Source organism: Lygodium microphyllum, chromosome 1 (genome assembly GCF_053477565.2).
Source record: "Lygodium microphyllum isolate KBCC chromosome 1, Lygodium_microphyllum_v1.1.10, whole genome shotgun sequence".
Lineage (NCBI taxonomy): Eukaryota > Viridiplantae > Streptophyta > Polypodiopsida > Schizaeales > Lygodiaceae > Lygodium > Lygodium microphyllum.
The window spans coordinates 50340172-50412260 of NC_141135.1; positions in this window are offsets into that span (position 1 = coordinate 50340172).

Consider the following 72089-nt stretch of genomic DNA (forward strand, 5'->3'; position numbering starts at 1 on the left):
AAGGTCTCTAACCATATGGTCCTCAAATATTTCTTATCTCAATCCAACCTTACTCTTAAGCAATGCAGATGGGTGGCCACATTCCAAAATTATGACTTTGATATTACTCATACACTCGTGGGAAAGACAATGTAGTGGCTGATTCCTTATTTAGAATGTGGGCATGTAAAGTCTTTGCCATCATGGAACTGCATAGTGATTGGATACATGAGCTTTAGGAGGCTTACCTATTGGATGCTAATTTGAGCAAAATATTTCAGAAATTATAGCAAGGTCAATGTACAGAAAACTCTCTATTTCAACTAAGAAATGGGCTTTTATGGCTTAATGGCAAGATTGCTATCCCTCACACTTCCCCATTCAAGAAAAAGATCATGCAAGAAATGCATTCAGCACCTAAAGTTGGCCATTTGGGAGTGCTCAAAACCTATGACAAAATTGCCAAGGGTTTTCATTGGAAGGGCCTTTGGAGAGATGTTAAAGAATTTGTATTGAGCTGTGTGCCTTGTCAACAAAACAACACATTAAAGCCGGGTGGGTTGCTACAACCATTGCCTATTCTCGAGGGCAAGTAAACTCATATAACCATGGACTTTATTATAGGTCTACCCCTCACCAAGAAAGGGTGGAATAGCATCTATGTGTTGATGGACAGGCTCACAAAGGTGGCTTAATTTATCCCCACTAAAGCCCACTTTACTACATCACAAGTAGCCACCCAGTTTATGGAACATGTGTTCAAATTGCATGGTTTACCGCATGTCATTGTGGATGATTGGGATATAAAATTTATGAGCAATTTTTGGCAAGTAGTATTCAGTTCTATGGGCACTAAGTTGGCTCCCTCTACAGCTTATCACCCCCAAACTAATGGTCAAATAGAGAGAGTCAACAAATGACTAATACACTTTTGTCATGATGTTTAGCAGGCTTGGGATGCATGGTTACATTTGGCTAAGTTTTCCTACAATAATTACACCCATGCTAGCATTGGAGTTTCACCTTTCGAGGTTTTATATGGGTATAAGGTCCCTCTCCCCACAGTCATCTTCAATGATAAGATCAACTCTCAAAGCAAGGAAGAATTGGATAGGATGCAGGCCCTACTTTAGTAATGCAAGCTGAACTTAAAGAGGGCTCAAGATCAAATGAAGCTTTATGCTGATGAGAAAAGATGGGACATTGAGTTCCAAGAAGGGGATTTGGTTTTGCTGAAAGTACCTAAGTCTAGGTATGCCACTCTTAAGGACGGCTCCAACAACAAGTTAGCTCATAGGTTCTATGGGCCCTATCTGATTATCAAGCGGGTGGGTAACTTGGCTTATCATTTGGAATTGCCTCCTTCCACTAAGATTCACAATGTTTTTCATGTGAGTCAACTCAAACCCTTCATTGGATCATCAGTGGATTACTTAGAAGAGTTCCCTCCTATGGATGAAGAGGGTATCGTCCAATACATTCCAAGGACAGTCATAGATCAAAGGGAAAAGAAGCTGTGTTCAATATCAATCATGGAATACTTGATCAAATGGCAAGGATTGCCCCTTGAAGAGGCCTTTTGGCAACCAACTTCAATCATGGAAGAGTTCTCTCATCATATGGATGCTAACTTGGCTGAAATGTAGTCAACAGCTGTCCCAATTTAGACAGCTTGTAGATAGCTCTATGTTTTCAACTAGATTTGATTTTGAATTATGGATAACATTTAATGCCATATATGGGCTGAAATTACTCAAAGTAAGCTCCATTTCTATGTGTCAAATACCCTGATAGGAATTACATATCAAAAGTTATTACATATTTACTACAATAGGGTCCTGTAGTAGACAACATGCTGTCCATTGTCTGCAACACTCAATTCCTCACTGAATATGGGTCAAAATTGGATTTTTCTTATTCCCCAATCATGCTATACATCATACTAGATCCATGACTCAACATACATACAAAATTCCCACATGATTTATTGAATAACCCCTTGTAATCATGCAACTGAGTAGTACTCTGGACTGCCCCTCCCTATTTTATAATAAGTGCCCATTTTGTTTTTTAGGGCAAAAACCTTTGGGTGGGGATGGAATGTAAGAGACGGGGAATATAGGAGAAAATACGAGAATCAATAATGGAGGAAAAATACCTGCTATGTTGGCGGGAATATAAGATGTAAGGGACTTGACATTTTTTCATCAGATTATAATAACAAGTCTCCTTCATCTTCTCTCCCTCTCTCTACCTTTCATGGCTTCCTTTCTTCATTTTTTATATTTCTCTCTCTTCTTCTAGTATTTCTCTCTCCTCATCACTCTCTTTCTCTCTCTTTTGCTTCTCTTCTTCTCTCTCTTCTATAATCTTCTATCTCCTCTTTCTCTCTCCTAGTCCTCTCCTTGACAATTCATTAGCCTCATTATGAGGTTATCCCCATATTTGGCCTTTGCAAAGCACATGACAAATAGATAAACCATTTGAGAGTAAGGAAAGATGACTCCTCTATGGCATTTAGATGTGTGAACCACATCAATTTGTTCTCACCTATGCATAGCTCAAATTTTGGTTCCCCTTTTAAGTATGATGTGAGGCTCACATACTTGCTTAAATTGCTTTACAAAGCTATAGGGGTTATCCCTTTCTCTATAATTATACAGTTTTCGGGTTTCAAAGGGATTTTGAATTGCTCCTTGGTCCTAAATGTAATACACAAATCCATGAGTTGTGTTAGCCATTTGTGATCCGACCAACAAAGCATTAGAGTTGTTGAGTAACCATCTTTGGACTAGGTCTAACAAATAATAATTAGAAGATCCTCCAACTCTCAATATGCAAGATTAGTCTCTTGATGTCATCAATCTCCTTCTACATCTTTTCCCTCCCTCATTGTGTGGCTTTTTCCTTGGTCCTTAAGGGTTTGGAGTCTCTATTCTATGGCCTCTTGAGTGATTTTTCTTAGTTTCAAAATAACTAGAATATCAAAGCTATACAGGGACTCATTCATGTCCTAAGGAACTTCTCCCATGTATATATCTCCCTCCATCTTATCATTTTTAAGTTGATCAATGTTCACAGCCTTTTCCATTAACATAGGGATTAGAGTAGTTTCAATAACTAACTTGTCTAGGGCTGAATTTGGGACTAGAAGTCTAAGCTCAATCCAATGCTCTTAACTTGAATTCCTTCTTCGTCATGTATAGTTTTTCAAAGTTCTTTTGAGTTCTTCTTGGTTGATTGTTAACTCTCAAACGAACGAAGGTGGAAAATCCAGAAAAGCTAAAGCAGAAGACAAAAACAAAGGCCAAGGCAAAGAGAAACGGAAGACAAAGACGCACAAGGAGAAGAGTCCTAAATAAGGGAGAAAGGCGCACAAGGAAAAGCGCAAGTCAAAACTTTTGTAAAAGAGCGCAAGCGCATCATGGTTTGATTCAAGGAGCGCCGGGCTCTCACCCGTGCAATTTGTAAATGTAGATTGGCGGTGGAAAGGAAGCTAGGAAGATAGAAGGACTATGGGAAAAAGGGCCTAGGCTATGGCCGGCCATGTAAAAAAGGGAAAAAGGGATGACCGCCCAAAAGGGATTTAGGGTTTTGTATATAAAGTTGAAAAGTGAATGAGAAGCTCATTCTTGTGTGTGGCCAAAAGTAGCTCTCCTCCTCTTCTTCTTCTTCTTCTTCTTGCTTGCTTGAGCTTGTGCTTGAGAGAGAGTGTGTGAGAGTGTGAGGGAGTGAGTGTGTGAGGGTGAGGGACTGAAGAGGAGAAGCTCTCCATCTTCTCCTCTCTTCTTCTCTTCTCTTCTCTTCTCTTCTCTTGTCTTGCTCGCGGCAATGGAGCTTGGAGCGTGGAGCTTGAGGATGGAGCTTGCTTGAAGCTTGCACTTGGATCGTGGAGCTACCGTAGTGCGCGGGAGAGGAGGTAACTCGAACGGCACGGAGGTAAGCTCACTACACCCGTAGATATGGATGGTGCGTTGGTTATGTGAGAGGTAGCCATTAGTGCTCGGCTTGGAATGCTTGAAACAATAAGTGGTCCGTGGGTCTTGGCGGTTGAGCAAAAGCTCCCACATTTTGGTTCCGTTGCCGGGACCAACGGATTCAAGCTTGAGCACTTGCGCGCCTCACATCGAGTATCGAAGTAGGGTATTCATCCCCGAAATGGAGCTTGAGATAGGTAGGAAGTTGGGTGCTTTTAATCTTCGGAACAAGTAAGTATTTTTGGATATTTTGGTTGTTTGATGATTGGAAAGCATGGAGGATCTATTTCAGTTTTTTGCCTTCAATTTTTATTGCATTTGGCGTAGGTTAGAGTTAAGAAATCGAACCGGAAAAGGGTAGGGTTCACTGCTTCAAAACAGGGTAAAAACAGGGAAAAAACCGTGCAAAATGCGCAAAATGCTCGCTAATGAGGCCTAAGATCGACAAGAGAGTGATTGGGGGCATCAACGCCACAGCTGGGAAGGCATATAAGAGCCAGGAGGCCAAAAGGGAGCTCATTTGTGCCATTTCAGAGAGAGAGAGAGAGAGAAAGAGAGAGAGAGAGAGAGAGAGAGAGAGAGAGAGAGAGAGAGAGAGAGAGAGAGAGAGAGAGAGAGAGAGAGAGAGCTAGAGAGCCCTAGGCCGTGTGATTTGATCGCATCACCAACACACTCATTGACCCATTCAGGTATATGAATCCCTTCCTCAATCCCCCTAGATAGGATTTGGAGGGTTGTGCTTGGTGTGATTGTGTAAATCCCAAGAATCGATCGAAATCGACATCGTGCTGTCTCCGTCGCGCCGCGTTCGGCCCGTTCGTGTGGTTACTTCTAGGCTGAGTCCCAGAATCGGCCCTCGGCCCTTTGGCCCAGAACCCTAGTCGGCACTCGGACCATCCGAGTCAACCCATCCGAGTAACCCTACTCGGTCCGTCCGAGCCAGAACTTTTTGACCACGTGGCACATTCGGCCCTGCGCTATTCGGCCCGTCCGAGCGACCCGTCCGAGTCCCAAATTCAGAACTCAGCCATACCCGGGATTTGGCCCTCGGCCAACTGCGACCCGTCCGAATTATCATGTCCGAACCTGCCATTCGGCCCATCCAAATAAAAATCATCCTAGCCAGATCTGGAGACTCGGCCCTTGACCCTGTGCCATTGGGCCCGTCCGAGTGACCCACTCGGACCCTGCAATTTGGACCAATTGGTCTGAATGCAACTTTTTGTCAAATCTATCAGAAATTTGACCCGACCCGGTAAACACGCATTAGCACAACTTGTCGAAACCCTTCGGGCGTTTAGAACTTGATTCCACCACACGTGATAAGGGAAATTGTAGTACACAGCCGCTTAGCAGTGGGTAGTAGATAGTTGAGGGACCCAAGGACTAGGACGCGAGCCGTTGAACCACAAAGACCTGATCGATCGGAAGCAAACAAGGAAACATACAAGGAACCCTAAACCCTGACTAAACGGCCGAAAAATGGACCTACAAGCCTATCAATCCAGAAACGAGCGAGAGTGAGTGAGACGCCGAGGAATTGCTTGCTACACTCACATTGAATTTTTGCACTTGAAGTACACTTAAGGAAACTGAAAGCCTGATTGGGCACAAGTGCACGAGGAACAACACACTCACCGAGTGACCATAAATTGAGGTTTGTATTCAATAATCGAAGGAACTCACTCAGATAACTCACTCAAGGAACCCACTGATAGGAATGGACCCAAGACATAGACAAACACCAAGCAAGGAGCACTAGTGACGAGGATCCGTCACGACTATTCGACCTAATTAACAGCAAAGTGGGGCGCCAGAATTCGACCATGACGGAAGAAGGCTCAGACCATTGGTCTAATGAGGAGCTCGATTTGAGTGTATTCCCAGATGCTATACAGTAGATGGTGAGCAGCTACAACGTGCACGCCTGGTACGAGCACTGGGGCAGGACAACAGATGCAATCATTGTAGACCTAGAGGAGGAGAGAAGGCTAGCCCGCAAGGCATAGCTGATTATAATAGGGATCAACAGGCTAGGAACTTGGATGGCCGGAACCAAACAGACCATGAAAGAGCACTAGAGGGAGACTTGACACTGAGAGAGCTCCTCATGAAACGGCTGCTCAATAATACCGCAGTAGAGCAGAGTGCCACCGCACTAGCGACATCTCTGCTTGCAGGATTAGGGGCAAACCAGGGCTCAAAGAGCTAGGCCAAAATACTAATTGTGGCCAAACAACTCGACAAGTACTAGCCGCATGATGACCCATACAGCTTTGTCAAGTAGTTTGAGCAAGTCTGCGAAGCCAACGGCCTCAACGACCAGACTCAACGTTCGCAAGCATTCGAGCTTTGTTTAGGCGACAAGGGTAGGATGTGGTACACAAGCCTGGATGTTGTGGAGCGAGCCAACTTCAATAATCTCAAGGATCTCTTCGTCAAGAGGTTCGCCGAGCCCGGATACTCTGATAACTTGCTAGTACGCTTAATGAATGTCAATCAGAAAGAGAAGGAGGACATCCGTGACTACGTGACCCATGTGAGGAGTCTCTTTAAGAGAATCCCTCTAGGTGAGAGACCGACTGACAGAGCAGTTTCAACTGTATTCATCAGCGGAATTAGAGACGGGGAGTTATATAAGGCATTGGCAGGCAATTCAAGCTTGCAACGGGAGGTAGTGGCTAGAGTTTTTGAGGAAGCCATCAGAGTCGATGACCAGCTGAAATAGCAAAGCTCTAGGAACTCAACTCTAGAAGAGACTAACCAAAGAAGCTTGGAGAGAATGTCAGCCTCGGGTGAGCGGTCAAACTCATCACCCCAAGATAAGGGGAAGGCCACCGAGATAGACCAAGGCTTGGCTGAGGTCAAGATGGAATTAGCCAATATACACGACATGTTGAGACGACCAACGCGCCTGCACATCCAGTGTGTGTACTGTGGCGGAAACCACTTGCCAGCTGAGTGTCAAGACCTTGTGCTAACTGCCGTAGGTTCGGCCACGATGCCACACATTGCAGACTACCACGAAGACTTCCATACTCGCAGCCCTACGGCCAGCCTTATCTAGCTAACATGCCGCAGCCATTCTTTGGAAGGGGAGCCCCATTGGCTCTACCCGCGCCTAACGATATGAAACCAGTTGTCCCTAGAATGGACATAAATCCTACCAGCATTCCTAGACTGCCTGGTCCTTATGTGACCCACCCACCGAGCGACGCTCCAGTACACTACGTGGAGGAGCCTAGTGATGAAGAGTCCTACATATGCCCTTACGTCTCGCATGACGATGAGGGCAACGCAGTCCTCATGGATTATCGACCCATGCTGGTGATGGCGTTAGGATGGGGACGGGGTAGAGGCCTAGGAGAGCAACCACAGGATTCGGTCACTTGTTGGACTTGTGGCCACCCCGGTCACGTCTCATCACGCTGCCTCGAAAGAGAGCAGGAAAACAGGGACAAGGCAGGCCAAAGGTGCGTAGAGTGCGGAATCACCCATCTTTTCATAGACTGCCCAAAGCGGAAGCCGCCCTCTAGCTCAGCTAATGTGCCATCCGTCCCATTGGGGCTATTTGGTGTCGAAAACCCCGACGGGGAAGCCACACCTATTCCCTAGCGAGTTATGACCCGAGCCCAAACGAAGCAGGCCGGCATCTCTCTGCCAGGACCTAGCAATATTGACGCTACCTCAATAGGAAAGAAAAGCCGCAGGTGAAAAAAGAAGAGATCGGAAGCTAAGGTCGCATTGAAGACTGAGAGTGCTATGTCTTTACCTATTGGGAAGAAAGTCTCAGACGCGGAGGCAGCAACTTCAGCCCCTAAGACAGCTGAAAAGGGAAGCGCTAAGATAGGGGAATACCCTCATCCAATGCGACAATTAGAGACCATAGAAAAGGTGAGGGAGTGGGTGAGGGAGGCTCAACAGCATCTCACAGATGCTGAACCCATCATAGAGGATGAGATCGATGACCTCTCCAGCGTGAGCATGCCAATATCATCGCCTCAACCTAAGTCAGCCGAAGCCACTAAGCCACGAGCAGTGCCTCTAAGACCAAGTCTATACGCAACAGAGCCGCAGATCAGCCGCAGCCGTTGGCCCAGACAGCCAGGGCTAAAGGAAGGATGAGTATCTAACCACCTCTTGACCACTCTAGTGACCACGCCTGTAACACTTAGCCTGGGAGATCTGCTTAGGCAGCACCCTACCCTATGGCAGGACCTTAAGCAGTGGGTCTAGGGATCACAAGAGCAGGTCACGGCAGACCCTCAAGACCAGGATGCAGAAACGCAATTGCCAAGTTTGACGCTGCACTCTGTGCCTAAATCCTTGCATGTCAACGCCTTTTGGGAAGGCTCTGAGATGCACACAGTCCTGCCGGTCCTAGCCCTGGGTGACACAACAAGGAAGGGAATTGTAGACACGGGAGCCGGGGTTAGTGTGCTTAGCCACGCACTACTGCAGACTTGGGGAAACCCACCTGTCAAAGTTGCTCAGTTTAATGTCACGCTAGCAAACGGTATGAGAGTGAAGCCATTTGGGGTCTTGAAGAATTGGCCAGTGAAGATCGCAGGTGTCCAGTTCTCTGTCGACTTTATAGTCATGAAGGGAGTGGACTACGATGTCCTATTAGGCCGACCCTGGATGCGCAACGCTAGAGTCATAGAAGATTGGGATAATGGCTTAATCTTCCTTGGCAATAGAACTGACGTCGTAAGAATAGAGATGGACACTTGGAAGACCTCACCAATTGACCTAGACGCCATCTCTGCTATGCTCAAAGGGAACACTTAGGTCAGGAAGCCCTATGGGCCCTTGACTAAGTACATTCCATGCCCAGAGGATGAGCGGGATTGGATGCACGTTCTCGCTACAATTGACCTGCCATAGACCATGAGGCGTATGAGTAGGCCATCAAAACAATCGGCAAGACAAACGAAGCACTCTCTATATCCGTCTACATGATGGCAGCAAGCCTCCATGGTAGGCCTAAGCCTGTTACCTTCCAAGTGCCATCCAACAAAAGGGGACTCCAGGGGGTACTGGAATACTTAGCAGACCAGCTAGCGGGCAACCCAGCTGCCAACTTCAAGCCTCTCCAGGATCTTTTAGAGGATCCTAAGTGGTGATGGACTAGGGTGCACGAGCTGAACCTCATGTATAACTGGGCCCTGATTCCAGACCAACAACACGGGGCATACCAAGCCCTAGGAGACGATGGGCAGTCAAATGACAAGGATTCCTGCGATGAATACGAAGACTGCCAATCCTTCAGTGATGAAAGCGAGGGTGAAGTGGATACCATAGAGTACGACACTGAAGGACGAGAAATTGAGCAGATATGAGCAGACGCCAAGTCGCAAAAAAGACAGGCCCTTAGACTGGAGCAAGGAGTCATGCGCATGAAATGTGATCGTGCGTGGTTGGAATGTTTGGGGGCCGTAGACCTTGAGCAAGCAGGCCTAGCCCAATCAGGGACAACATCAATACTTAGAACTGAATCACCATCCGAATTGCGGCCACCAGGGGAGACCACCTCTCCCAGTGAAGATCAAGGGTTTGACTCTGAATCGGAAGTTACTTCGAATAGTGACCTAGAGATCCCTAGGCCGACCAAACGCACCAAGGGGGACTTACCCGTCCACCTGAGACACAGACGGTCAAAGCAGGATAGGGCAAAGTAACCCAAAGATGCATGATCAGAAGAGCAGCGAAAGCCACAGGACCTCCCTAAACACTTCACTAAATTCAAAAAAGGGGATAGAGTAGTGGTTCTGCCAGGTGCCAAGCGTCAAGGGCAGACGAGCGAACCAATCAAAGGACCAGCCAAGGTCAAGGAGGTAAACCTAGCCCTGGAAGGGGAGATACCCTGACCAGTGTTCATTGTCGATGACTTGACTGGTGAAGAAGAGTTGAGTCTTGTTGCTCTCTTACGGGAGTACATAGATGTATTTGCATGGTCCTTACAAGAGCTACGGGGGGTAGATTAGAGTGTTGTGACTCACAACATACCCATGACGTCGGACGCAACGCCGGTCAAGCAGCGACCGTACCCCATGAATCCAAAACACGCTCATGCTGTCAAAGAGGAAATCGACAAGCTGATGAGAACTGGATTCATCTACGAAATTGAGCACACGGACTGGGTGTCACCCATAGTCATTGTGATGAAGAAGAATGGCAAAATTCGAGTGTGCGTCAATTACAAGAAGGTGAACGCTGTTACAAAGAGAGACAACTATCCCTTGCCGTATACGGAGCACATGCTTGAGAGGGTGGCACGCAAGGAAGCCTACAGTTTCCTGGATGGCTTCTCAGGGTACAACCAGGTGCAAGTACATCCTGCAGACATGCACAAGGCCGCCTTTGCCACTGAGTGGGGTATCTTTGCGTACATAGTCATGCCCTTCGGGTTGACCAATGCCCCTGCCACTTTCCAATGCCTCATGTGCACCATCTTTAAAGACATGCTTCGCAAGGAGTTAGAGGTCTTTGTCAATGATATGTGTGTCCATTCGACCTGGATCAACCACTTAAACAAACTCTGGGCAGTCTTTGAACAGTGCCGCTTATATCGTCTCTCCTTGAACCCCTTAAAGTGCCAGTTCTGGGTGAAACACGGATGCATCTTAGGGCACGTAGTGTCAAAGAACGGCATTGCCACTGACTTTTCTAAAGTTAGAGTCATTGTGGATTTACCACCACCTGATAACTACAAAGGGAGTTCAGTGCTTCTTTGGACACACGTGATATTATCGACGCTTTGTACTAAATTACGCACTAATTGCTAGACCATTGTACAAGCTGTTTATAGTGTTCGAGTGGACTGAGGAATGCCAACGTGCATATGAGGAGTCTAAAAAGGCTCTCACTACTGCACTAATTTTACGAGCCCCAGATTGGAACCTAGCGTTTCATGTACACATAGACACCTCTATGTTTGCTATCGGAGCCGTGCTATGCCAATCGGGCGAACATAATCTAGACTACCCGGTGAGTTTTGCCAGTAGGCAGCTCACAGAGACCGAGATGAACTATTCCACGACGGAAAGGGAAGGATTGGCCATGGTATTCGCGGTAAAGAAATTCAGGCATTACCTGTTGGCCACTCCCTTTGTCTTCTTTGTTGACCATCAGGCCTTGCTGTATCTTGTGAATAAGCCTTGTACTACGAGACGCATAGCTAGATGGTTACTCCTGCTATTGGAGTTTGACTTCTCTGTGGTTGTACGCAAGGGAAAGCAGCATTACATGGCTGACCACATGTCCCGCATACCCACAGGAGAAGCCGCTGGACAAGGCATACGTGACGATTTGCCGGATGCTCATCTCTTTAACCTATCTAGCGAGAAAGAATTATTTAAAGCCGATCTGACGCCGTATTGGGCCAAAGACATAGTGCGAGTACTAGAGAATGGACTACCTGAGCGACCCATTGAGAAGGTCAGGATGAGGAGGCTTATTTTGAAAATTTAGCCATACCAATTGATAGCCGGCCAACTCTACAGGTTGGGACAAGACGAGTTATTGCGTAGATGCGTATGTGAGCATGAGATGCACGACGCATTGAACGAAGCGCATGGCGAAATCACTGGAGAACACTTTAGCGGGGACACAACAGCTCGAAAGGTGCTACAATCCCAACTATGGTGGCCCACCCTCTTCCATGATGCAGCTAAATTCGTAAGGCACTGCTTTGAGTGCCAAAGGACCAAAGTGCCTGTGCGGAAGGACAAGATGGAGTTGACTCTTGTCATAGCCCGACAACCCTTTGAAAAATGGGGCATCGATTTTATTGGGCCTATCAATCTTGTAGCACAGTATTCCCAAGCTCGCTACATCATCGTGGCAACCGACTATCTAACGAAATGGGCAGAGGCACGAGCCACGAGGAAGAATGATGCTAGGACCACTGCAAAGTTCTTGTGGGAGCAGGTCATTTCATGGTTTGGCTATCCAATCGAGCTGGTAAGTGACCAAGGCACACACTTCATTAATGTAGTGATTGCCCACTTGCTCTCTACCTTCCTAATAATTCATCAGAAGTCCTCTCCCTATTATCCTCAGGCTAATGGCCAAGCCGAATCCACAAATAAAATCTTAGTCAACATGCTTACAAAAGTCGTGTCTACTTCAAGAAGAGACTAGGACAACAAGCTAATGGCGGCCTTGTGGGCCTATCACACAACTTATAAAACGGCTGTAGGACAAACGCCTTTTAGGATGATGTACAGAACTGAAGCCATTTTGCCCTTAGAATTCTTCATCCCTAGCTTGAGGCTAGCAGTCCAAGAGCGTTGGGAGGGAAGAGAGGCTTGGACCAACCGCTTGGTGGAGCTAGAGCGCTTAATGGAGAACTGACTCCTCGCCACTCACTCTCTGATTTGTGAAAAGGCTCGACGAAAGATGTGGTTTGACAAGCATGTCAAGCAGCGAGACTTCAAACAAGGGGATCTTGTTCTGCTATACTCGGTAAAAGGACATAAACAGAAGATGAAGTTTCGAGGGCTAGGGCCTTTCAGAGTACGCATGATTGGTAGAACTGGGAATGTTGAGTTGAAGACACTTGACGGTGAAGGAATAGGCTTTTTTAACGGCAGCCACGTAAAGAAGTACTATCCTCCTTTCCATCCATTACATGAGCCACCCGTGCTAGAACCCCCACTGAACGTCCGCATGGCTACTGTAACCGACCTTATAGATCAGGACGAAGAAGTAGTGGCACCGGCGTATCTAAGAATCACAGTCGTAGCAGGAGCGGTGTATTCTTTCGATGCCTTGATTGATGAAGGGGCCGACTACAACATCTTGACGCATGACCATTGGACACGCATTGGTCAATCGATGCTACAGCCCACTAATGCCAACCTCACCCCATTTGGGGGTACTGCCTATTCACTCCCGGGGAAGTGCAAGGTACTCGTTTCCATCGAGTCTGAAAGTTTACAAGCTTTCTTCCATGTGTTTCCTGACACTAAAGAAGCCGGTAACGTGTCACTATTGGGTCGCACCTTCAAGAAGCTAACGCACTGTAATGTGGATTACAACCTAAACCGCATTCATCTTGCTATCAGCAACGTCCATATAGTGACGACTTTCAGCAAGGGCTGTCATGATTCCTCCACCATCACGACGCTACCGGTAGAAATCCCTAGGACCACGCTCCAGCCCATGTCTAAACTAGAGAAACCTACGGCCTCATGCCAGGCTCTCGACCCCAGGCCCAAACCCACCAAGAGTGCTCACAAGGCCAAGGAGTCCAAATTTATGTGGGTGCCAAAACGACAGAGACCACATCTGGGTACACCACCCAAACGCGATCCTAACCACCAACATCATTAGCCGTCCCGGCCTAAGAGGCAGTCTAGACGCTATCACCGTAGACATACAACCACGCCGCGATGGATTTCCAAGGATCTCTTGCGGGCACAAGGATACTATGAGGGCAACCCCTGGATTTGGGTGCCTAAAAATGGCCAGCTAAAAAGCTCATCTACAAGCGATCTCACCCTAGTGCGGGAGGCTTGCACACATGGTGCCCAGAACATAGTCAGCACGTCATTGCCAGCTGTGGCCAGTAAGCCTCAGCTCATCTATTGACCAAAGCAAACGCCACAAGCCTTAAACCTGCCTAATCCAGAGGACTTAAAAAGCCCTATGACTGCTCACTCAGAACCCAGCACAACCCCTAGGCTCCCAAAGCTTCCTACAACGCCTCAATGTGCTTCGGAGTGCAAAGCCCAACCTGTGACACTGATGAGGGAGTCACCACTATCCAGTCCAGTTGCACCATCCCCACCAGCAGGTCTTAAACCTTCATACGTGATACGACCTTTCCTCTCCTTGGCTAAGGACCTTGCCGCGACCTCTGGGGATGACTTAATAACCTGCATCAAGATGTTGGACGAAACTTTCACCACATTCGCTAGAAGTTATGAGAGGCTAGACCTAGGCCTTCTTGACAGAACCCTTGCTTCGGAGGTTCGTGCATTACCATGCACTTGGGAAGAATACAAACTTATGACTAGTAAATCCCCCAAAATTGTTGCTGAACTGATAGCAAACGACGAAATCTCAAAGGAGCAAGCGGCCCTCAGACGCCTAGTCACTTCATATCGAAAGCCTCCTCGTTCTATTCCTGAACACGAGATGCACGAGCTTACGCAGATGGAAAGCTTGCCTTCCACGTTCTTGCAGCAGTGGTTTGCTTTGAGAATCCAATGGGAGAAAAAAGGTTGCCGAATAATGACCAATGCTGAGCAACGCAGGGCAGTTAAAACCATTGAATATGACCCCACTTATGTGGCACCCATCTCGTTTAGGGTTTTGGCCATCACCCGCAATCAACATTTGGATGACCATGTGCTCGCCCACCCCTATATTGACCACTTCCTCATGGAAGAGGAATTACATGTTACCAGCCGCCTTAATACTGGAGATCTCTTTCATGATGTCTTGACCTACATCTCCCAAGTCTCTATCCAACCAGCTACTCTTGATTGTCATGCTCAACTGGAATACAATCCAAAATTCTACACGTGGCTTCTTCACACGTAAAGTCCTACCCCAAGAGGACCAACGCCTTTCACCTTTTAACCCCCAATCCTAGGAAGGATTGCAAGCTTTTAACTTGAAGCATTAGTTTGTTTTTTCCTGAATTAGTTCCTTGAGAAAAGAAGTACAAACAATGCACCTAAGTGTACAATCACGAGCATTCCAGTGGTCATTTATACAGCCAAATGCTAAGGTGTAATTCCTTCTCCTCGAATACTTCCAGCATTCGATCTTGGATCAATCGCAACTCGACAAGATCCCAAGGGTTTCGTAAGCTGAGTTGCTTGTTTATCCTCTTTCCTTGGGTTAGGGTTTATACCCTGTTGTCCCAAATTGTCAATACCTTAGGTTTCCTTATATTAAGGTCAATAAATCTTGGGCAACTTCGTCGCCCTAACTTGGTTGGTCAATTGCTTTCTTGGCAATTTCGTAACTCCCCTAGCTTGGCAAATCAGTCCCAAGGAAGGGTGATGTAGCAGGATGACTACTCATCCTCTAGAAAATTAGACTTGTACTTGTTCTAAGGAGTGGCCATACTATTTTGATTTAGACACAAGTCCATACGACATTGCAGCTTGTTGCACGAGATAGGTATCAGTATCTGACTTGTGGAATTATATCTTCCTTCGTACGGTCTTTCTTGATCAAGAACAACTTTGATCAAGATAAGGGCTTGGGAGTCCTCTTGACTCAATCCAACCCTAACCTATTAGGCCGATAGTTGTTTTGGCCCTAGGGTTCCTAAATTCTTTGCGGGAGTCTAGCATTTTGGTCATCTGATCCTTAGGGTGAAAACCCTAAATCATTCTTGCATGGGCGATTAGACAATCCTAACATTTTGAGAACATGGGTAGGACCTTTAGGATCAGAAGTCTTAAATTGGCATCCCAAGTGCGATACTAGGCAGAATTTTATCATAGCTTAACCCTACCTAGCACATCGAGGTGACTGTCATATGCTAACTAATCACACCTTTATGAGTTTCATGTAGGCTACTCATTTACATGCGAATTACTTAGTTGATCTAACCAACCCACGATTAAAAATGATCTTTCCTCTAAAGATGCAAATGCTTCCTTCTAGAGTTCGCAAGACTTTCCTTTAAAAAAAATGGAAGTAACTGCAAGATGTATGATAGACCTTTTCCTTCTATGCAGCTATAAGACCTACAATGATCTTTTTTTCCCTTGCCCTAAACGGTATTAGTTGACATTCAGAATTAATTTTTGTAAATCCCACGTATATGGATCAAATTCAAGACTTTAGTCTTTTAATGAAAATGCATACTTTCCCAATTTTGAACTTTGATAAAAGAGCTTCTATGCATGGATGCATCATTCTTTCGTGACGAGATGCCAATGAATACATGATTGATTTAATCCTTCTTCTACCGCTTATCGCAACCTAAGTTGTAACTAACATTGCATGCGAATTGCATAATATCAAGTTCATAAATCTTTTCCTTTGGGAGATGCACAAATTTGTCTTTTAACTTATGCATCATATGTTTAGAATCGCAGCTACCCTTGACCATGGAAGTGCAAGTAAATGCAAATACTCGAAATGTAACTAAACTTTGTAGATCGAAAGAGTATATAAATTTCCCAATGCATTTAAACTTCCCTAGGAGAATTAGAACATGCTTAATGCAACCTTTACATGTGGGGTTAATTTTTGGAACCTGGGCATTAAGAATCAGGGCATTATCCACTCACGTACTCAGGGTGGAAGCTCTCGCGTGTGCTCCTCTTGACTTTTGCTTTGGAGCCATTGACGCAGTAACTTTTGATTTAGCAAACTTCCCCTTGGCTTTCTTACGCGATTCGAAGTCACTTTGCACGAGATTCTCCTCTTTTGCATAGGAAATGGGGCCTTGCAGTCACGGTTTTGAAAAAAACCGGGGAGGGCACGGGGTGAGCTAGGCCTATGGAAGCTTTACTTAGAAGCTTCCAATAGAAGCTTCCAAGCTTCTGGAGAACATTAAAGTGATGTGGAGGTGGGGAGATGATTGGGTGGAGATGATGATGAGAGAGGTGACGACGACAACGACGACGACGACGACGATGATGATGGTGATGATGATGATGACGATGGGGCGTAGCAGTAGGTGGTGGCAGCAGGCAAGCGGCTTCCACAGGGCGGCAGGCAGGACAATAGCAGGATCCTCCTCCCTCACCTCAAGCTTGGGAGAGGGGTTCATATAGGTAGAAGGGGGGGTAGCCATACACGTGGCAAGGTGCATGCCCTCCTCCCCCATGCCCCTCCATGCCATTACTCATACTCCCTCTCCCCGCCATGCAATGGTTGAAGGGGAGGGGGTTTAATAATAAAAAAATTTACACTTAATTCATTATCTTTTTGTCCCATGAAGGGGTGTTCCCGTGTGGGCTAGGATTTTTAGCCACGGCTTCCTATACACGACGCGGGGCTGGTGTTTGTTGATGCACGTGGAGGGAGCACTTAGCCCAAAGTTTTTTGTTGTAGGAGATCACTCGAAATTGCTCTTGTGCAGGATGTGCGGGGTCTAGGGTCATTAATATGTCATTGCGAAAATATTACATTCTCTCCCCCTTAGAGGAATCGAGATGTCCTCATCTCGAGAAGATCTGGGGGTATTGTTGGTTGATAATACTTTCATCCATCCAGGTGGCATCCTCTTCGGGATAATCTTTCCACTGGACGAGGTATTCTCTTAAGGTCCTGGATCTCAAATGCCTCTCCCTGACATCTAAGATTCTAGCAGGCCGTAGCTCAAGGACTCCTTGGCTAGGCATTACAACTTGTTGATAATCAATCATGTGATTAGGGTTAGGCACATACTTTTTCAATAGACTGATATGGAATACGTTAAGAACTTTTAGGTTTTCAGGGAGTTGCAGTCTGTAAGCATTAGGCCCTAGGCACTTGAGAATCTTGTAGGGTCCATAGTACCTTGGACTTAGCTTTTTGCATTCACCCAAGGATAGGGAACTCTTCTTTGGACGTACACGAATGAAGACCATATCACCTTCAACGAAGGATCTATCTTGATATTTCAGGTCCGTGTAAGCCTTCTGTCTGTCCTTGCCGGCTTGGATGTCCTGTCTTATTGATTTGATTTGGTCATCCACGTCTTCCAACATCTGCTTTGAAGCTTCAACCCTCAAGGTGGGATCTGAAAAGCTTAAAGGACTACGAGAGTCGTGCCCATACAATGCTTGAAAAGGGGTCATCTGAATGCTTTGTTGGTAAGAAGCATTGTAGGCAAACTCAACCATTGTAAGAAGCATTGTAGGCAAACTCAACCATCTGAATGCTTTGTTGGTAAGAAGCATTGTAGGCAAACTCAACCAGTGGAAAATATTGCATCCACTTTTTGGGTTCGCGGCAGCAGTGTGCCCTAAGCATATCTTCAATGACTTGGTTGACTCGTTCTGTTTGACCATCAGTTTGGGGATGATAAGCTGTATTGAAACAGAGTTGAGTCCCAATGGCCTCGAAGATACCCCTCCAGAAGTGTGAGGTGAAGAGAGAGTCACGATCACTAATGATTCTTCTGGGTAATCCATGCAGTTTGAATATTCCCTTAATGAATAACCTTGCGATGTCTGAGGCTTTATAGTTTGTCTTAACAGGAATAAGATGTGCAACCTTGGTGAGCATATCCACCACAACCATAATGGAGTTGTATCCTCCCTGAACTTGGGATAGGCCAACAACAAAATCCATGCTAATGAATTCCCATTTCATTTGGGGAATGTCAAGTGGTTGCAATTTTCCTAGCATTTTGACATGTTCAACCTTAATGCGTTGACAATACAAACATTCCGTGATATATTTGAGAATGTCACCTTTGAGCCTATCCCAATAATAGCTCTTTCTGACCACATTAAGGGTCTTGGCATAGCTAGGATGCCCTGAGAAAGGGGAGTCATGGGCTTCCCAAAGTATCTTCTGCTTGAGTGATTGGCTTGCCGGGATACATAATCTCGTTCTATAGTAGACAAGTCCGCTATGGATAGAGAATTCTTGATAATTTGTTTGTAGCTTTGGGTCTTGATCTTTGATGGGGATCTCCCTTAGCAATTTCTGATAGGTTGGGTCATGACATGCCTCTTCTCTAGTTAGCTCAAGAATTGGGTTGTTTGGCATGGATACCTTTGTGGCTAGAGATCTGGCTGTTGATGCATCTTGCAAAATTAGAGAGTTTAGAAATGCCTTGTGACTGAGTGCATCGGCAACTACATTCTCCTTTCTAGGCCGGTATTTGATTTCGAAATCATATTCTTCCAACACTTTAATCCATCGACGTTGCCTCATATTGAGCTCATTCTGGGTAAAAATCCATTTAAGACTTTTATGGTCCATCACTAGGGTAAATTTGTTACCCAGTAGGTAGTGTCTCCAAAGTTTGAGAGCATGGATGACAGCCAATAGCTCCAGATCGTGGGTAGCATAGTTCCTTTCATGGCTCTTCAGTTTCCTTGAAGAGTATACTATGGGATGACCTTCTTGCATGAGCATACATCTTAAGGCAAGTGCGCTAGCATTAGTTATCACTTCAAACCTCTTACTAAGATCAGGAAGTTTTAGGATGGGTGCTGATACCAAGCTTTTCTTTAATTTGTCAAAGTTGGTCTGTTCAGTAGGTGACCATATAATTGATACTTGCTTCTTTAGTAGATCGGTCAGAGGTGCTGCAATCAAAGCATAGTTTTTGATAAAGACCCTGTACCATCCTGTCAATCCAAGAAAACTACGTATTTCTTTGATAGAAGTTGGTATTGGCCATTCCAAAACGTCTCTGGATCTACTGAAATTCCTTCTGTTGATACAATGAATCCCAGATATTCAATCTGTCGCTTGAAAAATGCACATTTCTTCTTCTTGGCATAAAGCTTGTGTGCTCTCATTGTCTCAAGGACGATGCGAAGCTAGGGTTCATGATCTTCTTCCTGTTTGGAGTAGACTAGGGTATCGTCAAAGAAGAAGAGTACGAAGTCATCAAAATAGGGCCTAAAGATATCCTGCATTAGCCTGTTGAAGGTAGCAGGAGCATTTGTCAGCCCGAATGACATGACTAGGAATTCAAAGTGTCCATACCTTGTGCTGAATGCAGTCTTTGAAATATCTTCTTCCTTGATCCTTATCTGATAATATCCAGACATGAGATCTATCTTGGAGAAGATCTTCGCACCTTTAAGACGGCAAGAAGTTCATCTATTCTTGGAATGGGGTATTTGTTTTTAATGGTTGATTGATTTAACCCTCTGTAGTCAATGCATAGTCCAAGCGTTCCATCTTTCTTCTTCTGGAACAGCACTGGAGCTCCCCATGGTGAACTGCTAGGACAGATGTAGCCTTGGTCTAACAGTTGCTTGAGTTGCTCCTTCAGCTCAATCGCTTCCGGGATGGACATCCTATATGGTCTCTTTGCAGTTGGTGCAGCTCTTGGCGCCAGCTTGATTTCGTAATCAACTTCCCTTTGAGGAGGAAGTTCTGTCAACTCTTTAGGAAATGCGTCTGCGTATTCCTTTAACCATGAAGGTTTGTCCCTAGATTCTTGATTCTGATCTAGCTTATTTAGTTAAATCAAATAGACAGGTAGCCCCTTTCTAACTCCTTTTATTATCTGTGTTGCTTTTGGCAATTGAATTTTTGGCTTACCAGCCTCTCCTTGAGTTGTGACCAGTTCCCCTTCAAAGCTTCGGAAGGAGACTTGGCCCTTTCCATAGTGAATGTGGGCATCATTAGGTTTAAGCCAATCCATTCTGAGCAAGCATTCGTGGACACCTAGGTTCATAACCTTGAATCTTACTGAAGTCAAATTTCCACCCAGTAGGAATCTCACATTAGCAATTTGCCTAGTACAAGTGACCTCACGACCATTTGCTAATTCCACAAGTAAGGTAGGTGCATCTTTTGTGGCTATTCCTAATCTTCTTGCACAGATTGGTGAAATGAAGGAATGTGTACTGCCACAATCAATCATCATTTTGAAGCTTTTACCTTGATAATCTGATGGAGTTTGAATCACCGAGAATTGGCGATTCGGGCCTTTCTTGTGAAGAGTGGCATGAATCGTTGCCCTCTCAATGTCAGCTTCCATGGATGGATCTTCTTCATCACCCAGCTCCTTGTTGGCAACATTGGAGGTTCTCCCTCTGGCCCTGATGGTGGCTCCTTGGCCATGGACGGCTCCTGGATGGCCCTTGATGTTGTCCTCTGCTAAGCTTGGGACATTGCCTTCTAAAGTGACTAGGCTCATTGCAATGGAAGCAATGGAGATTGCGGCCATTACCTTGGGTAGGAACAAAATTGTTGACAGTGTTGGCTCTAGCTTTCTTCCTTTGTTCCTGATTATGGCCTTGCGCTCTCTTAGCCTGAGACCTATACACTCCCTTGTTCTGATCCTTATAAGACCAAGTCCTGTTATTTCTTGGCTTGGTCTGCACCTCCTGTATTATGGGTGCAGATCAAATGAGCGCGTCTTGTAGATCCCTTGGACGCATCGATTCCAAGCGGGTGTTTATGGGTGGGTTTAATCCGGCACAAAACTTTAACACCTATTGTGTCATGTCCATTTGTGGTGCGTACTTCAAGAGAGAGACGAACTTTGAATAGTATGCATCAAGGGATAGTCCAAGCTGCTTTAATTTATAGAATTCATTCATGTTCTGTGTGCGATAGGCAGGTAGCAGATATCTCCCTCGCATAGCTTTTTTAAGCTTCTCCCAAGTAACTGACCCTTCTGAGATCCCTTGGTCTCTGCACCATTATTTCCACCAAAGTCTTACTTCGCCAGTAAGCTTCAGTTTGGCGAGCATAGCTTGGTTAGCGGGTGCAGTACCTGCTACCTCGAAATAATCTTCCATGGATTTGATCCAGACCTCGGCGTCAGTTTGGACAATCCTTCCCTTTCCATTGAATTCAGGTGGCTTGATTTGTTTGAGAAGGAACTTCTTCTCTTGAATTACAGTCGTACTTAGTGTAGGGGTCGGAGTAGGAATCTGCACTTGAGGTTGCACCTGGGCAATAAGATTCTTCACGTTAAAAACTTACTAAACGTTTGTCACATCAGATTAAAATGCCCAGTTCAGCTTTTAGCCAAGTGACTTAATCACTTAACTCCTTTACCAACACTTATAGCCATGATAGACAGTGATAAAAGTCTATTTCATTCATGTTGGCATAACACTTTCGAGTACATTTATTTTGGGAAGGTAGAACAAGTTGATTGGCACATTAGTTTGGGGAAAACATGATTGTGTTACATTCAGCTACGGGAACTGAGTAATAATATGGAGTGGGGTCATGAATTTTTAGGAATCGATAGGTCATAGAAAGCTTGGGGTATCCTTTCCTTTGATACCCGTTCTTCTCATAACGTCCCAGCACCTTGATTCTGTCGGCAGGGATTATTTGAGTCACTTTCTCGTACACATACTTGTTCTGCTTGACCTTTCGACCACCGACATGTAGGGTTGCATTTGCGTGAGCCTCGACAAAGATGAATAGCTTCATGATCTTTAAATCCTCCATCCAATTGATTCTCTTCAAGTTGGTCTGAAGGTACGTAAGTTGGTGGGCTGCTATGTAATATATTCCTAATTCACCCATCCATCTCCGTTGCACGTACAGGGGTGAAGGATTGTAGATATGGTCTAGAATATTCATCATGCCTAGCCTTCATCGATAATCCGAAGCATGCATTGCAGTCATAAACGTAACCTGGAACACCAAGAATTTGTTCCATGCTTCGCGACTCTGCAGGCCAGTATCCATAAGTAAGTAATGAAATGTTCTTAACTGCAATGTTGCTCTACTTCCTCTCATTAAGTTCCTTGTCAATAATAGATTCTCGTTGGTTCGCTCTGAGGCCAACTATAACGTGTCCCCCTGTCTATTTGTAGGACACGACTTAGCAGTCCATCAGGAAGAGAGTCTAGAAAGCACTGCCCGGCACTCCCAAGGAATGTTACGGGGTTTGTGATCTAGGTCTTCCCAAGTCTGCCACGAAGCGAAAGCATTCCAGCCATTCCCACTCAGGACACGACCTGAATCAGGGTTTCCCTAATGGTCAAGTTCCTAGAAGGTAACCAACATCGAGCCCCATATGAACTACTTTGCGCAGAAACATCAGGGTCAAAGCGGATTTATACTGCACTTGGTTCAAGGAGAATGGGAAATGAGAGGGATGCGAAGCTTGACCTCTTTGCCTGTAAGGCATAGTCCCATTTCGTTCCCCTAAAACAGCATAAACTGGGACTCTAACTTAATAGATTCTAGGTCATTGTTACCTCACTGTCAATTTCTTTTTGAGAAAAGTTCCCGGTCAACCGGGACCACCCTTCCGTAGGACGAACCCAAGGTCACATCCACCGCACTTTCCTCGGGTTGCTTTAGTTATCTAACTACCTACCACATTTAGTTTGATAAGCAAAAACAGCTTCTTTAATTAACCAATTAATCACTGGTTCCTTCACGTAACTTAGGCACTGACATAGAAAAACAACGTCAAGCAAGTTCCTTTTCAACATTTGATCTTTATTTATCAATCTTTGGAATACATCATATAATCCGCCCGAAGGCTATTCCAGCAATCCTCAGAGATTGCTATTCCAAGTTCCGCCCGTTGATTAGTATGCAGGCCTCGAGATCCCATCTCAAGTCATGTCGGCCTCTTGTGCAAGATCCGAAGAGGCAAGGGATTTACGACCAGAGCCTCCCCTGGCACCCAAGCGCCCTCTTGCTCCAAGTAGCACCCACGGAGAGACCTCTCATGGTGGGTTCGGTCCACGTACCCGACGCGGCTAAAAACCCCCTTGGATAGGGTCAGGCAGACAGTCGGAGGTAATTGGTACTGCCTCTCCCTCTAGGCTTTTAGCCTGAAGCATTAGTTTGTTTTTTTTTGAATTAGTTCCTTGAGAAAAGAAGTACAAACACCTAAGTGTACAATCACGAGCATTCCAGTGGTCGTTTATACGGCCAATTGCTAAGGTGTAATTCCTTCTCCTTGAATACTTCCAGCATTCGATCCTGGATCAATCGTGACTCAGCAAGATCCCAAGGGTTTTGTAAACTGAGTTGCTTATTTACCCTCTTTCCTTGGGTTAGGGTTTATACCCTGTTGACCCAAATTGTCAATACCTTAGGCTTCCTTATATTAAGGTCTTGAGCAAGCTCGTCACCCTAACTTGGTTGGTCAATTGCTTTCTTGGCAATTCCGTAACTCCCCTAGCTTGGCAAATTAGTCCCAAGGAAGGGTGATGTAGCAGGATGACTACTCATCCTCTAGAATTAGACTTGTACTTGTTCTAAGGAGTGGCAATACTATTTTGATTTAGACACAAGTCCATACGACGTTGCAGCTTGTTGTACGAGATAGGTATCAGTATCTGACTTGTGGGATTATATCTTCCTTCGTATGGTCTTTCTTGATCAAGAACACCTTTGATCAAGATAAGGGCTTGGGAGTCCTCTTGACCCAATCCAACCCTAACCCTACTAGACCGATAGTTGTTTTGGCCCTAGGGTTCCTAAATTCCTTGCGGGAGTCTAGCATTTTGGTCATCTGATCCTTAGGGTGAAAACCCTAGATCATTCTTGCATGGGCAATTAGACAATCCTAACATTTCGAGAACATGGGTAGGACCTTTAGGATCGGAAGTCTTAAATCGGCATCCGAAGTGCGATACTAGGCAGAATTTTATCATAGCTTAACCCTACCTAGCACATCGAGGTGACCGTCATATGCTAACTAATCACACCTTTAAGAGTTTCATGTAGGCTACTCATTTAGATGCGAATTACTTAGTTGATCTAACCAATCTACGATTAAAAATGATCTTTCCTCTAAAGATGCAAATGCTTCATTCTAGAGTTCGCAAGACTTTCCTTTAAAAAAAATGGAAGTAACTGCAAGATGTATGCGATGTATCATTCCATGCAAATATGCGTGCGATTTCAAGACCATAGACCTTTTCCTTCTATGCAGCTATAAGACCTACAATGATCTTTCTTTCCCTTGCCCTAAACGGTATTAGTTGACATTCAGAATTACTTCTTGTAAATCCCACGTATATGCATCAAATTCAAGATTTTAGTCTTTTAATGAAAATGCATCCTTTCCCAATTTCAAACTTTGATAAAAGAGCTTCTATACATGGATGCATCATTCTTTCGTGACGAGATGCCAATGAATACATGGTTGATTTAATCATTCTTCTACCGCTTATCGCAACCTAAATTGTAACTAACATTGCATGCAAATTGCATAATATCAAGTTCATAAATCTTTTCCTTTGGGAGATGCACAAATTTGCCTTTTAACTTATGCATCATACGTTTAGAATTGTAGCTACCCTTGACCATGGAAGTGCAAGTAAATGCAAATACTCGAAATGTAACTAAACTTTGTAGATCGAAAGAGTATATAAATTTCCCAATGCATTTAAACTTCCCTAGGAGAATTAGAACATGCTTAATGCAACCTTTCCATGTGGGGTTAATTTTTGGAACCTGGGCATTAAGAATCAGGGCATTATCCACTCGCGTACTCAGGGTGGAAGCTCTCGCGTGTGCTCCTCTTGACTTTTGCTTTGGAGCCATTGACGCAGTAACTTTTGATTTAGCAAACTTCCCCTTGGCTTTCTTACGCGATTCGAAGTCACTTTGCACGAGATTCTCCTCTTTTGCATAGGAAATGGGGCCTTGCAGTCACAGTTTTGAAAAAAACCAGGGAGGGCATGGGGTGAACTAGGCCTATGGAAGCTTTAGTAAGAAGCTTCCAATAGAAGCTTCCAAGCTTCTGGAGAATAGGAAAGTGACGTGGAGGTGGGGAGATGATTGGGTGGAGATGATGATGAGAGATGTGATGACAATGATGATGTGGAGATGATGATAAGAGAGGTGATGATGATGATGATGATGATGATGATGATAAGAGAGGTGATGATGATGATGATGAAGACGATTGGACGCAACAGCAGGCAGCGGCAGCAGCAGGCGGGCAGCTTCCACAGGGCGGCGGGTAGCACGACAACACGATCCTCCTCCCTCACCTCAAGCTTGGGAGGGGGGTTCATATAGGTAGAAGGGGGGGTAGCCATACACGTGGCAGGGTGCATGCTCTCCTCCCCCATGCCCCTCCATGCCATTACTCATACTCCCTCTCCCATGAAGGGGTGTTCTCGCGTGGGCTACGGTTTTTAGCCAGGGCTTCCTATACACGATGCGAGGCTGGTGTTTGTTGATGCATGCGGAGGGAGCACTTAGCCCAAAGTTTTTTGTTGCAGGAGATCACTCGAAATTGCTCTTGCGCAAGATGTGCGGGGTCTAGGGTCATTAATATTTCATTGCAAAAATATTACAATTTCTCAAGTGGTTGTTCCCACCCTCTTCTTTATTTCAAACCTCCAAATGTACAAAAAATCAACAAAGTGTTAGAAAAATATTTTTTTTGTGATTTTCTCGGATCATATAGCCTCCCCCAACTTGGCTAGAGGTATTTGTGCCTTTAGAGACTCTTTGATATCTTGAGCTGACCCCATCCTGATGTGATAGTGTTTTAAGCGCCATCCATTTACCCTGGTTTTGTGCACTTTTTCCTCAATGTCTTTAAGTTTGTAGGAGCCATTGTTGAATTTTTTTGTGACCCAAAACAGTTCCTCCCACCGGTAGAGAAACTTGCCATCCTTTCTTTTATCAAAGCGATTGTCATATCGAAGCATTAAAGATCCCTCCTTGATGTTTTTATCTGTTAGCTTCTTGTTGAACTTTTCTCTACGATTCTTAGCTTCCTGGGAGTAGTGGTTGATGGCTTCTTCTTCACGATCCAATTGTAGCCTCTCTAGGTCCATTAATCTTTGATGTAACTTCTCCTTTTGAGAGCCTATTTTGCCACCTAATACCCGAAGGCTAGCTAATTTCACCTCAATAGGCAAAAGAGCCTATTGTCCATAAACTAGATGAAAAGATGTGAACCCTAACATGGTTTTGAAGGAGGTTTTGTAAGCCTATAGAGCTCCACTAAGGTGCTTGTCCCAATCCCGAGGCCTTGAATGTACCTGTTTGTGCTGATGATTTTACAAATCATTCCATTTACCTTCTCCACCAATCCATTGCATTGAGGGTAGTAAGGGGTAGAGTGTCGTTGTTGAATATTTAGCTTTTGCATGAGTTCACCCACCACATTAGCTCTAAACCCTGGTCCTCTATCTGATAGTATTTCAAGAGGGGTACCAAACCTACAACAAATGTGGTCAAAGATGAATTTACTCACTTCCTTAGCAGTGATTCTTCTAGTTGGCATAGCCTCGGCCCATCTAGTCATGTAATATACCCCCATGATAATATACTCTTTTCTTGATGGAGTGCGTGGTAGAGGCCCTATGGCATCAATTCCCCACTTCTCAAAGGGTCCATAGACCTTGATTGGGATTTGGGATTCTGCTATGAGCCATCGTGGTCCTGATTTTTGACATTCTTCACATGTTTGACACCAATATTTGACATCTTGGTGTAGACTGGGCCAAGTAAAGCCGGCTTGTAGAACCTTTCTACTTGTGATGTGGTGTGCATCATGGCAAGCTTTTAAACTTTCTTCAAATTCCCACTTTGAAGGCACTTTCCTAAGCACACCATCCTTACCAAGACAATACAAACTATCATTTACCATGCGATATCTTGTAGCCTTCCGAGCTAGCCACTGTCTTTCTCCCTTAGTCAGGTGTTTGGGAGCTTCTCCTTGCTCTAAGAGGTGTAGAATATCTTCTAAGTCTTCCTTGCCTTGCTGAAGTGGGGGTTTGATAGCCACTGCTCCCACCATTGACTCATTCAGCTTTGATCATGCTAGATGGTCGGCATCCTTGTTCTGGTCTCTTGGGCACATGATGTACTTGTGCCTCCCTAAACCTTCTCATAAGAGATTTGGCCTCTCTCATTTTACTAGAGAGGTTTGTATTTTTGCATGCTCATGTACCTTGTATTTGCCTTACCAGTAGCATGGAGTCTCCAAAAGCATTCAACCTCTCGATTGAATTACTAAGACACCAACAAAGACCATGAATTAAAGCTTGATATTCTACCTCATTGTTAGAGTGGACACCTTCCAAGATGATTCCTTCACCATAGATTTTCTCTCCTAAAGGAGAGAAAACAACAATGCCTGCGGCTACCTTATCCTTAGTTCTCTTGTATGCACCATCAAAGTAGAGGCTATAAGGATCTACAAGAGTCTTTATGGATGGGGGTGGTGGAAGGTCCTTTCTTTTCACCTTGATATTTTTCTCATAGCACATGTTTGTCAAAATATCAGCCAGGCATGCTCGAGTTGTTTTTTCAACCTGCACTATATATTCAAACTCTTGATGATAGACCATCCACTTTGCTATTTTGTCAGAGATTTCCATATGTTGTAGTGCATAGGGAAACATATCCTCCACAGTGATGATCACAAACCTCTTTGGAAGTAAATATGGCCGAAATTTGGTTACTGCAAATATGAGGGCCAACACTAGTTGTCCCATGGAGGTGTAAGCCTTCTCTGAGGCTTTCATGAGGCGGCTGGCAAAATACACAGGCCTCATGAAGGATGTTTTTGGATCTTTTTGTAGGAGAGCAGCACCAATGGCCTCTTCTCCCATGCTAGGGTTTACAAAGAATGTTTCTTCCCAACAAGGCTGGAGGATTATAGGAAGTGACCCCAATATTTTCAACTCATCTGGCACATGTACATAGGCAATGCAACCAAAAATTTTCAAATGAGAAATATCTGGTTTCCTACCAGTATACCTCTCCTCTGGAGTCATTCCATGTATTGCTGCAGTGGGAGTCCTGTTCATTATGTAGACTGCTGTAGCAACTGCTTCAGCCCAATAAAAATCTGACAGGTCTTTTTCATTGAGCATGGCACGAGATACCTCTCTAATATGCCTATTTTTTCTTTCTGCAATTCCATTTTGTTGTGGGGTATGACTGCATGAATATTGCTGCTTTACGCCATGCTCCTACAAGAACCTTGCAAACTCATTTGAGAGGTACTCTCCCCCTCCATCTGACCTTAGGCATTTTATTTGCAGGCCTGTTTCTTTTTCAACCATAGCTTTAAGAGTTTTGAAATGCCCAAAAACTTCACTTTTCTTTTTCATAAAATACACCCAAACTTTTCTGCTATAGTCATCAATAAAAGAGACAAAATAATGACAGCCTCCAAGAGATGCAGCTTTAGTAGTCCACACATCATAATAGTGGATTAATTCCAATGGCTTCTTACTCTCTTGAACATGTCTAGGAAATGGTTTCCTTGCTTGTTTTCCAAACTGACAGGCTTCACATACCTTATGCATTTCTGCAACCTTGAATCTAGGCAATCCTGCAACAATATTTTGGGCTTGCATTGATTTAAGTCGCTGTACATTAACATGACCAATGCGTTTATGCCAGATATCAATATCTGCAACTACACCGGCCCCATGTGCAAACATTGCTGGACTCAATTCAGACATGTCTGCATCCAACGTAAGCATTCTACCCTTCTTCTTTCCTTTTGCTATCAAGCGACCTTTATTTTTCATATCCTCAATAAAGCATCCATGAGGATTAAATCTGACCTGCAAGCCCTGCTCAACCATTTGACCAACAAAAACCAGATTCTTGGTGATATTCGGGACATGAAATACATCGAACATGTATTTCTTTTTCCCATCCTGCATAGACAAGGGAATTTTTCCAATCTGCACAATAGGATGTGCAGTATCATCACCAGTCTCCACAAATCCTGGTTTTTCCATTTTCCTTACATCCTCCATCCATTCTGCATGACCTGTCATGTGGTTTGATGCACCTGAGTCAACATACCATACATCGTTGCATTCTTCTGCACTTGTCACAGAATTGTTCGTGTGCTGTACCATAAACAAATGCTCATTTCTGTCATCACCCTGTCTACTAGAAGATGCATAATTTCCTTGTTGCAGTTTTCCATTCATGATGTCATTCTGCTTTTTATAGCAATCTTTAGCCATATGACCCATTTTACCACAGTAGTAGCATTCAACATTGCTGTTTGCATTTTGCCCTCTTTGCCATCCACCACGACCTCTTTGGCTCCCCCTGCCTCTAGAGTTACCACGTCCTCCTCCATAGGACTAGTTTTCTTGAGTTTGCTGCATATTTTGATTTCTACCACGGCCTCCTCTACCTCTTCCAGCATTTGAGTAGAAGACAGCTTCTTTTGAAGTTCCTCCTGAAGAAGATGCACCACCATTTCTCTGCTCCTCAGAAATTAGAAGAGCAATCAACCCCTCAAAATCAGGAAATCTTTCACGATGAAATGGATGTCCGAAACTGTGCATAATCCTTTCCTAGACCATTCAAGGTCACAGAAACTAAATCATCATCTTCCACTGGCGACCCAATGGAAGCAAGTGCATCTGCAATCTTCTTCACCTTCATGTGGTAGTCATTGATGCTAATACTTTCTCTTTGCACATTATGCAACTCTTGCTTGAGCTGCATTTTCCTGGCTTGCGTATTTGTGCTATACATTTTTGACAAAGTATCCCATGCCTCCTTTGGCGTACTTGCATCCTGAATAAACAATCATAGAGTCCGAAATACTGATAGACAGCCAGTACATAACTTTCCTGGCTCTCTCATGCCATGCTTTAAATGCCAGCATTTGCTGTTGATTGGGAACATCAGGAAGAACTGGTTCTTCTTCATTTCTTGCAACAAATTCCCAATATCCTTTTCCCATAAGGAAATTCGTCATTCTAAACTTCCATGCTTGGAAGTTGTTCTTGTCAAGCTTTTTAGTGACAATCTGTGAAAGAGAATCAGACGCCATTACAGAACACTGCAAAAAATTCTGTCACTGCAAAGAACACAACTTGAGCCTCACAAGGGCAAATCTGTAAAACTGACGAAAGTGGTATTTAACCACACAGTCACTTCCTAGTGACGATTTTGCATCAACAGGCAACAGGGATGATTCTGTAACTCCCAATGTCTCTGCGCACAGGCATACGATGCAATTTCTACAGTAACTTTTCACAGACCTGTAGAACAGTGGCTGCACAGCATAAAACTGGGCCTTTTCCTGAGTGCGTGCAGAAAACTTCCACCTCCAAAACATGCCCCGAAATGGCCTCAAATAAAAAAAACAGGGTCGCCATGGGCTAAAGCCCTCTCTCGTAGCATATACTGCCCTCTTGCTTCACTGCGAAGGGCGTCTCAACCTGAGACAATGCACTCTTGCAATTTCCAGCTGTGCTACCTGCAGAGATCTGCTCCCAAAATAGAAAATGAAATCAACACTGCTTCTCTTACCAGAACACCGCGAGCTTGGCTTGCTTTCTTGAGCTCCTTACCACGAACAAGGCTCTGATACCATGTCAAGATTGTGGGAGGGAAGGAATGAGTCTCACTTGTAGCTTTCTTGCTTGCACAATGGGGGAATACACACAGAGGTGGAGGCTGAAAACAGTTTTCCTCTTCTTAGTTGTGTAAGCCAAAAAGAACTCTCGTACAAAGAAATAGAAGAACCCTATATATGGGTCTCAAACCAAACTCAACTAACTAAGGTGGCATACTAACTGAGCCACGAACTAGAGTAGATAAGGATAGCTGTCATCTAGCTATTATTCATGAGCGGTGTACCAACCGCACGTCGGTGATATAAATGCACAATGGTCACCCTGGCATATCACGAGTGGAGCTTGATATCTCAACACTGCTCACTCTGAACTTACATGTGACAGGGTTGTAACAGCGATACCCTTTCTGCTCTAAAGAGTATCCAATAAAGACACACTTTTCAGCCTTTGGATCCAGTTTCTTCCGCAACTCATCTGGCACATGAACATAGGCAATGCAACCAAATACTTTCAAGTGTGAAACATCAGGCTTCTTACCTGTAAAACATTCTTCGGGGGTCATACCATGAACTGTAGCTGTGGGAGTTCTGTTCATAATATAAACAACAGTATGAACAGCCTTAGACAAAAAATGCTTAGGCATATTCTTTTCAGCCATCAAGGCGCGTGCAACTTCTGCAATATCCCTGTTTTTCCTTTCTATAACCCCATTTTGCTGTGGGGTATACTTGCATGTGAATTGTTTTTTTATCCCATGAGACCTCAGAAAATCACTGAACTCATTGGAGAGGTACTCTCCCCCTCCATCTGACCTCAAGCACTTTACTTTCAAGCCTGTTTCTCTTTCAACTGCAGCCTTGAAAGTTCTAAAGTGCTCAAAAGCTTCACTCTTTTCCTTCATAAAATATACCCACAGCTTTCTAAAACAATCATCAATGAATGTGACGAAGTATGAACTACCTCCAAGAGATACATTTTGTGTAGGCCCCCAAATGTCTGTATGCACAACATCAAGAATATTTCTGCTTACATCTCTGTCATGTGAAAAGGGTTGTCTTGCCTGCTTACCAAACTGACATGCTTCACATACCTTCTGAAATTCTGCAACTTTAAATGTAGGCAAACCTGTAACCAACCCTTTGGATTGCATTAATTTCAGCCTTTGTACATTTGCATGTCCAATGCGTTTGTGCCAAATTTCAATGTCTACAACAACACCTTTTCCTTTGGCATACATAGCAGCATTCATAGTAGGAATTCCAGCATCTAGAGTGAACATACGTCCAACTCTACTTCCCTTTGCTACCAACCTGCACTTGTCATTGAAGTCTTCCACAAAGCAGCCCTTTGCATTAAATCTGACTTGCAGCCCTTGCTCTTGACCGACTGACACCAAGTTCTTTGTAATAGATGGCACATGTAATACATCTGAAAGACTCTTTGTCTTACCATCATGCAAGGACAAGGGAACTTTTCAAATGTGTGAAATTGGGTGGCATGAGTCATCACCCGTCTGCACATAACCTGCATTCTGCAAATCCTGCATCTCTCCAAACCATTCTGCATGGCTGGTCATATGATTGGATGCAACTGAATCAACATACCAAACATCTTCATGTGTTCCCTTTCCTGTAACAGCATTCAGCATATGCTGCATAACGAACAAACGTTCATTTTTGTCTTCATTGTGTCGTGAAGACGATGCATAGTTTCCTTGCTGCAACTTACCACTGCGGATATCATCTTTCTTAGCATAACATTGGGCTGCAATATGACCTGTTTTGCCACAGTAGTGGCACACAATACCAGAGTTGTTAGAACCTCTATTCTGCCATCCACCTCTTCCTCTAAAGCTCCCCCTGCCTCTAAAGTTACCACGACCTCCTGAAACCTGCATATCGCCAAATTGCTGATTTAATCTGTTTTGCTGGTTGTCACTACCATGTCCTATACCACAGCCTCTTGAAGAGAACCTGCCACGTTCCCTTCCAGAACTGGAGTAGAAAGCTTGGACCTGTTCACCACTTCTTTCAGATGTCTCACTCTGCATGTTGATCTCTTCACTGATCATAAGGGAGACCAATTCATCGAAATCTGGAAATGGTTTTCTGACATATACGGAAGTTACAAAAGACTTCCAAGCCTTTTCATTGTTAAGTCCACCCAAGGTGGACGACATCAAATCATCATCATCGGGCATTGCATCAATCGTTGCCAATGTATCTGCAATGCTTCTTACTTTCAGTGCATACTCATTGATAGACATCTTCCCTTTCTTCAATGTATTCAACTCTTGCTTGAGTTGAATCTTTTGTGCCTTTGTATTTACAGAAAACATACTTTCAAGTATGGTCCAAGCTACATATGAATTCTCTGCATTTCTAATGTGTCCCAGCATATTATTGTCAATTACTGCAGACAACCAATACGTGACCTTTTTATCCTTTGCATTCCATTCTTTCCGTGCCTTTGTCTCTTGTGCAGTTGGAGGATCACTCATCTCTAGCTCCTTTTCTTCACCTGAAACGAACTCGTAGAGACCTTTTCCAATAAGGAAGTTCGTGACACGAAACTTCCATGAAGGGTAGTTATTCTTGTCGAGCTTCTCAATGATGGGGCTTCCACTATTCTTTGTCATTATCACAAAATTAATACCAACAGCAAGCAAATCTTCTGCAACCCTCGACCTGTAGTGCACAGCAATATACCAGACAGCCTTTTTCACTGTCTGCTCAACAGTACATGCAATCTGCAACCTGTTTGCAGATAAACCTTGTGTTTACTCACTGGTAAACACCTTTGAACTTACAGATCTGAAATCTGTAACCTGCGCACCCACGTTCGGTCAATACAGTCGAAGTCACAGCGTACCCTGAAACTACTGTCCGCAACCTTGCGGCTCTAAAACGGGCCCTGAAACGGCCTCAGATGCCCAAAATAACTGCCTCAGAATATAGGGCGCTCTTCGCACACACCAAATCTCACTGCAATCTGAGATTTTTGCTCTGCCCTGCTTCCGGTGCCTCCACACGCACTATCCAAGAGAAAGAGTTGAAGGATAGGAGAGCTTCTTACCCGTGGCTTGCTTGCTCGAACCTTGCTTCTTCTCCTTTGCTTTAACCTTCAAAATCAGCCTCTCTCAAAGGCGCGGCTCTGATACCATGTCAAGAATCGCGTGGTGGAGGGGGTTGCTCAAGATGCTGCGCCGAACACACACAGAATGCACAAGGAGAAGCTCACTCAAGAGACAAGAAGAGAGATGGAGGCCAAAACGTTTTCTTGCTGATTTCTTCTTCTTCTTCCACACTCTTTTCAATGTACACAAAGTATAGATAAGATACAACATAAAAGGAAAGTGGCCTACTAAGTCAAACAATGCATAACCGACTACACTAGTCGACTGGCGCTATAACTATGCCAGCTGTAAATAGGTGTAACGACCTGAATATAATAAGTAATGAGTCAGTGGCCATGTGAGATGCATAATGACTACCGACGTGCTAAGTGTAGACGTGTGGACCCATCTAACCAGGCGGTCCATCATCAATGTCCGCATGTGTTGAGCTTGTCATCTCAACAGTAAGGGCACCACCTAGTCATGGAAGAGCGGACTAGGACGCTATGCAAGAGGGAGAGGAGCTTGTGAGGGAGAAGAGAGGAAAACAGAGAGAGAGAGAGAGAGAGAGAGAGAGAGAGAGAGAGAGAGAGAGAGAGAGAGAGAAAACTACAAAAAATAGATGAATCAATATACACAATATACACAATATGGACAATATGGACACAAATAGCATGGGCTTATTACATTGTAGAGCATGCATAAGCTATAGTAAGGGAATGAATTACATGAGCTCTTGAGAAAGAATAGGGAAGGCTCAAGAGGACTGAAGAAGGCCTCTTGGCTCTCTCTTGCAAATTACAAAGGAGAAGGCCTCTTTATATAGGCCTTGAGGGTGTTTAGGGAGGAGGTTAAAATAGAATAGAAATTAATACCACCAAAGCTGCATTAAGGCAGTTCCACCAATGTGGAAGCTCCATCTAGATGTTTTGTTGACCAATTTCGTACTTAATCAAGTTCCATCATAGGCGAGTTGTCTCCATTCTCCCCCCCATAGCTTGAGTTCAAGAGCTCTCCTATAAAAAAATATAGAGAATCTTCATAAAATAAGATCACCATAAATAATAGAGAGAGAGTAGCGAGAATTCATACATTACTACTATAATTAAGGATGATTTGAGGGTGATTTAGGAGGGGAACTTTAATGTTCTATTAGCTTGAGAGAGAGGAGAAGAGAGGGGAAAGGGTTGGGAGTCTAATGAATGATGTTTTATGGAAGTGTTAAGTGTGGGAAAGAAAGTGTGGGTATGTATAAAATTAGGAGGTGGTCTCCACAGCAGTTGGAAAAAGTTAGCATCCACCATTTTGGCCATATCTCCCAACTCGTAGCTCCAAAAAAGTATAAAAAAATACCAACCAAAACTTCAGCTCATGCACTAAAACTTTCATGTTGAAAAGTTTTTTTGGATCAGAGTGGAAGTATTTTTAAAAAATCTTACAAAATCATGTGCGTGATTTTTCTTCCACTAATGCTTCCAAGAAGGGTCCCATTTGTTTGAATTATCATAAGGCTTCAAAGCCATGACATTATGAGCCTCACATGCCCTTTGGATGGCTCCAAATCCGTTTCATGTCTTTTCTTTTCACATTACACATTTTCCCTTCATCTTCCTCCATTGATCTTTACTCTTCACCCCCCTTGGTAAACTGGTCTATGAAATATTTCCATCTAGTGATTTCTTGGATTTCCCACCCTCTTCTTTATTTCAAACCTCCAAATGTACCAAAAATCAACAAAGTGTTAGACAAATACCTTTTTTGTGATTTTCTTGGATCAATCTCATGCACTCTGATTCTCATATTCAACAACATTATGATGGACCTCTTCCGAGAGTGAAAAAATAATGGTAGACTTGCATAACTCATCAACTTCCATCCAAACATCATCATCCATATCCTGAGGTTTAGCACCCTTGAAATGCAATGGTTTAATCTGCAACTTCTGCATCGAAACTTGCCATATTTGGGACTTTCAATACCCATAGTTGATACCATCCAACTTGGCAATGTTAAAGAGAACTGTATCTTTCAAATGACCAGCCATACTATCCCAAATCAAATCAAAAAAGTAAAATTATAGGTTGGTGTAATTAGCAAAAAATGCACTAAAATCACTGCTAAAACTAGCTGGAAGGGTGGATTTCACCAAGAGAAGCACCTACCCACCAAATATGACCAAGATAACATCAAATAGTAAGCATGACCCTCATAGAAGTGCTCAAAATCTGCAGATTTCAGCTTGCTATAATAAATGACAGCAGTATGTAAAACTGTCCCAAAAATGAAGCAATCACTGATACATATGTCATTGCAATTGCCAGGTAACAAGATACATCCAACAGCGAGTTTCGAGGGGGAAGAAGGTACCAAGAACTATCAAACCAATAACTGTCAGGCAAGAGACATCTCATAGGTCCAGAAGTCATGCATGTAATGGGACTTGGGGTAAGAGAAGAGACCAAGCACAAGCACAACTGATAGAGCAAGAAGCTCAATACATAACCATCCAAGATGCATACAAAACTGACAAACCTGTGACAGAGGTAGGTGCTTGCCTCAATAGTCATATCAAATTAGCCCACTAAAGACAAACTGCAGACATAAAGCTCTCAAGAGAGTAAATGCATGTAACTGTTCCACAAGCTCAAGATCATCTATAAATAAGACTCTGTGTACATCTGAATATACCAAGACGCTCCCACTAGAAGTGAAGTCAGATGCAAAGAGAGCAAGCAATGCTCTAATATATCAAATACATAGCATCAGACATGCCAAATCCCAGTAGGGTACATCTGGAGCATAAATCCCAAGCTATCTCAAACCCTTAAAGCATAAACATGAAAGCATTCAAAGAGCATGTAATAGACAACCAAATGTAATGCCCAGTAGATCCAAAATGCTCAAATACATATGAAGATGAAGCTCCAAGTAACTGTTAAGCATGGGCAAACCAAATGGCATCCATATCTGACCAAAGCATAAATGCAAGAGGCCTAAATGTCAAGTAGGCATAGACCTGTCCAAAGCATGCCAAAGAAGCCAAACGCTAGTGAAGAACAACCAAGTCAGAGCTTAATACAAGCTCAAAAGCATTTCAAAACCAAAGACAAGCTCGATGTCGTACCCCGAAGGTCAATACTTCATTGCATATCCCAAATACATAGCCCGAAACCAATAGGCATAACCAAACATGAGATAATAGGCTTCAGCCCACTGTGGTACATCAGTGATTTACTATTCAAAACTGAGTATTTTCAGCAAGAAAATCATTCTAGAATGATGGCATAACATGTGCCTTGCATCCCCCAAACAATCGAGCATCAATAGGTACCAAACCGGTTAAGTAGAAGTGCACAAACAAGCATAGAATTAGATGCCAATGTTACTTCTGCATAACGTGACTGTGGGACTGCTGTAAATAGTCCTACGAATGTACAGATTAGACCCAAAATTGATGCCAATGATCAAGGAGACTTCAACGAAGTTAGAGACCATTGCCAAGTGCATTGCTAAGCTCGAAGAAGCATGACATAGCCATCAACGAGGAGTAGGTGAGTTGCTATAGTGTGCTGTCCAAAACAACCAAAAAAGTGGTGTGAATTTTCTTATCCCTTCTTCTGCTCCTGTGCATCCACGTGGCCTCAATGGTAGTGGTTGGAGGCTCTGGGGGGTACCCAAGGAGGCCCACAACAAGCCTCAAGTGCCCAAATGCAAGAGGAAGCAAGATCCAAACTCCAAGGGTTTGAGCTATGGCTACCCTATTTGACTAAAACCTAAGAGCTGAAGAAAACACTAAAAGAACACTTCAATACCTCTGTAGCAATGCCCTGAGGGTGCCTCAACAGGAAAGGAAGGTGCTCGGGAAGTCGGGGAGTGACGGGAACTCGGGAAGGTCGGCTATGGCTGTCGAGAAGGAGACCCAGTGCTGTAGGTATTTGAATGGAAGCTAAGAATGCCATGAACCAAGCTTGGGAAGTTGAAAAGCCTCGTTCTGATACTAGTTGAAAGGTGAGAAGGATCAAAGCTTGCTTGGAAGTGAGCTATGGCGGAGAGCAACAGCAAGAAGAGAGAGAGACACAAATGGGAACTCCAACAACCACAATGTGTGGCCGGGCCTTCCTTTATTTAAACTGTCACTAAAAGAATAAAGAATGAATGACTATGAGACGGGTGTCCACCACCTGCAATACCCACCACCTACAGTGTGCAGTGGCAGGTACTATCAGTATAGTAATTGAGAGTGGAATTTTGGTGCCGGGAATTGCTTAAAAATAGCTAAAAATTATGAATATCAAGGGAAAAATATTCACCGTCAAAGGCGGCGGCTCGATCTAGGACGATTTTAAGCGTCAAGCAGTTGACGGGCGCCCAAGGAAGTGCCGTGATCAGATCTGCGCGAAAAAAACGGCGTCCCCCCCCCCCCCCCCCCGCCCCCACAAATCGATGTTGAGGCTTCAAAGTAAGCCATGGATTCAATCATAGCAGGCAACCAGATTCGATCTTCGCTCCGCATCGCTCCAATTCACGTGAGGAATGGCAGCCTGTAGAGGAAGAGAGAAAATCAGTCTTTCTCTCTCCTCCCTCTCTCTCCTCTAAGAGGGAGTTCATGTGGGAAGAAGAAGGAAGAAGAAAGAATGGTGGAGGCTTGTCCGGCATGGATCGGATTGCTTCACGGGCTGGAAATGGTGATTTGTGATCGTCATGAGCATGAAGTGCTGTTGATTTTCAGATTTGCAGCCATGGACACGAAACCCGAAACACGCAAATAAGCGGCAATTCAATTTTTTCAAAGGAAATTTGAGATTTCATGGCTTTTGATTGATAAAATGTTATTCATGTGGGCAAAAAAATTGTTTATGTTGTTGTTTCCCATGAGTACTTGCTGATCATAATCAGAAAACCAGAAAAATATGCATCTTGTGGCTCAAAATAATACACTAAAACACGTAAAATATGGAAAATCAAGGGAAAATGATGTTTTTGGGCATAAAAATGGGAAAATGAATAGGAACACCTACTAAATTTTCATTTTTGCTACAAGAAGGAACTAAGGGCTATAGCCCCTAACCTATTTTGAATTTTTAGTAATTAAATAATGCAGAAAATAAGGAAAAATACAAGGAAAATAGAGGAAAATCACTAAAAATAGGGGAAAAATACATTTTGGGTGCAAAAAATTAATGAAAATTAAGAACAATGTTTGTAAATGGTTGTGGGGACTGAAGCATGAGGATTTGCCTCAGTTCAACCCCACCTTCTTGTTCTAGTGTGTTTTTCTCGCTTTTTACACATAAAATGATGGCAAAATGCCTTATAAATCTATGCAACGATGCAATATTTAAACGGGGAAGGGTAGGGAAGTTGAAATATGTCTAAATGCCGTGTGAGATGATGGAAAAGTTGCTTATTTCTATGCATAGCATTTAGGACGGATAATGATTAAAATTAAGAGCTTAGCAGCACGAGGATCACCTCGGTGCTAGGCCCATGCAATGAAGCACGAACGGTAGTTGGAAATCATTAAAAGAATGTTTTGCACTTGTGCACGATACTGTTTTGCTAAATGTCTGAGCACTTAGCATCCACAATATGCATAAATCATGGAAATATTTAAAGGTATCAGAAATCCTGGATGCACAGCAATTGCTTTCATTAGGACCTTGACCCATGTTGAGTGAGAGACAGGACACCCTAAGCCATAGGCCAGTCGTGGGGTCAAAGGGAAAGAGGAGTAAGGACAATGGTACATTTCTGTATACGATCAAATGGTACCTTGAGTGGATTCTGTGTGAAATGTTTATATGTTGAGCGACGTATCGAGGGGCCAATCCCCAAGGTGTAGGAGAGTCGCAGAGGGGTGGCGGCACTCAGCCGTTGGAGGACCCCCTATGTCTGTGCTTCGTGCCATTAGGCAATGTGTAAGGGACTCCCTCTGAGGAGTAATATTGGGTTAGGATCAGTTGGACTACCACGTATTACAAACGCAATGTTTAGGAAGGCAGAGAGTTTGATAGACGCTCCTGGCCGCGAGGCCGCGGGATTGTTGAGCGCATGAGATAGAGGCCCGGCTAGTGCATGAGCCAGTGCTGGCCCGTTTTTAGGTCCATCAGTGGTGCGTCTGTCGGGAGCCGCTTAAAAGTGGCGGTCCTCGAATCTTGGTTGTCTAGGGACCAACTAGCAGTTTATGCCAAAGGATACTGTGATTGATCCATTATTTATTGACAAGCATCGTCTAGCAAAAATCCAAAAGCAAGAGAGAGACGAAAGAGCTAGGCGACGTGCTGAAATTTTTAGGAGATATTCCCCTAAGCGTAGCAGTGCTGAACCCTTACGAGGGAGTGGATCTAGTGGTCTTGGGGCCACAAGCAGTAAGTTAGGAGAAGGTGGAAGCTCTAGTGCTCCCCTTTCTACCATAAGCCAGTCTACATTAAGTGCGGGAGGTGCAACCCCACCGTCCCCTATTCGTAGTGCAAATCCAATTTTTGTTATGGCGCAGCCTATTGCAATTCCAGCAGGAATGATGGATTTGCCGGCTCTAGGTTACCCACTACCCATTTTTAATGGGTTAGTTGAGGAAGATGCGGAACTCCACATTAGGGAGTTTCAAAAGATGATGTTTAACTGTCGCATCCAAGAAGAAGGACATTTAATGATGTTCTTCAATATGACTCTCAAAGGAAGAGCTGCCATATGGTATCATGGTTTAGAAGCCGAAACCATATTGAATATTGATTCATTTTATGGAGCTTTTCGAAGGGAGTTTGCCCTTGAAAGGGGTGGGCAATATTGGTTGCGTGTACTCAACGTGACCCGCCAAGAACCACACGAGGATATTCGGGCTTATGCGAAGAAAATAAAAGAGGTTTTCCGTAAGTTGGACACCTCTATTCCTATCCCCGCAGCTGCCCAATTGCAATATTTCCTACATGGTTTGGACTTTAATATCCAATTGCAGTTGAGTAGTGTCCCCTTGGGGGATGCAGATACTGCCATTACACAAGCACAAGAGGTGGAATCCCAACTACAAGCAGCCTATGCTTCTCGAGGCAATTCGAATATGGGTTTAGTATTGGGAAACAATGTGGCAATGACCAATGGCAGTAGTGGTCAAGGGATAGCGATGGCTAACCCTAATGGGAAAGGGAACATGATGGAGAATGTGCCTTTATTACTAGCTCCCCCTAGCATGTCGATGCCTACGAGCAGTCAAATGGCTCCAAATGGTGGAGGCCAAGCGGCCAATGCTAATACCATGCCTGTGGTTCAACAACCAGTGCCTAATCGAATTGTTAGGCCGATGGAACGACATGGTAATGACCAAGGCTATGAGTCGAGCGCTTCCAATGTTCTTAGCGAGGTTAAGGATATGATGAAGCATTATACCGACATGATTACGGAGCAATATTGACAAATAGCCGTTGATGTCAACTTCCTTAAAAAACAACAAAATTTGATAGGAAGTAGATACCCAGATGAGGGTGCACCGTCGAGGTTTAGTTGCAAATGGTGTGATGGGCAACATTATCCAAGAAATTGCCCAAATGTTAAGTGTGACATTTGTGGAAAATCTGGCCATTTAGTAGCTACTTGCTGGAGTAAGATCAGTTCCCTCCAGCGAGGTAGTCGGCAACCAGGGCCTGTTAATCATCGTGCCCAAGGAAATGATTCCCAGCGAGAAGATGGGCCTAAACAAATACTTCAACGACCAAAGACTACAGTGGAGGAGCTACCAAGTGGTAGTGGGGTTAGTTTGATTGAGGCTGTATGCGTTAACGATGCTGAAACCTCTAATCTGCGAGCTGTTCTTACAAGAGGTCAAAAGGGTAGAGAAGCCGACAAGGATAAGCCTATCGATGGAAACCCTAAACAAGGCGACAAAGGAACTCAAGTTTTGGATCCTGCCATGGAAGGGGGACCTTTGAAGTCCGTAGAAAGTAAAGCCAATACGGAACCACCAAAGAAGAAGGTGAAAGTTAAGAAAGAGGCAATAAAACTGGTTCAGCAACCTAAAGAGCGGATGGTTTGGCGTGAAAAGCGAGCTCTATCGAACTATCATGAATTTGATTTAGCGAGCTCTCTTTGTGAAGTCAAGCCGGATGTGAATCTTTTACAGCTTATTAAGCTTTCCCCAGGAGTACGCAAGGAATTTAGAAAGATCCTGCGTACTGGGTATATTGTAGAACCTTTGGGTATTGCGGAGTTGGTGATGATTGGTTCGAGCATGCTGAGAAGCATTGCCCAAGGGTTGCAGCCTATGTCGATGGGATATTAGTAGATTATGCCATTGTCGACATGGGATCATCTATTAACATTATGAGTTCTGAACTGATGGAAAGGTTAGGTCTTGCGATACAGAAAGATACCTCCACAATTCTCAGAATGGCGGATGATAGTTTGAGACAGCCGGAAGGCTGCATTACTAAGGTCCATGTTACTGTTGCAAATGTAGAATGCCTGTTGGACTTTAGGGTGATTCGTTTTGCAGGGCGTCCAAGTTACCAAGTATTACTCGGACGACCTTGGATCTTGCAAGTGGACTGCCAAGTAGATATACCCGCCGGTCGACTAAAAATTCGGTAGAGGTGCCCAGCATGTGGTGGTTGATGCTTATCCTGAGTCCCTGCAGAGTGAGAGAGCTTCTCTATCTTCTACAGAATTGGAGACGGTAGAAGATTTATCGGCCAGTGAGACATCATCGAGTGATGAGTCCAAAGAGGGATCCACCACGGAAGACATCTATCAGATTACTTTGAACGAGCCGATAGAGGGCCAAGATCGTATAAGAGATGCAGATGTTATCGAGCTAGACCTTGGTACGCGTGATGATTCACGGCCAATCAAATTAGGTTCTATGCTCAGCACAGCAGAAAGGGAGGATTATGTGGCCTTGATTCAGGAATTTCGTGATATTTTTGCCTGGAGTTATGATGAGCTGAGAGGCATTCCTCCTAGTCTTGCTGTTCATACAATTCCGTTGAAAGAGAGCAGTCGTCCTGTACGGCAGAAAGTAAGGCGTATGCCTTTCGAACTAAGGGACGGGCTATTTGAAGAGTTACAGAAGCTTCGAAAAGCAGGTTTGATTTTTCCTGTGCAACACACGGAATGGTGTTCGCCAGTTGTGATCAGAAAGAAGAAGAATAATCAAATCTGATTATGTGTAGACTTTAGAGAGCTGAATAAGCAGACAGTTAAGGACTACTACCCGTTGCCATTTATTGACAAGATTTTGGATCAATTAGCGGGTAGGGAGATATATTCGTTTATGGACTGCTTTGCAGGATACAACCAAATGGCAATTGCAGAAGAGGACAAGTTGAAAATAACTTTTATCGTGTACCATGTGATGGCCTTTGGTTTATGCAATGCGCCTGGTTCGTGGCAACGAATGGCAGATAAGACATTCGGTGACATATCCCCTGAAGAGTTGAAGGTGTTTATTGATGACTTAGGGGCCGCCACCGTGAGAGGAAGGCAATTGATCATTTTAAGAAAATGCTTTGAGCGTTGTAGACAATTCTGCATCGCCCTAAACCCACGGAAGTGTGTTTTTGGAGTACCTTATGGGCTATTGTTGGGTCATGTGGTCAGTTCGGTTGGAATTGCGACAGACCCCGAGAAGGTCAAAGTTATAGCTGCCATGGGTCCACCACACACTCCGAAAGAAGTTCATAGCTTTCTGTCTTCGGTTGGTTACTACCGTAGATTCATCAACGCCTTAGCAGAAAGAACGTTGCCGCTTACAAATTTATTGTCCTTTAGTTATTCGTTTGTATGGGGTGACCCTTGTAAGGTAGCATTCGAGGATGTGAAAAAAGAGCTAGCAAGAGCATCCGTTTTAAAAGCACCTAAAAGAGGTGAGGTGTTCTATATATTTTCAGCGGCCACCATGTATAGTATCAGCTGCTGTTTAGCCCAAATTTGGGAAGAGAAGTGGTACCACCCGATTGCTTTTGCTAGCCGGAAGCTGGGGGTATCCGAAATCAATTATACTTACATGGAGAAATTGTGTCTAGCGATGGTCTTTGGGACCAAGAAATTCAGGCATTATATTCTCTATGAGAAAGTCGTGCTTTATACGAAGGCGGAGGGACTTCGATTATTGATGAATAAGCTACAGCCGCTTGATCGTCTAGCGAAGTGGTTGATCACTTTGCAGGAATTTGATTATGAAATCAGGAGTAAGCCACCAAGGTTGCAAGGCATCGTGGAATGTCTAGTGGACTTTGGGGAGCCGAAAGAATCTGTGGCTGAAGGTAGTGACATGGAGTTGTTATTTAAAATAGATACGTCATCTATTCCCTCCTGGTATGCTGCAATAACGCATTATTTATCGATGGGAGAGGCGGGATCTGAATTATCTAAAGCTAAGAGAAGAAAAATTAAGCAGCAAGTGTTAAAGTTTGCCTTGATCGCAGGTACATTATATCGGCAAGGGGTTGATGACATCTATCGCCGGTGCGTGATGCCTGACGAGGTGCCATTCATTTTGGAAGAGTGCCATGATTCTGCTTGTGGTGGCCATTTTGCTGGACGGCTTACAGCACAAAAGGCTTTAAGAGCAGGTTATTGGTGGCCTACCATCTTCCAGGATGCGTTTGCACATGTTAAGAAATGCGATATTTGTCAACGACATGATAGTCGAGAGAATAGGAAACGACCACTCACCCCTATTATGGCGATACTTCCATTTGAGAAGTGGGGGATAGACTTTGTGGGTCCTATTACTCCGTTGTCGACTACGCAAAAGAGGTATATAATTGTAGCAACTGACTACTTCACAAAGTGGTCAGAAGCACGTGCAACAAGGAAAGACGATGCTAAAGAAACTGCTAGTTTCCTTTTAGAGTAGATAATATGCCGTTTTGGTCCGCCGAAAGAATTAGTGTCAGACCGCGAAACCCATTTCCTGAACAAGGTGATCAAAGGTTTGACAGAGATGTGGCAAATCAAGCATAACAAGACAACCCCATATAATCCGCAAGCCAATGGGCAAGTTGAAAGCACTAACAAGTAGCTTGTGGGCATCCTGTCCAAAATTGTGTCGGAAAAGAAATGGGATTGGGATAAAAAGTTATACGTGGCAGTGTGGGCCTATAATACGACTTTCAAACAAGCCACTGGCCATACCCCGTTCAAGTTAGTATATGGGGAGGAGTGTGTCTTGCCTTTAGAGATTGAGTTGCCGACTATTCGGTTTGCCATCAATCATTCTTTGAGTGATGAAGACGCACTTTTTGAGCGCTTGACGACACTGGCACATTTAGATGAGCTTAAGCTATAGAGCTTATTGCACCAAGAAGTGGCGAAGTGCCAAATGAAGCAGTTACATGACCTCAAAGCCAAGAAATACACCTTCAAGAAAGGATAGCTTGTTCTGTATTATGACGCACGACGTGAATTATTTCCGGGCAAGCTAGAGCCCAAATGGGATGGGCCCTATAAGATCGTTAGAATAGGAAAGAATAAATCCACAGTTTTGTTAGCTGACCTTGAGGGGATTGAATTTAAAAATAAGGTTAATCTTAATAAGTTTAAACTTTATTATTTCTAATTGCACTAATACTATGACTGCCTTGCAGGTCTAGGCGAGATCGATCAAATATCTGCAAGGAAATTGTGATAGAGGTTGATGGGTCGTCTGATCCCTTATTTAGAACACCCATATTTAGAACAGAGGTATCATCAGGGAAAGCTCATTTGGTGGAGCAAAGGATATAAGGTGATTGAGCAAGAAGGAGGGACATTTATTTGGGAGATCAAGGTCTTCTGCCATCACTGCCTACAAATTTTGACGAGCATCCCTGTTGAATTTAATGATGATGGAGGGATGGAGCTTACAGTCCACCCGTTGAATATGCTGAATTTCGATTACCATAATTACGAGTAGAGTCCCGGATGGCGGGATATGTAAACCCTTTATGGACGTACACCTTGTACTTTGATGGGGCGTCCAGGGGTGCATGTAAAAAAGGAAGTGTAGGAGTTGTCATCCGAGACTCCCGACGACGCATTGTCATGAAGTTAGCTGCTTATCTCGGGGTGAATTTTACCAATAATATGGCAGAATACAAAGCCCTGATTATGGGTTTGAATATTGCAAAGAAGGGTGGTATCCGCCAGTTATTGGTGAAAGGGGACTTTCAGTTGGTTTTAAATCAACTCAATGGGACGTACATGGTACGAAACCCCATCCTTTGCATGTACCATCATACTGCCATAGCCTTGCTAGACGAATTTGATAGAGTGTCTTTTCAACTAATTCCACAAAATTGGAATCAGTTTGCCGATTCATTGGCTAATTTTGCGTATGAAGAAGACCTCTTCTTTAATTGTGGTCCTTGTCTCGATATATCTATTGATGGTGAGACAGGACCTGGTCATTTGTGGGGTATGCTTTCTGAACATGCCCTCTTTGGCAGACGATGGTTGATCTGGGTGATGCAAAGGGTAAGCGAGACTCATATGCCTTTATTATCTTGGACCCACAGACTGATTAGACGACATGTGATGCGCACACCTCTTGCGATATACGCAGGAGGGATGGGTCATAATTTAATGCACCTAGTTTAGGGCTACGAGCCTCTGTTCCCCTGGGAATAGTATGCTTTGCTGTCTATCATAGTTGTTTCCAGGAGGATGTTATGAGTAGTATTGTTTGATTTCATTAGGCCAAGAGGGCTGATTCAGTTTTGTAGTGAAGTGTTTCATTTCATTAGGCCAAGAGGGCTATTTCCCTGTCTAGTGCGGGTGCGTTTAATCGGGTTTTTGTCTTAAGTGTTGTGCTGGACAGGTTTCGTGTTCGTGAATGTTGGTGGAGCCTGGAGGAGCCTTTGCTGCGATGGAAGCTTCTTGTGGCCAATCCAGGTGATATCTCTCCTTTCCGAGTACCTTTCTTTCCTGTTATATGTGTATTTGTACTTGTCGAGGGGGTATATTTTTGTTGGGGACCGGGAGCCAAGGCATGAAGTCCCAGGTTTAGGCTAAGTACGTTTGAGGGAGGCCGGAGTAGTCATTGCCTCCTGTAAAGACATTGTCAGGCATCGAGAGACCTGTTTTAGAAGGGAGTCCTAGTGGGCCTGTTCTACTAGCCTGCTAGGCAGCCGTTCTAGGAGTTCTTGTTAGTCGTGAGGCAGTTAGAGAAGCCTGCCAGAAGACAATACTAATGATGCCAAGAAACCCTGAACATCCTAAAAGATGAATATTAATACGAAGGTGTGTAAAAAGGGGTTTTAACCCCTATCAAAGAAAAGGAAAGAAATGGAAATGTATAGGCAGTTGATCATCGCCTTGCGAAGGCCTGGTAGGTTCCTGGGGACGAATCAGACTCGGGGCCGATACCTTGTCTTCCTAGGGGTGGCTTCTTGCTAAAAAAACCAACGAATGATGACAAAACAAGGAAGGTTGGAGCGAAAATAAAAGTGAGCGTTAGAAAAGGATTAAGTGTCGCCTTGCGAGGGCTTGGTAGGTTATTGGGTGCCGAGACAGGTCCTGAGGCCAATGTCCTGTTCTCCTTGGGTCACTACACTCAGCTCCCTCCTTTTTACATGCCCAAGTGTGTCAATAAAATAAAAACCCTAAAAGAAGAAATGTACTGAAAGAAATTACTCCTTGATCAGGCTATAGGAGTCCTCGCCTTATAGGAGCTCCTAGGTGTGTTGCCCTTAGTTGGTAAGTAGTTCAGACTACCATTTAGGGCAACCTCTCTGATAGGTTTTTTAGTGTGGCTGTGTTGGAACAGTTGGTTAGTGACTCGCTTCGGATCATCTGTTAGATGATGCTAGGCCTACTCCTTGTGGATGTCATGCCTTGGTTCTGTCCAGGGGTAGGGGAAGCATTGTGCTAAGTTTTATTATATATTTATTTTGTATCAGTTTGATGCTTCTTTGGTTGTTTATGTGCAGATATGTTCGTGGATTCGACGGGCTGAGTCGCCCTATCCCGTGGTCGCCAATGAGAGTAGAATTTTGGTGCCGGGAATTGCTTAAAAATAGCTAAAAATTATGAATATCAAGGGAAAAATATTCACTGTCAAAGGCGGCGGCTCGATCTAGGACGATTTTAAGCGTCAAGCAGTCGACGGGCGCCCAAGGAAGTGCCGTGATCAGATCTGCGCGAAAAAGACGGCGCCCCCCCCCCCCCCCCCCCCCCCCCCACAAATCGATGTTGAGGCTTCAAAGTAAGCCATGGATTCAATCATAGCAGGCAACCAGATTCGATCTTCGCTCCGCATCGCTCCAATTCACGCGAGGCATGGCAGCCTGTAGAGGGAGAGAGAAAATCAGTCTTTCTCTCTCCTCCCTCTCTCTCCTCTAAGAGGGAGTTCATGTGGGAAGAAGAAGGAAGAAGAAAGAATGGTGGAGGCTTGTCCGGCATGGACGGATTGCTCCACGGGCTGGAAATGGTGATTTGTGATCATCATGAGTATGAAGTGCTGCTGATTTTCAGATTTGCAGCCATGGACATGAAACCCGAAACACGCAAATAAGCGGTAATTCAAATTTTTCAAAGGAAATTTGAGATTTCATGGCTTTTGATTGATAAAATGTTGTTCATGTGGGCAAAAAAATTGTTTATGTTGCTGTTTCCTTCTTGCAGCAAAAATGAAAATTTAGTAGGTGTTCCTATTCATTTTCCCATTTTTATACCCAAAAACATCATTTTCCCTTGATTTTCCATATTTTACGTGTTTTAGTGTATTATTTTGAGCCACAAGATGCATATTTTTCTGATTTTCTGATTATGATCAGCATTGACTTTCAGGTTACAGAGGAGGTATGGGCAGGCAAGTCCCCCCTCTTATGATCATTTGGGTGTCTTTGGATGTGAGGCATTTTGCCATGTGCCCACAGACAAACGCAATAAGTTGGATTCTAAAAGTCTCAAATGCATTTTCATATGCAGCCTGACAAAGTAGTCGAGGTATGTAGAGTTATCTTTCAGGAGGAGTCCCCCTGCTTCCGTTCAGCTCGCTCCACAGCCAGCTAGACAGCGTGCAGCATCACCTGATGCTCATGGCCCAGATGTTAGACATGCTAATGTTAGTCATGATGTCGATCAGGTAGTAGAGCCTGGGTTGAGGTGTTCTACTACAGATAGACGACCTCGTGTCTGTTTTGCGTCCTCTATGGATTATGTACTGGTTATTATAGATGCGCAGGAGAGTCTCTCACTTATGATGAGGTTATGCAGAGGGGTGATTGTCACTCTTGGGAGAGGGCTATGCAGTCGGAGCTTGAGTCATTACATAGAATTAGACTTGGGATTTGGTTTCCTTGCCTCAAGGTAAGAAGGCTTTGCCATGCAAGTGGTTGTACAAGCTCAAAAGTACCCCTGGACATCCCAAGCCAGCATACAAGGCTCGATTGGTTGCTAAGGGTTTTAAGCATGAGCATCGTTTTAACCTTGATGAAGTCTTTTCTCCTGTGGTCAAGATGACCACCCTATGCTTAGTCTTGGTCTTGGTTACACAGCTTGACCTAGACTTGTACCAGATGGATGTCAAGATGGCTTTTTTACATGGGGACTTGCATGATGAGATTTACATGGAGCAACCTAAGGGCTTTTCAGACCTTGGTAGGGAACACCTAGTGTGCAAGCTAAAGAAGAGTCTATATGGCTTGAAGTAGGCACCTAGGGAATGGTACAATAAGTTTGATGCATTCATATAGTCATAGGGCTATAGCTGCAGTGCTATGGATCTGTGCTTGTACACGAAGAAAGCCCGTGACGGTTCTTTACTGATTTTGGTACTCTATGTGGATTACATGCTTTTAGCAAGGACAGCTCATGAGGAGCTAGATGCTCTTAAGGCTCAGCTATGAGATGAAAGCATTACAAGAATTTGAGTTGGTAGCGATGACGGGTAGCGACGTCGCTATTTGCGTCGCTATTTGCATCGCAAAAGTGACGCAAATAGCGATGCTCCACAGGGAAAAAAGCGGGCCGAAACCGAGTGCGGCTTTATTTCGCATTTTCACGTTTTGTGTTTTGAGAGCGAGAGCGAGGGAGAGAGCGACCGTCGTGAGAGAAGGAGAGGAAGAAGACTTGCCACCGCCACCGCCGCCATTGTTCGCGAAGGAGAGGAGAAGCTTTCATCACAAAGAGGAGCCGCCCCACACTCACCATATCTCATCGATGAGTCTCCCTCTCTCTTTCTTTTGCTTGTTTAAGGTTTAAATCACTTTCTCTTTTGCTTGTTTAGGAGAGGAAATGAGAGAGAAAGAGAGGGAGAGTGAGAGAGAAGGAGAGAAAGAGAAAGAGAAAGAGATGGAGAGGGAGAGGGAGGGAGAGTGCATTCTCTCTCTCCCTCTCCCTTTTGCTTGTTTAAGGTTTAAATCACTTTCTTTTTTGCTTATTTAGGAGAGGAAATGAGAGAGAATTAGAGAAAGAGAGGGAGAGGGAGAGGGAGAGGGAGAGGGAGGGGGAGGAAATGAGAGAGGGAGAGAAAGAGAAAGAGAGGGAAAGGGAAAGGGAGGGAGAGTGCATTCTCTCTCTCCCTCTCCCTTTTGCTTATTTAATTTTTAAATCACTTTTTTTTTTTCTTGTTTAGGAGAGGAAATGAGAGAGAAAGAGAGAAAGAGAGGGAGAGGGAGAGAGAGGGAGAGAAAGAGAAAGAGAGGGAGAGGGAGAGGGAGAGGGAGAGGGAGAGGGAGAGGGAGAGGGAGGGGGAGGAAATGAGAGAGGGAGAGAAAGAGAAAGAGAGGGAGAGGGAGAGGGAGAGGGAGGGAGAGTGCATTCTCTCTCTCCCTCTCCCTTTTGCTTGTTAAAGGTAATCACTTTCTTTTTTGCCTGTTTAGGAGAGGAAATGAGAGAGAAAGAGAGAAAGAGAGGGAGAGAGAGGGAGAGAAAGAGAAAGAGAAAGAGAGGGAGAGTGTTGAGATGGCAAGCTCAACACATGTGGACATGGATGATGGACCGCCTGGTTAGATGGGTCCATACGTCTACACTTAGCACGTCGGTGGTCATTATGACTCTCACATGGCCACTGACTCATTACTTATTATATTTAGGTTGTTACACCTATTTACAGCTGGCATAGTTATAGCGCCAGTCGACTAGTGTAGTCGGTTATGCATTGTTTGACTTAGTAGGCCACTTTCCTTTTATGTTGTATCTTATCTATACTTTGTGTACATTGTAAAGAGTGTGGAAGAAGAAGAAGAAATCAGCAAGAAAACGTTTTGGCCTCCATCTCTCTTCCTGTCTCTTGAGTGAGCTTCTCCTTGTGCATTTTGTGTATGTTCGGCGCAGCATCTTGAGCAACCCCCTCCACCACGCGATTCTTGACATGGTATCAGAGCCGCGCCATTGAGAGAGGCTGATTTCGAAGGTTGAAGTGAAGGAGAAGAAGCAAGGTTCGAGCAAGCAAGCTACGGGTAAGAATCTCTCCCATTCTTCCACTCCTTCTCTTGGATAGTGCCTGTGGAGGCACCGGAAGCAGGGCAGAGAAAAAATCTCAGATTGCAGTGAGATTTGGTGTGCGCGAAGAGCGCTGTGTATTCTGCAGAAAAGCCCTTTAGGGCTTACCCACAGAGATTTTGGGCATTTGAAGCCGTTTCAGGGCCCGTTTTAGAGCCGCAAGGTTGCGGACAGCAGTTTCGGGGTACACTATGACTTCGACTGTATTGACCGAACGTGGGTGCGCAGGTTACAGATTTCAGATCTGTAAGTTTAAAGGTGTTTATCAGTGAGTAAACACAAGGTTTATCTGCAAACTGGTTGCAGATTGTATGTATTGTTGAGTAGACAGTAAAAAAGGCTGTCTGGTGTATTGCTGTGCACTACAGGTCAAGGGTTGCAGAAGATTTGCTTGCTGTTTGGTATTAGTTTTGTGATAATGGCAGAGAACAGTGGAAGCCCCATCATTGAGAAGCTCGACAAGAACAACTACCCATCATGGAAGTTTCGTGTCACGAACTTCCTTATTGGAAAAGGCCTCTACGAGTTCGTTTCAGGTGAAGAAAAGGAGCCGGAGGTGAGTGATCCTCCAACTGTAGAAGAGACAAAGGTACGAAAGGAATGGAATGCAAAAGACAAGAAGGTCATGTATTGGTTGTCTGCAGTAATTGACAATAACATGCTGGGACATATTAGAAATGCAGAGAATGCATATGTAGCTTGGACCATACTTGAAAGTATGTTTTCTGTAAATACAAAGGCACGAAAGATTCAACTCAAGCAAGAGTTGAATACATTGAAGAAAGGGAAGATGTCTATCAATGAGTATGCACTGAAAGTAAGAAGCATTGCAGATGCATTGGCAGCGATTGATGCAATGCCCGATGATGATGATTTGGTGTCGTCTACCTTGGGTGGACTTAACAATGAAAAGGCTTGGAAGTCTTTTGTAACTTCCGTATATGTCAGAAAGCCATTTCCAGATTTCGATGAATTGGTCTCCCTTATGATCACTGAAGAGATCAACATGCAGAGTGAGACATCTGAAAGAAGTGGTGAACAGGTCCAAGCTTTCTACTCTAGTTCTGGAAGGGGACGTGGCAGGTTCTCTTCAAGAGGCCGTGGTACAGGACGTGGTAGTGACAACCAGCAAAACAGATTGAATCAGCAATTTGGCGATATGCAGGTTTCAGGAGGTCGTGGTAACTTTAGAGGCAGGGGGAGCTTTAGAGGAAGAGGTGGATGGCAGAACAGAAGTTCTAACAACTCTGGTATTGTGTGCCACTATTGTGGCAAAACAGGTCATATTGCAGCCCAATGTTATGCTAAGAGAGATGATATCCGCAGTGGTAAGTTGTAGCAAGGAAACTATGCATCGTCTTCATGACAGAATGAAGACAAAAATGAACGTTTGTTCGTTATGCAGCATATGCTGAATGCTGTTACAGGAAAGGGAACACATGAAGATGTTTGGTATGTTGATTCAGGTGCATCCAATCATATGACCAGCCATGCAGAATGGTTTGGAGAGATGCAGGATTTGCAGAATGCAGGTTATGTGCAGATGGGTGATTACTCATGCCACCCAATTTCACACATTGGAAAAGTTCCCTTGTCCTTGCATGATGGTAAGACAAAGAGTCTTTCAGATGTATTACATGTACCATCTATTACAAAGAACTTGGTGTCAGTCGGTCAAATGGTAGAGCAAGGGCTGCAAGTCAGATTTAATGCAAAGGGCTGCTTTGTAGAAGACTTCAATGACAAGTGCAGGTTGGTAGCAAAGGGAAGTAGAGTTGGACGTATGTTCACTCTAGATGCTGGAATTCCTACTATGAATGCGGCTATGTATGCCAAAGGAAAAGGTGTTGTTGCAGACATTGAAATTTGGCACAAACGCATTGGACATGCAAATGTACAAGGGCTGAAATTAATGCAGTCCAAAGGGTTGGTTACAGGTTTGCCTACATTTAAAGTTGCAGAATTTTAGAAGGTATGTGAAGCATGTCAGTTTGGTAAGCAGGCAAGACAACCCTTTTCACATGATAGAGATGTAAGCAGAAATATCCTTGATGTTGTTCATACAGACATTTGGGGGCCTACACAAAATATATCTCTTGGAGGCAGTTCATACTTTGTCACATTCATTGATGATTATTTTAGAAAGCTGCGGGTATATTTTATGAAGGAAAAGAGTGAAGCTTTTGAGCACTTTAGAACTTTCAAGGCTGCAGTTGAAAGAGAAACATGCTTGAAAGTAAAGTGCCTGAGGTCAGATGGAGGGGGAGAGTACCTCTCAAATGAGTTCAGTGATTTTCTGAGGTCTCATGGGATAAAGAGACAGTTCACATGCAGGTATACCCCACAGCAAAATGGGGTTGCAGAAAGGAAAAACAGGCATATTGCAAAAGTTGCACGCGCCTTGATGGCTGAAAAGAATATGCCTAAGCATTTTTGGTCTGAGGCTGTTCATACTGCTGTTTATATTATGAACAGAACTCCCACAGCTGCAGTTCATGGTATGACCCCCGAAGAATGTTTTACAGGCAAGAAGCCTGATGTTTCACACTCTAAAGTATTTGGCTGCATTGCGTATGTTCATGTGCCAGATGAGTTGCGGAAGAAACTGGATCCAAAGGCTGAAAAGTGTATCTTTATTGGATCCTCTTTAGAGCAAAAAGGGTATCGCTGTTACAACCCTGTCACATGTAAGTTCAGAGTGAGCAGGGATGTCATCTTTGATGAAATGAGCAGTTGGTATGCATCTAGTGGTGATGCATTGGATGTTGATGATGATCATGACACTCATGTGCAGGCTGAAAGGCAAGAATCACGGACTCTTAGTGGACCAGAGACATCATCTGGTAGTCCTTGGTCTGGGAGACTAAGGAGTACCTCTACATCTTCGAGTGCATCTAGTAGCACTACAGGTAAAGACAAAGGAAAGAATAAAGTGTCAGAAGGCATTGATGCAGTTCTTGATGGAGACTCCAGTGGCTCAGAGAGCTTGGATGATGAGCTTGGCATTCCTTCAGTGAGGACTCCAGGTGTGCAGAGAGCACGTGTTAATGCAAAGACTCCATTGAGTGATCCAGTGATACGTAAGTCTAGCAGGGTGAGATACCCTGTTAAAAGATTTGGTTTTAAGGGTTATGCAGCTCACCATTATGCTTATATGGTGAAACTAGTTGAGGATGTTGAGCCCACATGTTTTGAGGAGACTGTTAGTCATGCTCATTGGGATGCAGCAATGGATGAGGAGATGGCTGCATTAGAGGCCAATAAGACTTGGGATCTAGTATCATTGCCAAAGGGAAAGAAAGCTATTGGATGTAAGTGGGTTTATAAGATTAAGCACAATGCAGATGGTTCTATTAGCAGGTACAAAGCTAGGCTGGTTGCAAAAGGCTATGCCCAAACATATGGCATAGATTATGATGAAACCTTCAGTCCAGTTGCTAGGATGGCAACTGTCAGATGTGTGATTGCTTTGGCAGCAGCCAAAGGTTGGAGGTTGCAGCAAATGGATGTAAAGAATGCCTTCTTGCATGGTGATTTGCAGGAAGAAGTGTATATGGATCAGCCAGCAGGTTATGAAGATTTAGAGCATCCCACGTATGTGTGCATGTTGAAGAAGGCACTCTATGGACTCAAGCAAGCACCAAGACCATGGTCTGACAAGATCAGAGAGTATCTTGTCAATATTGGATTTTATGTTTTTGATGCTGATCACTCACTTTATGTGAGAAAGGGAGATGCAGGTTTGGTCATCATAGTCATCTATGTGGATGACTTGATTATTACAGGTGATAGTGATAGTGGGATTGCTGAAGTCAAGGGCTATTTGAAGATGAAGTTTGAGATGAAGGATTTAGGTGAGCTAAGGTACTTCCTTGGCATTGAGGTGATCAGATGTGATGATGGTATATGGCTGTTCCAAAGACAGTATGGCTTGGATATGTTGTCCAAGTATGGTATGACTGTATGCAAACCACTTTCAGTCCCGTTGGAGCAGAATGTAAAGCTGAGTGTTGATGTTGGGGATGAGATAGAAGACCCTACTATGTTCAGGAGGATAGTGGGGAGTTTGATCTACATGACCATTACAAGGCCAGACTTGAGCTATGCTGTTGGTCTTGTGAGTTTGTTTATGCAAGTACTTAGAAAGCCACATTTGGATGCAGTGAGACGCATATTGAGATATGTGAAGTCCACATTACATTATGGGCTTTTCTATGAGGCAGGTACAGATGTACAGGTGTTTGGATACACAGATGCAGATTGGGCTGGTAGTATGTCTGATAGACGATCTACCAGCGGATACATGTTCTCTCTTGGTAGTTCAGTAGTTGCTTGGAGCAGCAAAAAGCAATCTACAGTTGCTTTGTCGAGTACAGAGGCTGAGTATAGAGGTGCTACTGTTGCAGCATGTGAGGTAGTATGGCTGCAAAAGTTACTGGCTGATTTGGATGTGCAGGTGGAAGGTCTAGTTGTCATTTATTGTGACAACATGAGCAGTATACAATTGGCTAGGAACCCTGTGTTCCATGCCAGGACAAAACATATTGAGGTACACTACCACTTTGTGAGAGAGAAGGTACTAGCAGGTGAGATTGACTTGGTGTATGTCAGCACACAGGATCAGATAGCTGATATCTTCACGAAGGCATTGGGTACAGAGAAGCTTCAAAAGTTTCGAAGCTTACTTGGAGTTGCAGAGATGCAGTTGAGCTTGAGGGGGAGTGTTGAGATGGCAAGCTCAACACATGTGGACATGGATGATGGACCGCCTGGTTAGATGGGTCCACATGTCTACACTTAGCACGTCGGTGGTCATTATGACTCTCACATGGCCACTGACTCATTACTTATTATATTCAGGTTGTTACACCTATTTACAGCTGGCATAGTTATAGCGCCAGTCGACTAGTGTAGTCGGTTATGCATTGTTTGACTTAGTAGGCCACTTTCCTTTTATGTTGTATCTTATCTATACTTTGTGTACATTGTAAAGAGTGTGGAAGAAGAAGAAGAAATCAGCAAGAAAACGTTTTGGCCTCCATCTCTCTTCCTGTCTCTTGAGTGAGCTTCTCCTTGTGCATTCTGTGTGTGTTCGGCGCAGCATCTTGAGCAACCCCCTCCACCACGCGATTCTTGACAGAGAGGGAGAGGGAGAGGGAGAGGGAGAGGGAGGGGGAGGGGGAGGGGGAGGGGGAGGGGGAGGGGGAGAGGGAGAGGGAGGGGGAGGAAATGAGAGAGGGAGAGAAAGAGAAAGAGAAAGAGAGGGAGAGGGAGAGGGAGAGGGAGGGAGAGTGCATTCTCTCTCCCTCTTCCTTTTGCTTTTGGAGAGTGTTAAGATATATTGTGAGAGGGAGAGGAAATGCGAGAGAAAGAGAGGGAGAGGAAGAGAGAGGGAGAGAAAGAAAAAGAGAAAGATAACATATATTGGAACGATAGCATATCCATGGTTATGGTAATGGTATCCACTTTGCTTTTTTTATGGGTACCATTACATCGACTCCTTAAGAGGGCTAAAAATTAGTCATACACTTTATAAAGTCTAATTAGGAGATTTAAGATGCACGATAATAGACTTATCGATAATGGTATGCAATGCGCTTTGCCATGGGCCACGTACATTGGTGACTCTTTAAGATGGCTTAAAATCGGTCTTATCCTTCATAATGTCCAAGTAGGGGATCTAATGGTGATATGCATAATTCATTGTTTTTGTATTAACTTTATAGGCATAACAAATTAGAAATCATGCCAAGTAGTCAACGGAAGGACTAAAAGAAAATGATACCCTAGCTAATGGTCATTACTGTACTTCATCAAAATGAACCCAAAAGTATTGCTATAGAAGAAGAATCCCTTAAATTGAGCATAGGATATTTTCTTCAAATGTTATGACTATGAGTAGAATTGATTGAAACAAAAATTATTACTATAGTTGATAAATTTCATAGATGGCATTAATTTTAATACATGGACCTAGGACAAAAAAACCACATTTCTAAGATGCTTTTTGTTGAGACTGATTTATTATTAGACTAAGAGATCATCAATGATGCTCATAAATGGATTACTTATACTCAAAGCCCTCTAGTGCAGTTGTATAAGTAATCCTAGTAGAGCCCCTCTAAGATACTCAAATTACATAACCTAGAGACCGTAGCTAGGTATATAAGGTATAATGGTTGTACAAGAAGACACCTCAATAATTGACTTATCACCATTAAATCCCAAAGAAGAATCGTGTTCCATCCCCTTCAACTCTATATTCACCTCATGAAGAACTTCATTAATCATAGCATCATTGTCACCAATCTTTTTGTTGCAATGATGAAGTAACATATTCATCACTTTTCCTTTTAGCATCTAAGCCATTATCCAATATTTTAGTCAAGTCCAAACATTTAGTCTTCGACTCATGAACCTTATGAACCAATGTTTTTTTTTTAAACAATAACGAATAATTATCTACCGGGACAAACAAATCCTTGAGCATGGTATATGGCCGAGATATAACATCAATAAATCTCTCAACTACTATGTCCAATGCTTTCTTTACATTAATCAGTAAAGCATTTCTTATATCTTGAAGTTTATATTTCAACACAATGGATGTATCAATATCAACCTCAATGTTTTACAAAATTTTCTTCTCAAGCTCTTGCAGAGGCTAAAACCTCTCAAGCAAGAGCTTGTGGTCAACTTGCAACTTGTCATACATCTCCATAAAGCTATCCATTTGAGCCTCGTTTGTTGTAATGTAGATAAGATGGAAAACGAAGAAGGTCTTATTGTTCAAGATCGCGAGGCGTATCTTAATCAGCGTGTCCCATGTCCTTGCTCTCAATGCAAGTTGGCAATTAGACGAAAACGCCGATTGTCTATAGAACACGTACGACGATTTGGCGAGTTTCAATCTGAGATCATTGATCAGGTAATTGTGGATTTTTAGCAAACGGTAATTTGAAGTTAATATTAATCATGCATTGTACTCGCAAGCTAATTGAAAACCATACACAATAAGATTGGGTCTTATTGGCAAATTTTCTATCCAGGGGGGTGATGTCTCGTCCCAAGGGGGAGTGCACCCTTTGCGGCCAATTAGAAGAGTTCGTGGGCGTGCGATGGATGGAGTGTAGGAGCCAATCCACCACTCGCAAGGTCAATCTATACCGTCAATGCCAGAGGAGACAGACAACCTTCCAGACCTACCTACAATCTTTGAGCCTGAGATGGAGGCAATGATCGATGCATTGATTCCCATGGATATCGAGACATCTGATCCTCTTAGAGAGGAAGCATCCATACCATTATATGATGGGTGTCGAGTATCTCGGTTGAAGACATTGCTTGCACTCTTAAGTGTGCAAGCAAAATATGGGTGGAGCGATACGAGTGTGATCGAGTTATTCAGGTATCTTGCACATAGGCTTCATTGATTTTTTTTTTGGCACTATTATTACAAACATTTGTACTTTTTCAAGGTGTTTTATGATTTTTTTCAAGTTATTGAAATATCATATATTACCACCTGCAAATATCATGCTTGAGTCTCATGATGATGCACGACATGTTTTACGGAAGCTTGGCATGGACTACAATAACATCCATGCATGTATCAACGATTGCATACTATTTCGAGATGAATACGAGACTATGGAGACATGTCCAAAGTGTGGTGCTCACAGGTATCGATAGGACTTACAAGGGCAAACCATCCCTCAAAAAGTTCTCAGACACTTTTTGCTCATCCCCCGCATAAACCACATGTTTCGTACGTCCGACATGGCAAGCTTGACAATGTGGCATGTGCAGAATAGGTCCATGGATGGAGTTCAACGAATATCAGCGGATTCGCGCGCATGGAGCCACATTGACTCTACCTTCCCAGGCTTTGCACAAGAGCCAAGGAATCTTCGGCTTGGTCTCACAATGGATGGTGTGAACCCATTCGGTCTGCGCTCAACTTCTTACAATGTGTGGCCTATAGTCCTTGTCAACTACAACATCCCTCCATGGCTTTCTACGAAGAAAGGACATCTCATCCTTGGCTTGCTCGTCCCAGGCCGCTACAAAGTAAAAAATATGGACGTGTATCTTCGTCCATTAGTTGATGAGCTTAAGATTTTGTGGGAGGAGGGGGTCACTGTGCAAGATATGAGCAAGCGCGATGGTCGGCGGTCAGCCAACATTCGAGCCATTCTCATGTGGATGATGCATGACTTTTCGGGATTGGGAGAGTGCTCAGGTGAGCAGGCCTCCGTTCTCGCTGGTAATATCTATATTTTATCTCATTCAATCAAGTATTCACTAGGTCATGGCTCGCCTTACAGGTCTGGTTACCTCAGGTTATCATGCATGTCCATTGTGTGGGCCATAGTTAGACTCCCGAAGGTCATGAACCATGAAGAAGATGGTATATCAAGGATACGCCGCTTTCTTGCCGGAGGATCATGAACTCAGGGAAGGTTTCCTTGGACGACCTCCAACATGTATGAACGCCACAAGCTGGTACGAGCTGAAAATGGTCAACCCGGAATCACATCCAAATGGAATGTGACGGTTCTCAGTTTTCTACAAGTTGCCATATTGGACCTACTTACAGGTCAACCACTTGTTGGATCCCATGCATATTTTCAAGAATGTGGGCAGCTTGCTATGGGACCACATCACAGGAAAGAGAGACACTATAGGGGCACGAATGGATTTGAATGAGGTAGGTAAGATGGAGGCACTTTGGCCACAGTCGAGTGCTGATGGTCACGTGCAGCTTCCTCGCGCTCCTTGGGTTTTGTCCACTAAAGAAGAGCGCATTGTGAAGCAAGTAATCAAGTCTATCCGCACTTCGACAGGTATGATGCATTCTCTTAGGTTTGAATTTTCTAAAGATGACCTACTATCGGGGCTAAAATCCCATGATTGGCATAAGATATGTCAGGTTTGTGCTACGAATGGATTGTAATTAGCGTGGGCATTTTGCAATTTGAAAAGTGGCCATTATTCATAATGCTTTCTCATTTGTGGCAGTTTGTCCTACCGATCGCGATCGCAGGATGCCTTACTCCAGAAATTCGCGGGGCCATTTACAAGTTGTCAACTTTGGTGCAATGGATCTCATAGAAAGAGATTAAGAAGTCCTCTATTGAATCCGCGAGGCGGGGAGCAGTGGAGACGGTCTGTCTCTTTGAGAAATACCTGCCCACTAGCATGCTCACGATACAAGTCCACCTTCTTATGCATCTTGTGGACAAAGTGGAGATTGTTGGACCTGTCCATACATGATGGATGTTCTTCCTGGAGCGCTTCATGAAAACCTTGAAAGGCTTTGTGCGACAACGAGCTCGGCTAGAAGGTAGCATGGCCGAAGGTTGGTTGGTGTCAGAGGCGTTAGTGCATATCTCACAATGGCTACCAACGGTGGAACCAGATAATGAAATGCTATGGACGCTGAAGGACGATGATAGACTGAGTGGAGATGTGGTGGTTGGAAATGGGGTAGAAAAAATAATGGATGCCTCAATGGAAGAGAAGGTGAATCGCTTTTGTATGTTGCACCATGCCTCCATGGAGACGTGGCTCGCCAAGTACCAGATTGCAAGGCAAGATCGAGAGGAAGCGCGAGCTAAATTTCAATGTAGTACGCGTCATCGACCGATTCGATATCCCGAAGGCATGGAGGAGATGCCGCGATTTATGTCAACATGATGGTTGCATGGAGCCTTGACCACAGTATCCAGTGAAGGGACAGAGGTCTCAATGGAGTAGTGTGAATTCTCGAGGGGATGTAGTCCAAAGGTGATGAGGGGTTTAGAATGTGTCGTATCTAAATCTTATATGCGACATCTAATTTGAGTGTTTCAAATAGTGCAGCGTGGTCGCGCAGACGGTATTTTCACATGGAGTGTATTGATAAAATGCACTCCACAATGACTGTGGTGTCATGGCAAGGTTCGAGCAAGAGAGCCGACGACGAGCAACGGATCCGAACACAGTTGTGGATGAGATGGAGTATTTTGGGAACTTGCAAAGTATTATTACGGTGGATTACCGTAGCTTCTCCATGATACTATTCAATGTGCAGTGGTTCAAAGTGGTACTTGGAGGAGCTAGAGCAACAGTTCGACGAGGTCCATCGGGATTTCTCGAAATAGATTCTGGAAAAAAATGGACGGATTTGCGTGACACCTTTGTGTTGCTGGCCCATTGTGAACAGGTGCATGGAGTCATTTGCTTGCTAATTGTAATACGACATGGTTTATGTCACAATGGTTTGAACTCGCTTTGTACGTGTTTGTGAACAGGTAATCTTCTATCCAAACCCCGATAACCTCGATGGTGGTATGTTATACCTTCAACTCCCCGAAGTGCGAGAGTATATGATCAAAGCGATGTTCCGAGCATAGATGAAGATCATATGCAAATAGAGGGGTCGATATTACAAGGGGTGGAGGCCGTCGAAAGCTTGGAGCCCGCATCAGCTAACAATGATGGAAATATAGGAGTCGAAGAATTTTTTGAGAACAAGATGGACTCATTCTTTTGTGGTGACATATCTATCGACCTTTCAGTGTATGCAGAGTTGTGTCAGGAGATTAACATGGGACCATAGGATACTTCATACTTGGAGCATCTACTTACTCAATTCGTTGTTTAAATCTCTTATAAAGGTACATAAGATATGCATTTTAAGAGGGATTTTTAAAAAATGATTTATATTACTGTGCTTTGTATAATTTAAATTGATTATTCTAACACCATTTTTTATCTGTGCAGGTGACATTTTCAAGATGAGTCGAGGGATGAGCGATGAGGAGTTGTAGGACATCTTCGCACGCATGTCTCCAGACCAGCTCACGAGATTCAGAGAGATGGCAGACCAGGAGCTGTCTCGTTCTTCGTCAAGGCGCTCTGCTAGATCTACTTTAGCGCGATCGGATGCTTCGGCTTCGAGCAGACGATCTTGACGCTCATGACTTGGGCTAGAGGGAGGGACTGCATTGGGATCGGGGGATGCTGCTGTGGAGACACGGATGTGGTGTCGCCGTCTCGTCGTTCAGCTGGAGTTGCGTCACCTCTAGGATTTGTCACACCTGTGGAGATGTCTACTCTAGTTACTCCGGCCTTTGCGCAGCCGTCAGCAGAGGTGGCACCCCTTTGGGTACCACGCCGAGAGATGTTACCCCCGTCGGTATACCGGATGTAGAGGGGTCTCCTGGATATGCCCAGGAGCATGGACGGAGATGGGAGAGGACCCATTTTAGGCAGACTCCTAGGGATTATGGATATCTGGTCGATAGTAGGTCAGGAGCCATCATATGGAATGATGAGGGGAGGAGGTCCTGGATCATTGGAAGAACATACCAAGGGGAGCAAGGACTACATAGTAGCATCCTTGCACGAGGAGTTTCCGGTGCCAGCCGCAGTAGATAGATTCTCTACGGGTTGGATGATGGATTGCATGCATACATACATGTCACATAGACGATCCGACGCACGCAAGGCAATCAAGAGTGGGGTTGCAAAGCCCGAGTGGTTAGATGCAGACGACTAGCGCCGACTTAGGGAGTCGCAAATTTACTGGTTGTGTCGCTATTGGCGTTGCTATTGGCGTCGTTATTGGCATCGTTAAATGCGATGCCAATAGCGACGCCAATAGCGACGTTTCTATGGCGTTGTTAATAACGACGCTTTTTGCGACAACGGGGGCAAATTTTGTTGTTTGTATTTTCGTCGCTTTAAATGTCGGTATAAGGTCTATATCTTGTAGTGAAGATCTATAACATGCCTCTCATATAATTGGTATGTGCATTACGCATTGTCGCACGAAATACGCATGGAGGGAGTTTGTGAAGTCGTTCACCACACAAACGCTTTGCAAGATGGATGCAAAAGAAGAAGTACAATGAATCACTTCACAAGAGATCTTCAAAATTTTGTCACAAGAGAGCTTAATACAATAAGCATGAAAAGATTGAAGTATATTTAGTATTTGAGGAAGAAGGAACTTCTAGGTAAGGGGTTTAAAGATTAGAAAGACCCTTTAAAGCATGTCTTTTCAATGTTCCTTCATAACTTCTTCTTCAGTCAAAATCTTCCACCAAAATGGTCAAAATCTCCTGAATTCGTAGACATTGTTCATATGTGGAGCCAAAGAAGTAAAGATGTGCCACAAGAATGGAAGCGTAATACAACTGAGGGGTTTCAAAAAGTGCAAAAGCATGATGACAAAAAGGTTATAATGTAGTTGCTTCTTTTGGAGGCTAAGAGATGAATTTGCAGTCTCACTGCTTTGCGCAGGTTGCGTAATTGGAGAATGTTATGGATGAAACCAAGGAGGATGGTTCTATACTCAAGATGGAGAGAGGTATGGCAGACAGTAAGGACGTTTTCAATAATTGGTGGTAAGTCCCACGTGGAAGCTCAATGATTCCTAGCCTTTGCAACAACACCTTCGTCATCTTCTGTCACCTTCTAGATGTGCCAATAGGGTTAAGGAAAAGACAGGTTCGCTTCAACCTAGAACTTGTTCACATTGACAAAAGTCCTTCTTAATTCTTTGGAAGAAGGAAATAAATCCTCTTCAAATTTATAAAAATATAGTTATATTTATTAAATATATGTATAAGATAATGTCTCAGTAAAGGATACTTCCTTCTCAGATGATGATGAAAAGGATTTACTTCCTATGTGCCGGAGTAATGTGGAGGGGCTCCGCCACATCATCAATCGTGTGAGCCGTCACCTTGGCCAATCCGAATCGTGTTGTCAAAGTAGGCAGGTGGCAGGTTCCAACGGTTACACAGATTTGCTAGCTCACTGATTGTCGACTAATCACGTAAAGAGTCAAAATTTGTAGTATTGTCTTCAATCGTCAAGCTTCTCTTCATCAGCTGCCCCCTCTTGATTACCTCGTGACCTCGTTCACGCCTTTTTCACCCCATTTTATCTTAGCAGCAACGTCCGCATCCTGCAAACTCCGTTGCATTGAGGAAGGTGCCGTCAGGGAGAAGGCCACCACACGGCCGTCAAAGGAGCAGCAAGTGACATCGCATCAGCTGCAGAGGGTGACGTCGTAGGGATTCCGAGAGGGTCGAGGATGGAGGCAGAGCCGGTCTACAAAGGAGGGATGCAAAATTATGAGTCATGTGCAATGCCATGTTGATTGCTGACGGTGAGCCACTCCTTCTCGAATAAAGATCTCAACAATCATCCTTCTTTGTCTTCGTCTTGACTTCTTTCATCTCCTCCCCCTTTGGCTTCATTTGTAGAGTAGCAATCACAACAAACTCTAGACCACTTACTATATAGAAATTTCACACTATAACTAGGAAGAATAGCAACCAAACTGGGAAGAATGTAGAATTTTCTAGTTATAATTAGATAATTTTGTCATCACGAATCTCTTCTAACTAGTAAATCCCTTTTTCTAGATAGTATCTAGAAAGTTGAAGCCTTATCTAGTAACATTATCTAGTAAGTTATTGTATATCTAGTAATAATATCAACATAACTAGGAAATTTTTGTTTTCACTAGTCATAACTAGCAAGTACTATCATCTAACTAGGAAATTATGGATAGTCTTTCAAGTTAACGTAGACTCACGATTTTGCTAGGTAAAACTAGTAAATAAATATTAGTTTATTTGAAATTTACATTTGTATATTACTCACTTATGAGCTAAGCTTTCGATTCCACACTTATAGCTATACTCACTAGTTTGTGTAGCCTATGCTTAGTCTAGCCTATCCATAGCTTATATCTAGCCTAGCTTATACATTAGGCATAGGATAAGCACATGCTAGGTTAGGCATTGCTATGCATAAGAATACAACTTATATCATGCATTTTCTAGGCACAAGGTAACCATAGAATAGGATAGGGTTGTGTTAGGTGTTGGCTCCTAGCATATGCTTACCCTATGTCTAAACTCTTCCTAGAATATGCTTAGACTATGTATACACATAGGATTGGCTTATAGTATGCCTAGTATTTGCCTAACTCGCCATATGTGTACCCTATGCCTACCCCTTGTGTATTTATGTTAGACATACCTATGTCTAGCCACTCTATAGCCTCTATCAGTTTGTCTGTATGAGGAGCCTATGCATATACCTTGCCTATATCACTAATCCAATCTAAACCTAAGCCTAAACTTAAGCTCTACCTTACTACGAGCCAAGCCCTAACACTAACCTTTAATATAGTCTAATCCTCGGGGTAATTCTAATATAAGGTAAAGAATATAGAGAGTAAGATAGGCTTATACATCATGTGTTACTTCTATAAAAATAAGTTGTATTTAGTCATTTTGTGGATTCTCATTAATTTTGGCCTATTTGTAGTACAATTCTAACTTTTTATATGTGTGATGATGATCATATTGTGCTAAATAGGCAATAGTAGGCAATTAATTTGTTTTACTTTTGGTGAGAAAATAACTAGACAAGTATGGAGATGTAATGATTGTAATATTGATCACTAGTGGAGTGCAATGTGAAATTATTACTATTATGGAGATTGTTATCACATAAAGCTATTTATATTCTTTAGCTTTAAAGCGATTGTACTCATCTATTTAGAGTGCATTGTTGTCTCTATTTTCTTTTATGTTATCCATATTCATTAAATTTTTCATTAATTAATTGTAATTAAAATATTAAAAATAAAAGATTAGATCTAAGTTGAGGCTTATGTTAGAACTAATCATTTCGAGTGCGATTGATCAATCATCCTCATTTACACTGTTTGCTAGTAATAATATGCTTTTGTAATTAATTTGGCTCAATTTTCCATTGCAATCATCGCTCTGATACAACACTAAAATATTATTGCACATACTTCATTGCAAAGTAATGGTTGAAGTATTGGTGTAGTGAACCACTAAAATATAACACCACATACTTCATAGATTATCTTAAGGGACTGAGAATTAGCAAGATTAGTTGAAGAAGTTGATCTCTCACTTGTGCACAAGTAACTAGCTTATTGAGGAGTGGAGTGTTGTTCCCATTGCATCGAGTAGCATTTTTCTCACTTGGCTATAGGTTGAGGTGTACATGGCATCTCCCCTATATCATAAGTACCTACATGAGTCTCATCTTGCAACATATCTACAAGCTATCAATATTGTATGGGTATATATTTGCATCAACCATGGCTATGCATGAGCATTCACCACATTGGTTAGTACCCTTGAACCACACTCTCTTTTCCCTCTTCATCATGCGGACCACACATTGCCTTTTTCACCCAACCACTTAAGCACCTTAGTCCACTCAACTACTATGTAGATAGGCCACATGATTGTTTAGCCACATTGGAGAACTCGATCACTTGAAGCACATCGTCCTAACTACTTCGAGCACTTTGGCCACATGTTTAATTAGGCAAAAATTCAAGCACACTCTTCCATGTGCACATACTCAATCACATAGTCACGTAGTTGCACAATCATGAACTTTATTTCAGCTCACTTTACCATCTCCACTCTCTTACCCTTGATCACAAGGCACCCTCTAACCACATTGAGAACTTCATTGTTTTATGACAATAACCTCACTCAACAATTTAGGCCACATTAGGCACTCATGAATCACTCTAGGTAGCATTAGCAAATGATTATATAATACTTAGACACTATACCACCATCACACTCTACTTCTTAGTGCTCATAGCATAGTGATGTGGATGGTTTTGGGAATGGGAATGGGAATGGGGATGTGGACTAGAATTGCCCTCCTTTGTCACCATCAAAGAGGGCTCTTATAAGTGGATGGGATTGGGATGTGGGTTAGTTTGAGGATAAGCTAGGTCTAGGATGGCAAGCTAGAAAATTGCCATCCCATGTCATTATGGCTCATAGCATTTTACTAAAATAACACCTTATCCACTCAATTACTTAGACATATTAAAGCTGATGATTACCTTATGCACTTAGGTAATATATAAGGCCAAATTTGCACGATTCTTGGACAAGAGTGCAAATACTTTCACACATTGTAGATGCATTTGTACACACACTTTCAAGTACCTTAGGATAAGAACTAGGGTACAAGGTCTTTGGGGAAATTTGTACATGTGTGAGAGTAAGATGCAATACATTAGTACACTTGTACATATCATGTCTGGAGAAATTGAAGTGCGAACACACAAGTACATTTGTATAGAACATCTAGTATGCATTGTGTAGAACATACTTTTATTTTATTTGAATTCTTCTTCAAGCTTCTATGTGGTTCTTTGAATATGAATTAGCTCTCTTATAGATTAGGAACCCTTCACATTAGCAAATCTTATAGGAAAAAGGATAGCATGCAATCTATTGATTTTAGTGGGGATTAGAAGAATAAGGGTATATAGCACATGAAAGATAGTGTGGAAGAAGAGGTTTTACTAATGGCTAGTAGGGTTTTGCATGTTTTCTACCTAATTAGCTATGAAGCCAAAGAAGCTTTGTAAGACCTCCATTGAGGCAACATGATGCATATAGATATAATCAAGATAAGGTTTCTTAAAAAGGACATATGTGTTGGTGTTGCCTATCTCTAGGTGTATTCCAAGTGTGTTGCACTCACAAGAGGAAAAGAAGTGTTTGACAAGTTCCTAGTACCAAACAAAGTCTCTTGAAGTGCCTTGATCACTAGAGATAGGCAAAGCATGGACATGGTGCTGAAGCTTTGAGATGTTTTGGCTACATCTCAAAGGTGAGTGTCTACAAATTTGGTCACCCATACTTGCATTATGAAAGATTGTATCAAAGAAGGGAAGAAAGATACATACCAAGGTACACAAGATGGGGTTTATTTAGTCACTTTTGGTTGCATCTTCAAGGCATGTGGATGCATAGAAGTGTCATAGAAGGGCTAAGAAATACACATAATATAGTAGTTGTGGCATTGTATTGGTAGATATGTGTGCTGAACTTAGCTTGCTTGCAAAAGCACAAGAAGTGTTTAATAAGCTGCCAACTCGAAATTTAGTTAGCTTACTAACCAAGCCAATGAAAGCCAAAGTTGGAGGTTTTGATAATATATTACACGACTCTTTACATATTGGAGGGATTTCGGAGCACTAATTAATGGTACCAGGTTACCATCATCGATCTAGACAAGGTGGCTCAAAAAGATCATTTGCTGTGGAGGTTGGGGCATAAACACGAGTCAACACTTGCTCACTTAGTTCTCATCAACTGTTGAACTCCATTGCTAGCCCCTTTTCCTCTATTCATGCTTCTTCAGCAAAATACATCTATAATATTTTTACTTGAAAAATGTCACAGAGCATATTAGGCTCTAATACCATGAAGAAACTGTAAGCAAGAAGGGAATAGAGACAGAGCAAATAGAGATGGAGCTAGATACTCTCATCCTCTTCATTATTCTCCAACAATTCTTCTATCTTCACAGTCTCACACACTACTAATAAGATGACCAAGTTATACAACCAAACCATAGTTAACTAATACAAGTTATTTTACTAGCCCAACTTATTAGTCCACACACACACACACACACACACACACACACACACACACACACACACACACACACACACACACACACTCTTGCTAGTGATAGCTAGACTCTATAGTTGTCATGTCAGGGATAGAGTACTAGTGATTAGCTTGACTCTCTCAACATGGACATGTATACACCATGTACTATACTTTGAGATGTTGGGATATAGATGATAAGTATAGCTCTTAGTATTGACACTTAGCTAATCATAAATACTTGAAGACTATGTTTTCCAAATCAATACAAGCCTTTTTAGTAGCTAAACCCTCAATAAACCATAAATTGATATCTCAATTGATATACAAATTTTCATTATATAGCCTTTGATTTTTAGATAGACCTTTTATTTTCTAAATAGTCAATGTTCATTCTACACCATGCTAGTTAGAACCACTAGACCAATATATCACAAATCAATACAACTCTTTTATTAGACATAATGCATTTTTACTAGCTAAGCCATAAATTGATGTACAAATTGTCTATATAGATCCTTTGATTTCTAGATAGACCTTGTATTTGCTACTAAAAAATCAACATTGGTTAGAACCTTTGATTTTTGCTAAAATGCCAATATTTGTTAGTATCTTTTATGTCTACATAGGCCTTCTAAGCTAAGTTCTAGTTGTGAGCCTAGTACCGTAGTGTAGGAAAAAACCTTGTAAAAATGCCTACCTACCCCCGAAGTAGTGTATAAATTTGAAGCCCAAACCAAAACTTTGGGGCAAGGTGTCAAAATGAAATCCAAGAAATAAGGTAAAGGTTGCAAATGAAGTCTAATGACATGGGGGTAAGGTGTCATCATATGTGTATACATATATGTTGAAATGACAAGAGTAATGTAGGCATAAATCCCATGCTCAATAGCTTTCCTTAGACTTCCCATTATATGTTAGTACTGCCGCCTAGCCCCATCACTGCATTCAGTACGCGTCACTGCATTCAGTACTGCCGCCCAGTGCCCGTCACTGCATTCAGTACTGCCTACTGCCGCCCAGCGCCCGTCACTGAATGTTGCCGCCCAGCGCCCGTCACTGCATTCAGTACTGCCTACTGCCGCCCAGCGCCCGTCACTCATTCAGTACTGCCGCTCAGCCCCTGAATGCAGCCCCGTCACTGTATTCGGTACTGCCGCCGCCCAGCCCTGTCACTGCATTCAGCGCCCATGCCATCGGCGCTGCTAGGCGCTGCCCCATCACTGCGCCTGGCCTGCAGCCCCGACGCCACGTAGACGAGCTGACGGGGTATGAAAACACTTGGCGGCCTGAGTACTGGAGCTAGGGTGATCTCCATGGTCGCCTGGTAGGCCGGTAGTGTGATGTTTCCTCTCCGGGTGCAGGTGGCTTGGATCGGATGGAGATCCACTGACCCGGATGAAGAGTTCCGGATTGGTCCCAGCTGAGGGTTCGATCGAGTCTCCTCGTGAGTGGACGTCGTGTAGCTTCCTGATCAGACGCTGATCACCGACCATCCAAACTCTCCTCCATCCCCACTGACCCGGCTGAAGGGTTCCGGATTGGTCCCAGCTGAGGGTTCAATCGAGTCTCCTCGTGATCGAGTGGTCGTGTAGCTTCCTGATCAGACGCTGATCACTGACCATCCAAACTCTCCTGACACTTCCGCAACAAGGGGGATCCCTGCTTGCACAGTTATACTGGCATGATACTCGATCCCCGTAGCTGTGACCGTTGCAGTACGAGCCTGCGTCACCCAACCGGCGCCCAGCCTCATCGACGTGACAACGCCCAACCCTTCGAGTACAGTCAGTGCCCAACCTTCGACAATCAGTGCCCCCTTCGATAGTCAGCAGCCCTTTGACAGTCACAGTGCCCAACCCTTCGACAGTCAGTGCCCCCTTCGACGGTCAGCGCTCAACCCCCGCGTAACTGTCGATTGATACCAAGTACCTCTATTTTCTCCAAAGTAGTTTTGATATTGCTTGAAAGTCTTATTTCTATTAGCCATGTTGTTAATAAAGACAATATGCAAATGAAGAAGCATATTTGTTATTTGCATTTTAGCATGCAAGGTGCAAAATGAAAATGTTTAAGAAAAGGGGTCCACTTGCACTCTCATTTGGGTTTGTGGGCAGTGATCTTTGTTGAGAGCCATAGTGTAATGAGGGATGTGTCTTTTTTAATTTCCTTGCTTTCTTGTTTTACGATTGGGAAACTCTCTCAACTTGTAGGTAGAGAGGAAACAACATGTAGCTCTTGTCCTTGTCTTAAACCACCAATACATTTAACTTTCAAGTCTTCGACAAAGCACTATTATAAAATTTCTCAATCTCAATCTACAAAGATATTCTAGCCTTATTCTTGTTGTTTAATGGTTTTTTCATAATATGTTATTAGGAAGGCCCAAGTCAATATATTATAGCTCTTTTTGGGGAGAAAGGCAATAAGGCACCATATTTGTTTCTTTAATTGGACATTGTAAGCAACATGATTTTTCTAATTGTGCATTTTAAGCAATGTGATAGATTCATTTTAAGCAATGTGCATTTCAAACAAGGGCACTCTCCTATCTATATGCAAAAACAAGCATCTATTTTCCTACTCAACCCTATACCATTGATATTATCACAATGGATTAGGCATGAGTGAGCTTGAGGCCTTGTAATCCTTATTTTCCTTAAGTTTTGGTTATAGGATAAATTTCATGAAAAACGGAGATTTAATTTCAAGCAAATTACAAAATTGAAAAATACATATAAATGTTTGAAAATGAGGTTATCAAAATGGATCATGATGAGCTCATGTTAGTTATATTAGAAACTATTGGGACTATTTCTGGATTTGTGAAAAGGCATATACTTTGTGTGCATTTCTACATTCAACTCATGCACATAGTAGGACACATCCATATTCATAATAGCACACTCTTGCACCATGCATTGTCACCTAGGTGTGTTCACCATACATTCTTGTGCACTATATTTGCAGGCTAAATGTGCATCTCATGCAATGTGTTCTTTCACTAAATATTCCTATACGATACTTGCAGGATGCATTTGCATAATCAAGGTTGTTGAATTTGTTGCGACTTGTGGTCCAATTGTCAATTACGTGATTTGAATATGTTTGTCCTTGATATTTTTTTTTGGTAACTCTTTTTTGTAGAAACACCTCTACTAGGACCATCCTTTTTGTAGAAACACCTCTACTAGGACCAATAAGT